At 32.8% G+C, this 55,225-nt stretch overlaps 3 protein-coding genes across 3 annotated transcripts; 1 reads left to right on the plus strand and 2 right to left on the minus strand.

Moving 5' to 3' along the window:
- Positions 1 to 7,373: 7,373 nt before the first annotated feature.
- Positions 7,374 to 35,981, minus strand: LOC132558402 (kinesin-like protein KIF16B). The gene is made up of 35 exons (XM_060222957.1): positions 35,900 to 35,981; positions 33,152 to 33,221; positions 30,164 to 30,286; positions 29,564 to 29,680; positions 29,167 to 29,199; positions 28,696 to 28,748; positions 28,000 to 28,115; positions 27,599 to 27,668; positions 27,144 to 27,216; positions 26,843 to 26,910; positions 26,379 to 26,479; positions 25,363 to 25,479; positions 24,378 to 24,475; positions 24,045 to 24,119; positions 23,806 to 23,859; positions 23,483 to 23,542; positions 22,952 to 23,071; positions 22,427 to 22,478; positions 21,740 to 21,877; positions 21,361 to 21,446; positions 19,993 to 20,084; positions 19,311 to 19,364; positions 16,765 to 16,897; positions 16,201 to 16,293; positions 15,419 to 15,568; positions 13,902 to 14,710; positions 13,237 to 13,333; positions 12,804 to 12,949; positions 12,162 to 12,344; positions 11,490 to 11,550; positions 11,087 to 11,134; positions 10,251 to 10,370; positions 9,460 to 9,549; positions 8,912 to 8,992; positions 7,374 to 7,725 (listed from the first exon to the last, which is right to left on the minus strand). The coding sequence occupies exons 1-35, from the start codon at positions 35,944 to 35,946 to the stop codon at positions 7,570 to 7,572; spliced, it is 3,984 nt and encodes a 1,327-aa protein (XP_060078940.1). The 5' UTR covers positions 35,947 to 35,981; the 3' UTR covers positions 7,374 to 7,569.
- Positions 35,982 to 39,692: 3,711 nt separating this feature from the next.
- LOC132558401 (cyclin-dependent kinase 2-interacting protein-like) lies at positions 39,693 to 43,468 on the minus strand. Its single transcript, XM_060222956.1, has 5 exons — positions 43,390 to 43,468; positions 43,109 to 43,271; positions 42,696 to 42,810; positions 41,206 to 41,341; positions 39,693 to 39,895 (listed from the first exon to the last, which is right to left on the minus strand). The coding sequence occupies exons 1-5, from the start codon at positions 43,448 to 43,450 to the stop codon at positions 39,699 to 39,701; spliced, it is 672 nt and encodes a 223-aa protein (XP_060078939.1). The 5' UTR covers positions 43,451 to 43,468; the 3' UTR covers positions 39,693 to 39,698.
- Positions 43,469 to 43,626: 158 nt separating this feature from the next.
- Positions 43,627 to 50,415, plus strand: LOC132558399 (ribokinase-like). Its single transcript, XM_060222952.1, has 8 exons — positions 43,627 to 43,745; positions 44,404 to 44,536; positions 45,897 to 45,960; positions 46,452 to 46,514; positions 47,267 to 47,431; positions 47,579 to 47,670; positions 49,205 to 49,393; positions 50,205 to 50,415. Exons 1-8 carry the CDS (start codon positions 43,702 to 43,704, stop codon positions 50,379 to 50,381), a joined length of 927 nt encoding a protein of 308 aa, XP_060078935.1. The 5' UTR covers positions 43,627 to 43,701; the 3' UTR covers positions 50,382 to 50,415.
- The last annotated feature ends 4,810 nt before the right edge of the window (positions 50,416 to 55,225 follow it).

The raw sequence follows: 55,225 nt of genomic DNA on the forward strand, positions 1-55,225 counted from the left end.
TCTTTTACAAGTTCCTTTAGGTCCCTTGTTGTGACTGTTTGATTTTGGTTCTGATCAGAAAACAAAAATAGCCGAAAGTCAGCCATCTTGGATTTTGACTTCGAAAATTTGTTATCACTATTTCTTGAGAGATACTCCATTGGTCTTTCTCAAATTTCTTATACAAGTTCCTTTAGGTCCCTTGTTGTGACTGTTTGAGTTTGGGGCTGATCAGAGAAACAAAATGGCCGACAGGCAGCCATCTTGGATTTTTTCTAGTAAAGATTGTTATTGTTATTTCTTAAAAAGTACTGAATGGATATCTCTCAAATTTCATATGTATGTTCCCTTTGGTCTCTCCTTCTGCTTGTTTGATTTTGGGACTGATCAGTAGAAATAAAATGGCTTCCGGGTGGCCATTTTGGATTTGGCAGGTAATGATTAATCATTTATTTTTGCAAAGGAATATTCCAACGTCTTATCATTAACAGCTAAAACAGAGAAGATAGTCTCCACTGGCAGGATGCCTGCTCACTCAGGCTTTTTCCTGAACTATGTTGTAAATAAATGGATGTACATTGTAAATAAATGTATATATACATTTTAAAGAAAACATAAAGACCAGAAGTTGGATTTCAGTGTTATCACTAGACTAACTCAACAACATCAACACCATTGGACTCTACAAAACCACAAAAAAATAATAATGAAACATAAACTGATCCTTATTTAGAGAATAGGATGTGAAACAGATGTTGTGACTTCGAAAGAGAATAAAAAAATTGAGGTGCAAGCTAGTATTCTTCAATTCTTTTATGAAGTGTTAGGTTAAAGTGTTAAGCTATGACAGTGCCTTTTTTTAAGGACTGAAAATTCACTGTAAAATTGTCATAAGATGAAATTGTTCATTGCAGGTTGTTATATTTCATTTTAATTGTATCTTACTTTTACATATACACAAACCATGAAACCAATTTTCAAAAATCAACAAATAAGCATAAAAATGAACAAGACAAGTATGTTGGTATGATATTGTGTAATTTATTCCAGGAATTATTTGATACATTCAAATGTTTCATTTTAACTGTGTTTTGCTGGAAATGAACAACATAAGTAAATCTTTTCTACTGACCGAGGACAATCAAGCGTGTACATCAGTATTGTGGGGCAGAGCAGGATTCAAATGTCCAATGCTGAAGAGAAACTTACATGATCGCATTGAAATAAACATGGAAATGTTACTTGTAATATTTGTCAGAAAAAACAAATGAGAATGCAAAATTTCACGCCATGATAAGGTTTGTCAAGTTAAATAGAAGTGGTTAAAAACTGTGGAATAAGATCTACAGACATGATCAAAGTGATGAAAAGAACAAAGGGCAATAACTCTTCCAAACCTTGCTGTGTCAAAATGCCATATGGGAAATAGTGCTTCATGCTTTTGAAAAAGATCCCAAAACAAGAATAAGGAGAAGAAATTAGTTGAAAACTGGGTGGACATCTTCGGAAAAATTTTTTTTTTGGACAAATGAATTCTCCATCAGAGCTTTAAAAATGTATGAAATTTACATCACATAACTGTAGTCAAACTTGGTGAAACACAATATGCTGGCATGATATTTTTTTGATCAGATGAAAAATATAAGATGGAATAGATAGAACTCGAAAATCATATACCTAATTCATAAAAGCTGAGAGAAAACAATTCGCTAATGACAATGAAACTATGTCAAAACAAGTTATCAGAATACTCATCTTCTGATATTTGAATCCAATTTGAAATTTCATACTTGTACAATGGTCCTCAATAAAAGAAAGACAGCGTGGTAAAAGAAAGTTCACACAGAAATTAAGGCGACTTTCTAAAAGCTGTGTTATTCCGCAAAAATATCGCAAAACATCTTGCTATTAAAATAATGATCAGTGAAGGCTGAGAGAAGCTAGCTGTATACCGTGTAATGATCCTTGGTCTCTTCACAGCAAAGTAATGGACTATTCAAAACCTAATTTAGTGTAATAAAGAGGCATGCTACTGGAAAGTGCTCTGAGAATGGAAAATAATCATGCAGACAGAAGCAGAACAAGGCACTTGTTGCAGCCTGACCCAAACCGAAAAACATGGCTACGTCAAGCAGGAGAAAAAAATCCATATTTATGTATAGAGACAAGCTAGAATTCTGTGAACAATTGTCTTACCGAGACAATTTTTCGGGTCCAACTTTACATTACCAGTACTAAATGCACATAAAAATACCACCTACTATCAAATGCTGGTTTAGTGATTGTCAAAGATTGATGAAATTCATTCACCATGTATACAGTGAAGATAATGTGAAATGCACTTGATGTCCGGTAATATCAATAGTGATACCAAATTCAAAATAGAAAATATCTTGAAGTTCCTTTTTCAGAATAGCTTTGCATCTATGAGGTAGACCTTTTGAAAAGTTGTTCCTTGAAATAAACTCTATACTTGTTACTTGATATCTAATGTTGAATATTTGAATTTATGAACTCCATCATTCCAAAGTGATAAGTGATGATGAGTATATAAACGTTTTAAATCAGTTAGGAGAGGCATATCAACACAACACTAATACATATCATTGATGCAGCAAACATCTCTGAAATTAACGTGTAATGATGGACTGAACAACATAAAACTTATGTATATGTTTCCACTTTTTATTTGATACAGTTGAAATCAAAATATTAACCAATCAACCATTTTTTAACCGCACCTATTTTTTTTAATTAACCTGGCCAAACATCTTGCATCACAATTTTACACCTTTATGAAAAAATTTAAAAGTTAACGATGACAAACAAGAGTAAACAACACATGAGGGATCTAAACCTCGGTATATATAAAACATTTTTCTGATCAAATTTACCTTATTTTTCTATATAACCACTTTTTCTTGGTCTTTCCAAACAAATATACAAATTCATCACAATAAACTCTTGAAAAAATATTTATACAGATGATATGTTTTTTGATAAATAAGATATTATTCTTTATAAGTTTATTTTCTTAATATACGAATAATTTTACTGATAAGGCATAGTGGTTGTTTTAATATATCTTTGAAAACGTAATATTTCAAATCTTAATATTCCACAATATAACGAACATTTATCTGCTGAATGGGTAACATATATAGCAGATATGATAATGTAGAAACACTGAAACACACCATTACATGGTATATGCATGTATATAGGTCCTTCTTCCCATATCAACTTAAACAAAATATTTCACCTCAACAGAAATCTTGTGTGTGAAATGTGAAGAACATCTTTTTATTATAAACTGAAGTACGGAAACAAGTTATTTCAGTTAAAAATTTTGAAAAATTCTACATCTTATACTTTTGCTATAAGACACAAAAATACATTTATAATACTAGGTATGAGGTGTAAATGTTCTTTGAATTATTACTGCTTGAAATTATAATTCTATTTTCTAAACATCAGATGTGAAAAGGCTTCAGTTTAATTTGCCAATATTGAAAAAAAAATCAGCTTTAATTTCATACCTCATGTTCCTGAAAGGAAATATTTTTTTAAACTGAAGAATATGCCATTAAACAGCTAGGTATGCTGATTATAGTAAGATGATAGTCATGTGTTGGTAGAACCAGACCCAACAATATGATTTGTGCATTGGATAACATACAAGCTTCTGGATTTACAGTAATAAATATCAAGTTAAAACAATGAGATATATATCAATAATAAGACATGGATTTTTGAGTATTCCTCATGAACACATAGCACATACATATATATATATCTATGTATTTATAACATATCAAACATCACATAATATTTTTAATGACATATTTACTAAAGGATATTCTACGATTTTTCTGAAAACCATCTCATATACAGACAACAAAAATTTGTTCACATCATGGTGTATGACCCGACACATGAAACTAAAGGTACCGTTTCTGAGTAAGCCTCAAGCTGAACACAGCATGAATCCCCTATCCCACTTATTTAATGTAGTATTGGACCAAGTGCAAGAAAAAACTTGTGGTGTTGGGTCAGTACAATGCATAGAATTCTTAAAACAAAATTTAAATCCTTTATATTATCATTATATTTACATAAAAACAATTATTTACAAGTTAAGTGAACAACTGAGGTGAGGTTTGGCAAGTCTGTGTACAGCAACTATTTTGCATGGAAGAAAAGAAGAAAATTGTGGTTGACTTAAGCAGACTGCAGATACCAAAGCTTGGACTATGGCAAATAGTTTGGCTGGAAAATTGTCCAAGTGTAAGTTTTTCCTGTGGAGAAAGATGTCCCAAATGACATTTGTTAATGGTTTGTAAAACCAAATCCAGGCATTTCTGTGTTTCATTCAGCTATCACAATAATGACACTATTGAAAAAAGGCACGTATATCCTACCTAAAAATTTTCACAATTATAACAAATAATGTACCATGCATAATAAACCAATTCAATGTATGAATAAATTAACAATGTTACAACAGGCCCTTCTATTTTACAAATTATTATGTATTTCTCTTAAAGAAGAATATTTACAAACATAACACCCTGTAATGTAATTTTAAAGCAATCACAACAATTTCATATCCCTTGTACTGGCTTCATTTTAAGTGACAAATACTTTAAATACCAAAGTATGCTTTTGGTTTTTATTTCACTATCCAACTCATCTATGCGAAATTAAAAGTCACACGAAAAAAAAATAGATGTGCTGTGAAAATGATACCAAAAGTCTTCTTATCCACTGAAAGAATATCAGGTAAAATGGATATTCTTTGGAGTCATAATATTGCCATTTTAAATATCTTGTCTGCCTCAGAAAAAATGTTTTCATGAATGGGAGCAAAACATATCACACAACATGATGTGATAAATAGAATCTTGTATTAGATTCAGTATGTATAGCTCCTCTATACCCTCTGAATATCAGATTAAGTTAAAGAATGAGATGATGTTTTATAAATTAGTCACATAAAGAGAAATCAAAAATGTGATTGTGAAAGAAACAGCAAACATATCAAAAAAATCAATTTCAAGTTTTTTGGATTTTTTTAAAGTAGTACCCTGAATCTACAAGATTACTACAAATAAATAATAACAAAAAAATTATGATAATACTGTAATGACCATCATTTCATGAGATCAATAACTAAACATTAATGAATGTAACAAGCTTTTTATCAGGAAATCTATCACCAATTAAACTATAATCTTTAATTAAGACCCCGGTAATAATTACAGCTACAAAACTAATTACTCTTTAACAATATCTCATTTTTGGTTATTTATCAGTAAGCTCCATCTTAAAAAATAACTATACAATAACCAAGCAAAGTAAAACTACAATAGTTATTCAATCACCTTTATTCCGTGAAAAAACATCTGGATTACCAATTACAGGAAAAAAGGGATGCATCTTGGGCCAATTGATGTGCAGAAACCAATGAATCAACACTTAAAAGGCTTTAGCTAAGGCTTGTCAGAAAGCAAAATAAGATTAGCAAATCTGTCTCTACTTAATAAACCAATATCCCTAGTTCCCCAAAATATGAAACCAGTAAAGGCAAAATGGCCTAGCTGGATATTCAGATGAGAAGACTGGATTTACAAGGATTTATGGTATATACTTGATCTCAAAATTACTTCAAAATATACTAGAAATAACTTGTTAATATGTTAATATTTTCACTAATATAGTTTCAATTAAATCTATTAATTTTTCCACCAAATTATTGAAAAAAACTGTTATAATTCCTTGATAAATACTTTGTATATGGGACTAGAAAATGTAAATATGATATGGAATATAAAATTAAATATTTCATAACATTTGAATAATTCTAATACGTCTAGATATCTTAAATAATTATGCAAAAAATATAACGAATAAAATTTGTCATAAAAAACCCCAATATAAACTTCCTCAATGATAAAATAATAATGCATAACAATCCTACATTTACCAAGTGGAATGTCACCATCTTGTTTAAGTCCACCTGACTTGACTGGATTTATCAGATATCTTTATTTTACTTCACAATCAGAAAAATATAGATTTCATAATACGATGTAGTAAATATACAGGAATATATATTACCTAGTCTCTACGTAACAAATTTAAACAAATGAGTATATCTCTAGGTAAGTAGAAACTTTCCATTAAACTTACAGATAACATCACAAAAACTCCAATCCAAGCTAAGACTTGCTTAAAGATTTCTGTGATATCAAGCAAGACCTTGAAGGTCCATCAAGGAAGACAAATCAGAATTCTATTTCAATAGAAGCACAATAAGAACAGACTAACACTTGGAGATATTGTGTTTCAGTTTCGGTCCCTTAAGGCTACAAACTTCACAGAAAGAAATAAAGTACATTTGTTCTCTAGATGTAGAAGGCATTTAATGGCGATTAGTGTTTCTCAGAAATCGGAGATTAAGGACTGTCCTCTCTTGTCGTGAGTATGTCCTGTGGTAAGACAATTTGACCCCCAACTGCTCTGGATAACATAAGACAGACCTCCCACATGTTGTTCAGTTTGTGAACAACCAGTTACTATAAGGACATCCTACCTCAAAATTGCATAACCCAGCAGCAAACAAATTAAAAGAGTCAGACTCTGATAGCGGAAATTCTGTTCTTTTGTAATGCAGAGTTATCTGCTCTTATCGGCAGATATTGATTTTTCCTTCATGTGTTTAACATCTGACAATTATGTTGTTTTCTCACAAACACATGACACAATAATTAATATCAAGAGCAGATAACTATATACTACCTAAAAGCCAGAATTGTGTTTCTTTTTTTTTCAATTTCTTTGTCTTATTTGTGTGAAAAAATCAGGCACATATGCAGTTAATGGCCCCTTTTCTAAAACCTCATTTGGATTTTTTGCAGTTTCCATATCTCTTGCAAACAGAAAAGGATTGACACTACAACAACCCTGAAACATGTTGACAAGTGAAACTTTTGTTTTTTTAAATAAGATCATGAAACTGACTTTGTTGATTGTGACTGAAGCTAAACATGTTATGTGGAACAAGTCGTTTTACATTGTTTTTGTGGTTTAATCAATATTAATACTTGAAGTTTTACCCAAAACCATAGTAAGTGTCTAGACTAGCAAGAAAAATTTCTACTATGAGTCCACAAATAAAGGATGTTAAACAAATACTACAGAAAATTTTTACAATGAATTATATTTCTACATGGAAAATTGAAGATCACATTAAATGGGTTTGACTGTTCCACAATTGTAGCTATTTATATCTTATTTCGTATTTAATCAGAAACAGTTTTTTTGTCAGAAAAAAACTACTTCTAAATACAATGCCATTTCTGTTGCTTAAAAATATGCAAACACAGGTCAAAGCATTTTAAAGTGATAAAACAGCATCTGAAACCGTTCATTCAGCAATTGCTTGGAATGATGTGTGATGCAAAAGCAATAAAATATATGTCACACACAGCAAAAATTCAGCAAGAATCTAGCAAAGATCAAAGCAACTGGTGAATTCTCTTATATTTAAATGACAGAGTAGAAAAATCCTTGGATGAAGTTGACTTATCATGTGGCACCATGTTTTGACACTTCAAACAACCCACGTTTGAAAAATGTTTCAAATTCACACAAGACTTGTTTGGTGAGATATTTGTTATTGGAGGAATGTAGGGAACAAGATGGCGTCCTCTGGCAGATAGACAGGAAGTTCTGCATGTACAACTGTAAACAAAATTAACAACATGTAAATCATAGACTTCAGGATGCATGTTCCGCCTACCTTATAGTGACATGAAGACTTAAGGATGAATACTACCTTTTAGTGACATGGAGACCTAAGGATGTATACTACCTTTCAGTGACATGAAGACTTAAGGATGTAAACTACCTTATAGTGACATGAAGACTTAAGGATGTATACTACCTTATTGTGACATGAAGACCTAAGGATGTATACTACCTTTTAGTGACATGGAGACCTAAGGATGTATACTACCTTTCAGTGACATGAAGACTTAAGGATGTATACTACCTTATTGTGACATGAAGACCTAAGGATGTATACTACCTTTCAGTGACATGAAGACTTAAGGATGTATACTACATTATTGCGACATGAAGACTTGAGGATGTATACTACCTTATTGTAACATGAACACTTAAGAATGTATACTACCTTATTGTGACATGAAGACTTAAGGATGTATCCTATCTTATTCTGATATGAAGACTTAAGGATATATCCCATCTTTTTGTGACATGAAGACTTAAGGATATATGCTATCTTATTGTTACATGAACACTTAAGAATGTATACTACCTTATTGTGACATGAAGACTTAAGGATGTATACTACCTTATTGTAACATGAAGACCTAAGGATGTATACTACCTTATTGTGACATGAAGACCATGAACACAGTGACATGAAGAGGATGTATACTACCTTATTGTGACATGAAGACCTAAGGATGTATACTACCTTATTGTGACATGAAGACCTAAGGATGTATACTACCTTTCAGTGACATGAAGACTTAAGGATGTATACTACATTATTGTGTGACACTTAAGAATGACCTTATTGTAATGAAGACTTAAGGATGTATCCTATCTTATTCTGATATGAAGACTTAAGGATATATCCCATCTTTTTGTGACATGAGGACTTAAGAATATATGCTATCTTATTGTTACATGAAGATTTCAGAATGTATGCTTTGCTTTGTTTTTTTTCCAAAGAGTTCAACCCTTTAAAATCTTAAATATTTGTAGTGTTCCATTTGGTCAGGTATAATTATGAGATAAAAGATTTTTGAAGGGTGAATTTACATCACTATTTAGCATTAACTGTATGAAAACAACTTTTATCATTTCAGACAGTATCCATAACAAATGTTAAACAAACCTCTAACTGTTTCTGTCTCTCTGCCACCACCTTCTCAGATCTACTGAAGAGTTTCTTCGGAGGAAACACCAGTGAGTTAACCTGTAAAATGTAATCACCTTAGAATTAAGTCTCATCCTTGACAGAAAAATTATTGTAAAATCAGAAATTTTGATTTTATTATTATTCTTTTTAAAATAATTTTGTGAGCATTATCAATCAACAAATTAAAAATATCCATCAATCATAAGTATATAAGTATATACTTAATAGAGATATTTGAACCCCACAAAAATACATGATTCATTTAAAATTTTGCAAGGTTATCAATTAATTGCAATATTTCTAATCAATGGTCTTAATTTACTCTTACAGAAGGCAACATATTCCTCTTTAATAAGTATTTACCAATGATTTATATTACTCATACATAGAAAGTGTGTAGACAAGAAACATGATGTAAAAATTTTCAAAGTGCTTGGTTAAATCAATCCCCATATAAAATGCATGAAGCTTGTAAATTATGCACTGATTGTAAATATGATAACAGTCTATGTTCACAAACAAACCTCAGGAATTTTTCGTTTCCAGTCTTGGTGTAACTGTCTAAATCTGCTGTATCTGCGATAAATTGTCCAGGAATCATCTCCAATTATCACCTAAAAATTTACAATACATTCACAATCATTCAGTGAGGTTTGAAATACTTTTTTTTAGCCAAGAACTTCTCTGAGAAGAAAAAATACAAGCTATTATTTAATTATTACATATCCTATATGACTTACCATTTGAAAGAAAGATGAAACTTGTCACGTTTAAGGTATTTTTGATCACCAAACCATTATTTTTACTAAAATTATTGAAAACTTGGGATTTTTAGAAAAAAAAAATCTATTTGGAATCACAATTTTCAGATTTGGTCTTCATTGCAGCATCGTAATTAATTCAGTATGTTAACGACATCGTTTCATTTTCTTATCCCAACATCAAAATTGGTCATATTACATGAGGTCATGCACCGAATCATCCAATCAATATAGGAGTTTACATAAGTTTCCATCTCATAAAACACATTTGAAATGGAAACGAATATTAAGATTCCTTATATCACTTATCTTGGCAAATATTTATAAAAAATATACTTTTCTATATCACACTGAGTGTCCTCTATATTGTGATATCGCAATGTAATCTGATGAAAGCGTGACATCCTGTCATTAACTATTTCTGATGTCACAATAGTCTATGCTATATGATGTATTACGCTGTAATAAAAACAGCAATCAAGTGATTAATACTGGATATCATGTGATCCTACATCAGCTTGAAATAAACAGTGTTTTGGAGACTGCAGACTAACCTTCACTTCATATTCATAATGATGGTCGGATCCGTAACCTTGGAGACGGTATGATGGAATGGTGACCTTGAGAAGGTTAAGGTCACCAGAGACTGTTAGACTACTACTCCTGGTATCAATCTATAAAGACAACAAAACAAATTCAAATTTTTAAGCTGTGATTTTTTTCCTCCACAACGTATTCTAGATCTCACTATTTCCTTCTACACAGATGATGATTTTGACGGTGCAGAATATAATTTCTGGTAGTTTTAACACCAATAAACAATGAATTCAATCAGTAAATTTGTTATACTGAGTAAAAAAATCTGGTTGCTTAGTCAGTAAAAATCTGAAGTGAAGCTCAGACAAACCTTTACTGATTATGGAATACAATTTCATTTCATAGTTTCACTTTGCAAGATAACAGAACAACGGACCATTTCACCATTTGGTTAGCAATGTACAGCATAATACAGCTCCTATTTATTGTTTGAAATATATCTCAAAAAAAAAGTTTTGGATCTTCAGGTGGTTTAAGTATGCATTTTCTGTATAAATACACCTGTTGTCTAATATCTGACACATCCTGCTATCACTCATCCTTAAACTTAGACATGTTACCATCACTTATGACGACAAGATTCCTATAATGAACACCCTAAGGTCATCACTAAACACATAATATTTGTTTGATGATGATTTCATAACTTCATACCAGTTCAACCTCTCGGTAACTTATTAGTTCTTAGTCTCTATGCTTATCTTCTTTTAATTATTTAATTAGAAATATTTTGTAAACAAGAAACAACTGATTGTGTTTAGTTTTCAGGCTGTATGGAGTGGTATGTACTTACACTGTGACAATGAGGTGATACAGTGCCATCCTTCCCTGTATCAGACGACTGAAATACAACAACATGATAAAGAATTTAACATAAACATCAAATTGATTAAATGAAGTAAACACGAAGTAGAGACGTTAACAACTATATTTGTGTGGTAATATTCATGATGGTGCATTTTATACAATTCCATCCATACACATATACACATTTTGTGACAAGAGTTCATACATTTTGGTGAATATTTTTAACAAAACCATTTTGTATTATCATTCAATTTAATGGTGTTACATATATCCATTTCAATATACCAGCATATACTTTTAAAATATCTCTCTCTCTTTTTTTAACACAAGGTCAGTATCTGATGCTTCATTAGACATGCTACAAACCCTTTTAACAAACGGTTACTCACCATTACTGTGGCGTAAGGGTTAGACTTGCTGGACATTACTGACTTTGCAGGTTTCCCGTTACTAAAAAAACAAATTTGTACAAAAATTAATCTTTGTCAAAATCATACTGTCTGAACATGTCCTGACAACAGTGATATTTTTAATCTACATTAACATATACATTTATATAATTCACTTACATTTCATGAATTTCAACATTCATATACAGTTTAACAAACTTTAAGTTAAAATTGTTGAATAATATACATGTGCATTGCTATATGATATATACAGTTTTCATTTCAAACAGAGTAACGGTTCTTGCTAGTCAATCTGATCCACCTCACTAATAAGACCACCTCACTATTAAGACCATTTTTGTCCAGTCCCCGAAGTGGTCTTAATAGTGAGGTTTCACTGTACATCAACTCTTTGTTGTAAAAAATATCATTTATCCTGGTACTGTAAAAGTATCTTAGAGAAATAATAACAGTTTGAAAGAATATTAGAACATACATGAGATTTAATCAATAGTTTGAAACCAAGCAAAATATGTTATCAAAGCAGAGGATAATGGTACTTTGTTTATCGATCAAAGTAATTAAAAACAGTCTTGCAATATAAGTTACTGACCTAAATCTGAAAGTAAATGATGACCTTGACAACAGGTACAAGTTGATAGAACACCGTACCTGATTTTCTCTAGCTTAGCCTTCAGCTGGCGAACTTCGCGGTTGTGTTGTTCCTTTATCTTCTGTATCTCTTCTGCTCGGTCTTCCTGTTCTTTCTTTCGTTCCATTTTCCTTCTGTTCTCTCGCTCTACTTTTTCCTCAAACATTCTTCTCTTCACCTCTTGCTCAACCAAGGCATTTATTCTGCAACAAATCCACATGAAGTTATAGATTGTCTGATTCAAACACTCTTGAATTTATTTTACTGTAAAATCATGGATTTTCATGATGCTTAATTTTCCTGATTTTAACGACCAAAAACTAAAATAAAGTACTCACAAAATCTATGAAAAATAAATCTCCCACAAAGTTAATGATGTGGCAGTAATCGCTTCAGGCCCACATTGACAGTTTTTCCTAGAGTTGTTGCCTGGAGCCAAACTTTTTAAATTGTGCCTAATAACAAAACTTTTTATATGTCCCTATACTTCAGTGGTAAGCAGGGCTCAGGTTCCTTTCTACAATGTTTATTTCCGCACAGATAGACCAATTATTTTCTATGTTTTTTTTTTGTATTTGCTTCATTTTACAGTAAATGTATATTTTCACTTGAAACCTTTGGATTTAAAAGTTTCCAATGATGTATTACAAAATTACACATACCTCTCTTGTCTCTCCATCTCCTGCAGTTTGAGTACCTCATATTCAATCTTATCCATTTCAGCATTCCGCTCCTCCTCAAACCGACGCTGTTTTTCATCCAAATCTGCTTTTGCAGATTCTACCTCTTTCTTCAATGTTTCTATCTCCTGTTAAAAAACATCACATATCAATCAATACCACATCCTCTAGTGAACATTGCATCAAAAGATATTTTCAATTTTTTCATTTGATCATAGTTTTTCATTGTACAGTGTATACATATAATTTTTTTTCATGCTTAGATAACAGCCATGAACAGCTGAGCCCAAAAAAAATAAGTTTTCATTTTATGATAAAAAACAGGTTATAGATTTCTGTACTTTTTTTGCAGAAATTCTTTCAGTAATCTAAACACGTATTTCAGACCTTATATCAACAGAGGTCTCATTCTTACTTTTATCTTCCTCTCCAGTCTGGCATCTTCTGACAGTCTTTCCCAGCCATTTTCTTCTGCTTCACACAATGCTGCAGCTTCTTTATTCATCAGCAATCTATACAAAAAAGGATGTTAAAATCATTTTAATACTTTGTAAGTATTCTGATGTTTTCAGAGACCTCAAAAATAACATTTAAAGGTAAAACGTGAGATTTCAGAAGAAGATTTTTTCTAGACATAAGTGGTTTTCAATCCTGATAAATGATTTGAAATTTTACATTAGTTTTACTTCTATCTATTTATGATACTGTATTATTTTCACCATTAAATAGCTATATTCAAATATTGTAAAAATTTTACTCAATTTAAATAACAAAAACATCTACACTTAAGAATGAAATAAGGGATTTTTTCTCCCCAAGATTTTAAAATCAAATTGTGTAAATGACTTGTTGCTTTTTAAACACATGTAAATGACTTGTTGCTTTTTAAACACATGTAAATGACTTGTTGCTTTTTAATCACATGTAAATGACTTGTTGCTTTTTAATCACAAAAATAACTTTATTATACAATCATGGATTTTGAATAATTTTGTTTATTTTGAAATAAAGCAACAACTGACTGTGTTGTCTTCTTTTCATAGAAGGTAATATACACCTACAGTATATTGCCGTATATACCTTTCTCTTTCTGATTGTATCGTCTTCAGTTCCTTTTTATACTTTGTCTCCACCTCTATGACCTTGTTACTGATCTCAGTCAGTGTGTTACTGACTGCATCTTCGTCCATCATGTTGGCGGTGAGCGCCTCTCGTCTCTGACCTAGCTCCTCCAGTTCCCGTGTAGTAGAGTCTACAACATCACTTAGCATGTTATCACAGCACACTAATTCCTTGTCAATCTCATTCACAGTGTCACGTGTCCTGGTCACAACTTTTTCTTTTTCTGAGATTCTTTCAATCATTGTCTTTAAATCTTCATCAGAGTCAAGTATTAAATTATGTTTCTTAATTTCAATTTCTTGAAGTCTCTCACTTTTCATCCGTTCCATTTTATCCATTTCCTTTTCTATAACATCTACTATCTCTTTCTCCTCACGAGTGACTCTTTCTTCCTCCTCTTTCAAAAGAGTTCTGGCCATTTCTAATTCATGTTTTTCATCCTCGAATTTCTCTCTTTCTTCATTACTCATGTTCCGCTGACTTTGTGCCTTTAATTCATGCTTATTCTCAAGCTCTAACAAATCCTTCCATGCTTCTTCTATCCTATTGTTCTTGACTGCAATTGCTTCTAAAGATGGATGCCAAGTATCTGTCATGGCCTCCTTTTCTTTCTCCCACTGAGTAAGAAATTTGCTTTTGTCATGTTCAAGCGACAGAATTTCTGATTTTACGTCTTCATTGTTGTCCAATATTTTTTTTTTGCGGATTTCGAAATCAGATTGCAAGCCGTTCAGTTCATTCACATCAGCATTCAACTTCTGTTCAACCTACAAAATTAAAGATGACAATATGCGATAATGTAATTATATTACCTTAAAGTTAGCACTAGCAAGCATATTGCTGTAAAGGAACATACATGTATTGAATATATTTTATAAATCATATCATCATGAGGATTGTGAATTCACCCTGCTTTAATTAATTATTCAATCAACAGTGTTTTTACCTGAACATCACATCAGGTCCACACAATATGTGGTATTTTCCGACAATTTCAGACAATTCTTCAGATGTTCAGACTCAAAAAATTTACATGTTAAGCATGAAAAATGAAACATAACCAGTTAACTTATACTGAATATTCCCGATTTATATTCTTTTTGAGATTTTAGGACAGATATTTTATAATTAATCATTTCATGAAAAGAAAATTTCTACTCAATAGTGATTAGGACCGATACAACAAATTTTCCACGTTTTAATGTTTTGACAGCAACAAAATGTAATCACCATCATTATTTTGAGTAGTGGTATGAACAAGGTCAGTAAAGTAGTTTAAATCAATATATTATGTCTTTATATATTATGATATTGATATACAACCGTATTTAATTTGCATTATTACACTTATAGAGTCAACCTCTGAACTTTTCAATCTGATAAAATCTGTTTCACAATTCAGTACTACAATGTACTAAACTTTAATACAGAAAACAATTGACAGTTTATACATATTAGTATTCCAAGCCTCTTACTTGTGACTTTTGACCCATGAGATCCTTGACCTTGACTGTGACCTCAACCTCTGTGTCAGCCTTTAACTTCTCTTGTTGTGCCTGTCTACCAACCAGGACCTGGAGTTGTGATTTCTGCTCCTCATGTTGTCTTTTAACTTTCTCACTTTCCTGTAGTAAGTAGAAGACATCAAAATAAAATACAGAGAGGATTTGGTTTCCTACATCAACCGATAATGTCACCATAATCACATCACAGAAATATAAAACTCTGATAGAAAAAAAAAATACTAGATGTTGTCTATCATTATATAACTTGTGGGTATTTCTTAACTTGTTCCTTGGATAAGTTAAATGGTGGTCCTCCGTTTGTTTTCTGGTAAATAACTTAAAAGATGTACAAGCCAGCATATTTAACAGAACATCTGATATTTCCACATTCAAAATGAAGTACTAGTTTACAAAACGAATGTTTTATAGAAATGACAGACTCAACAAAATGGATTTATGTAGCATAACTTATTAGTTTGTTATACATTCTCACTCAAGAAAAGCTCACAAGAAGCTACATATAGGATCTTATCATTTCTGCAAAGCATTTATATTCATTTAAACCATTCTTATTTTCCCTCAAAATCCAAATAAACCCAGTGCTTTACATTCATTAAATATGATTCAGAATATGAAAATTAAGGAAGCAGACATTTCAAATCCTCTTAAATATATTACCTGCACTAAATTTCTATGGTCATTATAAATGAAAAAAATACTACCATCATGAGCAAAGCTATAGAGAACTCTACCTGTTCTAGATTCTGTGTTGTTGCTGCTGCTTGCTGAGTAATCATAATTTCTTTTTCCTCCAATATCTTCAATTTTTCTCCAATACTTATTTCCTGTGGGAGGGAAAGAGAGTGGTTTTCTAATGTTTACTTTGTGAACCTGTGATTATTTAAGGATTAACTTTCATTCTTTGTTCAGGTTTTCAGGTAAATAACTACAAATGAACTTGGGTAAATTTTACATAACCGACTTTGTCATTAATTTACCTAAATTAAATTGCTGTTATCCCCAAAAAACCTTAAAAAAAGTGAAAGTTAATCCTTTGATATAATTATAAATAATTGATATTATAATCCTCTGATATGTTCAAACAGTTAATACAAGGTGCAATTATTGAAAAACTGTGATAACCTTAATGGATTTGATCAAATTAACTATTTCAATCTTCATAATGTTTTAAAAAAACTGCCTCAAGATTACATTGTCACTACATGTATTCCGGTAGGCGACACATTTCAGAAAATGTTCCCTCAACTATTCCATGATTCCTTTTCCGAACCAAATACTTTTATAAATTCCTCTACCTCCTCAAATTGTTCCTGGATCATTAAAAGCCTTTCTTCTTTCTCTTGAACAAATTTTTCCAGATTATCCTGGGCCTCGTCCCGATCTTGATCTGCTTTCTTGTGCCTCTTTTCCATCGCGTTAATCTGTACTCTATAACAGACATGAGTATGGCAAATATTGTAGAATGAAATACTGAATCTTTATCAACCCTAAATTTTTTTATTTTTGTCCTCACAAATTACCCCTGTTAACAGTGAATAATGTGCAAAATTTGTTAAGTTAAAGTAATGTTTTTATTAAAGAATGAAAAAAAAGTTCTTGATAGTAATTACATTTCTACCCCTAATCTTGTTTGGTTTCATTATCCTAGCCTACTTTATAAGCAGAAATCCTTCTTCTATGAAATATAATAAAGTGTTGAATTTCAAATCTTGATGCCTTTTACACTTGTGACTCCACTAACAAACCAAATTTTCTAAAAAATCCATGAAAATAAATTTAAAAAGCAAGCAGGCACTTAAATCTATTCTACTGAAAGAAAAGCTTTTAAACTTGTAGAAATGATTTCCATTTGTAAATTCTTCAAAGAAAAGCAGGTTTAGAGCTGAGGATCAGCATCCTTCTAACTCTATTATAGATAGCTGCTTCTTAATGGGCAGAGGCACACTGTCAGAGGGAAAGCTGGGAAATATTCTCTGTAAGTAGTAACAATTATCGACAAATATGTCTTCTATAAAGATCCAATTCATCTTTTTGGAAGAATATATAAATTTTTTTTAATTCTCTTCAACCGTAGAAAATAAAAAAAAAAAAAAAAATTAAAAAATCATTTATTTCATTGTATATGTTTATTATGTTTTAACTTTTTACCGTCTATTAAGGATTGAAACTGATTGGTACAGATATAGTTCAACTAGCTTTACAACATGACATTTTATTAACTGAAAATATTTAGTGATATTGCTGGAAGCTACTATATTAGTAAAATATAAAGACATGAATAAGGCATTGAAGACTTGTTTTTCATTTCAAATATTAATAAACCTTAAGGCATCACTATTGTTTGCAAAATATATGAAATAAAGCAAGACTCTAAAAGCTGAATTTCTTACTGCTTTAGGCTTAATTAATCAATCATCTAAAAAGCATAAACATGATTTTATCAATTACCAACAATCAGATTACCTGTTCTTATCGAAAAATTTAAGTTTTAAAGACTTTCCTAAAATTTAGTTTTACTAAAATCAATTTTCAAATTAATAGCAAATATTGAAATGGATTAATTATTGCCTTAATTCTAGTGTTAAGGAATCATTCTAGATGGATTTTTTTAAGATTTCTAGAATTATCGTATATGTTTTTGGATTTCTGTAATGTCTTTTTCAATTGTTTGACATATTGCTAAAGAACTAAATAATATGTTGAACATGAAAACCCATCACCTACACATGCTCCATTACTAGCCTTGATATTTTCCATCTCTATTACTAATTTAAAATAATTTGGTTGATTTCACTCGGAATTTTCATTTAAATTTTCAAGAATAATTAATATTCCTTCATTTCAGTGCAATTGAAATTTCTTTTACTGCATTTATACAAAGCTTTGTTACTGAATTTTTATAAATAAAGTATTAAGATACAGAACACAATTTAATTGACTTGAATGACATAAATGGTAATGCCTCTTTGATTTTTTTTTTTCCATTTAAAATATTTGTGCATCTATATATTTTTTTTAATCAATTTGTGTTGTGCAGAGAGCTGAATAAACTCAACAAGATATCGCATCGTTATTCAAATCAACCCAATGAAAACCATGGGGGAAATATTCAACAGAAAGCTGAAGACTTCGACTCACACTTGAACATTGCGAGCACGCAAATATTGCATATTCCTGCGAACAAAAGCAACGCATGCCATTTACAACCAAAATATCAACAATGTTTCAGCTCTAATTTAATACAGAATACTAAAAATTATGGTCTACATTACAGAGGACGCAATGAAATAAGATTAACTACATTATATATATATGATATAATAATTCTAACTATTATCTAAATAATTTTTCAAGTGAAAGGAAATTATTAATTCCTTTTCCATCCAGAAATTTTATTCTTGTGTTAATTCGTTATGTGAGTTTTTTGTCTTGTAAACTGAAAATATCATTCCTTGTTAGTAATTGCACTTGTATTAAAAGTCTTGTTTAATTCAATTTAAATCAAATAAGGGTTACTTCAAATCCCTCCCTTAAAAAATGTAGAATCCATTGTTTTGTTATTTTCACTTTCCTGTTTGTTTCAAAATACAAATAATATCACATACAAATGAATTATCTCTGTAATTATGGTAAATGCATTTTAAAATATGTTTAATATGAAATATGTCCGTAGAAAATGACCTCTTCCCACATTTAATATGTTGTGACGGTAGTATCTACTTAATGGTACCTATTGTCTTAATAGAGACAACAAGTTAATTGAGTAATGATATCATATGCTGGTTAAAAAAGGCTAAGAAATGGGGTAAGACATCATGTAAATAAAAACTCCAGAACCCACCTTTTGTCGTCAAGCTTGGCTAAATCATCTCTGTTATTCTGTTCTAACTCGAATCTGAAGAGTATATTATAAATACTTGTACATCTCAAATAACATTGCATTTTTACAGTCAAAAGAGCACATTAATTCACATCACACAAAAATGTCCGACTCAAAGTAATTCAAATCAAAACATTGAAATGTGCATATCAGTAGAAAAGAAAAACAATACAAGATGAACTCTGAGCATCTCCATCTTAATACCATTCACTACAATCACATCTATAATCAAACATTAATATCATTTTTACAATTTGTTATTGTCATTTTAATTTCTAATAGATATTGTTGAATACATGCAGTCAAACTTATTATTTTGAAGTCAAACTTTGATATTTTGAAGTCAGCAGGACCGTTGGGAAACTATGTTCTCTGAGTATTTGATTCAAATGAGATCAAATTTTGGTGAAAAGTTTGGCCGGTACAGACAAAATACTTTAAATTAAACAGAGTCTTCAAGTTATACAAGATCAAGATAATGAGTTTGGACTGTAGTTGTAGAGATCTACAAGGTATAAAAGTCATATTGTATTACAGTTCTACTTTATACTGGACTTCAAACATTTGTGAAAAGTAGTAGTCTCAATATATAATGCCAGTGAAGTAAGCACAGTGTAGGAATTCAGCTTGTATATATACATACCCAGCAGCCAGAAGGGAGAGGTTCTCAGAAGATTTATACAGATCTGTCATGGAGTGACCAAGCAGGGACGTCCTCGACAAACTCAGCCCACACTACATGTAAACAAACAAAATTAATATTCATAAAAAAAACTCGAACAGATTTTTGTTAGCATGTCATTAAAGAGTTATGTTAGAAAACAAATCTTCAGTATTTGAATTTCCTTTTCAAAAGAGTTCTAATCAAAGGGGGTTAAACTGATATACTGAAAAAATCTACATCACAACTTACATACCTGTGGTGTTTAAGATATACACCAATGAGAAGAGTCAAATTCTTCACTCTCATACATTTGCATGTAAGTTGGAGCTGTCCATTGTAGGCAAGCAAACACATACTGTATTATATTGAGGTTTATATTACGATGTGTCTTGTATGTGGATTTAAGTAGAAAAAATTGCTTAAATCCAGCCTTTTGGCTATACTTGGGTGAGGTTTATAGCCCGGAAAATCATGTATATAACCAGAGCTTGTGCTTTTGACATTCAATGAAATCATAATGACAAGATTAAATTCAAACCAGCTACTAAATTTCTATTACCCGCTTCAAATTAGTAACTCTTTCCTGATCAAAATGTGTGCTATTCTCGGTGAGGTCTGACCAGTCAGAATAGTAAAGGCCATATAGGTTGGAAGGGTCACAATGGACACCTCAGCAATCACAGAATTACCATATTCATTTCAAATTTATGTCAATGAGGTTTGAACATCGCTACTAACTTGGTAGTTCAATGGTTGACCACTCATGCATGAAACAATTTAATAAGTTTACATCTAAATTAAATGTTCTAAGGGTATGGATTATATATAATTAATTTTGCTAACATGAAGTTTACTAAATGGCTACCCATCTTTCATATTCAATAAGAACAATGCAAGATCTGTATAATAGTAGTGTACAGGGACAATGTATAAACATCGGATCTATAATACATAACAGTTTTTCAGTATGATACATGTGACCCTAATATAAGGAAAAATGTATGACATCTAAAAAACTGACTGACTAAATGCAACATATTGTAAAACTCGACAGGAATTGGATTGAAAAAAAACTAAATTATTCTTTGGCCATACCAGTGTACTCCAATAACATAAGAGGCAGATTAATTATCTGACATTAGTATACTGACTCCCCCCCCCCCCCCCCCCCCCACCCCCACCCCACCCCACCCCCCGCGATGCTTGTCCTCAATATCTCACCATGTAAACCATGTTAAATTGTCGGAGTAGCATCTTTTGTATTTGTCTGTACAAAACTTGGTCTACCTGTGACATAAAATACATACACCATATTTTATGCCGAGTCTGAACACTATGTATACTTACACTGCGGAGCTCTTGTTTCATCTTGGCAGCTTCAGCCGGGTGATTAAACCTAAACATGTTTGTTCTGCCCAGCAAAATCACAGCTCCTGTCAAAAAACATCAACATAAACTGAAATATTACTGCTATACAGTAAATAATCTGAAACCCTATAAAATGGATAAAGATAACAAACCTAAAATTGGCAACTGATGAAATTGAATTGAACTACTACAGTCAGATTAGACAAAATCTGTATGCATTTTGTGTTTTCAAACCAATCCTATTTTAAGTCGGTCTTTGATTTTATATGATGCACCTCAGAAAAGGTGATTAGATCACTTACCGTGCCATATATCTTTTTCTTTTTTAATTTCTGACAAAAAGTTTATAAAACCTCACCTTGAGTTAGTTTGATTGGATCAGTAACAACAGTTCCGTTGACAGAGCACATAGCCCCCTGCATTGGGTATAGAGTTACTTCCCCATTTCGATGGACAATCTCACAATGGTTTTCTTCTACATCTATCCCAGCAATCTCTGTTTAATATTGATTGTGTAATGTGTATTGTTAATCTTTTATCATTTTAGTCACAACATCCAATTATAAATACCACACAAAATGCCGAACACTTTCTCAAACTACACCAATAAATATGTCATTTTAGTTTAACAAATCTCATTACATTAAAAGCTATTATAAACATTCAGATAATAAGAAAAACCCAATATCAAATGCTCTCCAGCAACACAAGGTCATTCTTCCATGCACAATGTTTCCGTTCACAGAAAAGCCGAACCATCAGATAAGTCAAATATTTAATTTTGTCCCGTCCACTTTGACTTATCCATGTTTTAATGTACTTTAACAAAGATATGTTGCTGATACATTTTCCCTAAATGGTTTCAAATTGGCATAAAAGACTTAGTTAATCATAGGCTATAACAACTATCTTAAATAAACCTTCAATATATTGGCTAATTCAAAGTACACCTCTCTGTATCATTCCTGCTATAAATGTATATTCAATAATGGTAAATTCAAATGAAATGAAATTGATTAAAAACAGATGAGAAATGGATCCATACCAATATCTGGCATTTCCTCCGAGTCTGGCCGTCCCACAATTGTACTGCCCTCCTGCAATATAACAACATACATATCTTATGTATATTATATTTCATTTGTCCTGTGATACGCCATAGTGGCGCAATCCCAAATACTAGGAAGGAAGAACAACTTATCACAGGGTAATGATATAGTCGTCATTGACATTTCTGCATACTCAATATTCCAGGAGTTACGAACACTTTCTCTCTCCGCACCCTTAAGTATGTAGAAGTAAATCACAACAGGAGAAGTGGCCAGGTTCATCAATTTGTTTGTTAGTGAACTGGTTTTCCCCTACTTTGGGATTCTTCAGGATATATATATCAATCACAATTTTTACACATCAGGTATTAAAAATGAGGATATTTAATTCACAGTTATTCCTTGATGTCACAACTACATTGTTGTTCTATGATGTCACAGTAATGGACATCTATTAAAGAAAGATAACTCTAGTTTTGTCCCAATAAAATAAATAAAATGTACATTAATATCCTACCTACCTTAAGATGGTATAACATTATCCCAGTACTGAGGATATCATCGTCTATACCAATCAGATGGGGCAATGTGGAGTCCAACACCACACCAAGGCCCTCCTTACGTAAAGCTAATGTCTGGTCCTACAGCCAGAACAAAAACAGGTGCTTAAAGTAAGTTACTTATAAATGTCACCAAAACATAATGAAAAGGGTTAATAATAAACAAAATTTCACACAAAAAATCAACTTTTTCAAAATATCAAATAATGGTCTACATAGCAATAGAGCAATTTAGGGATTGTTAATCCCTGTTTCAGTTTAATTTAAAAGATTAACCCCAATCGTGAAACAAAAAGCTCTGAAGATAAATTTTTTTTCAACAGTAACAGAAAAAAACCTTCAGCAATGGCACAGAAGTTTTGACATTTGCCAATCTAAGGCTGTGTTTTAGATTCTTTCCTTGTAGTCTTACTTCCAAACAATACTTTTTGATAAAGAAGTAGTTAGTATTAGCAAACCAAATTGTATTACCTGTGGGAATTTTAATCCTACCTGTAAAATATGTTGAGCCTCATTCCATTTTCCTGCCCATTCTTCTGTCAATACTTTGACCTAGGAAAGGAAATGTTGATCATTTTTACCAAGTTACTGTAGGAAAAGACACATCCTTAGGTTTTCCTATTTTTCATTTTTTTTTTTCAATCCATTTCCAGGTGCATCACTATGTAGCATCTATAAAACTCCAAACAAAACATACAAAATAAATTGATATTACTAGAGATTACCTTAAGTAACTGCATACTGCATACTGTGGTCAGCTCCAATTAAATATAAAAGAGCATAAATGTTGTAATTCATTGTGAATTTCAACTTACCCTTGCTTCGTTTTCATGTAATTTTTCTTGGACTTTTGGAGTAGATATGTTGTCCTGAACAGAAGAAAAATCAACTCTCAACAACTCAGACAAAAAGGAACATCGTTGTACAAGATATTCAATTCTTTTAATAATAAAAATGGTATATTTGAAATAAAATGTCTTGTTACTTACACTCACAAAGGGGAAGTGATGGCAATAACACAAATATGCTAATTCAAAGATGCTGGGTTACTTACAATATTGCCACCTAGCAAAGCCTTCAGTCTGTTGATTTCATCTCGCAGATCTCGGATCAGTTTGACGTTTGGATCCTAAATAATGAAAGAACTGTTACAATGCCAATTCAAATAACAACACATTTTTAATAATAAAGCCATAAAAAATATAGTTACTTATCTTCATAAATAAAGCACTGTTTTATTCAAGATCATATTTTCTGAAATCCAGCAATATATCACATTATACATAAGCTGATACTTCCATCCGAGTTGCTAGATTTAGTTTTGTTGATGACATTTTTACCTTATTCAAAGTAAGTTTAGATTACCCACATCTCATGAGGTTCTTACCTCATTCACAGTTGGCCTGTTGATAATATTTTTGGCTCGGTTGGCATACCGCAATGTACTCAGTGTTTCTGCATAATTCACATCAGCTGGCGATATTGCTGTGAAAATTGTACAATTTTACTCCATTATCTATATAAATGTAGTAAATTGTAAAATATCATTTTGTCCTCTAATTAAAAGCTTTCCAAACAATCTTTCTTAATAAATTTCATGTACAGGAAGTTAGTTACAAACTTCTCCATCACTGTATTTTTGTGTTGTCTAAAAGCAATATTCAAATTTTGTATACCGGAATATATATACATATATATAAAAATTATAGTTAATGACGATATGCAAGTGATAATATAAAGAAAATTGTTTAAAAAAACACACAAGAAAAAGTTATATATATAAATATATATATATATAGGTACTACACTATTTGAAGTGTGATTTACAGAATATTTAAAAGTTCTTCACAATTTGTCATAAACACCTCCTAAATAAAAGAGCATTAAAACAGTATAGACATACATTTTTTCGAGATTGTGCTATAAAACTATGAACTTACTGCGAACTTAGAACAAGTCAGCAATAAGTTTGCTTGGTTGTTAGTTGGTTAGGTGTATCACCTCTTGAATAGCCAGGGTCATTTTGAGGCTGGGTCTACTTGTAGTGGCTACCTCACAGAACAATACATAGGAGACCTGTTGCTTGCCATCCACAGAAATTTGATTAAAGAGTCTTGCCCAAAGACATAACCCTGTCACCAAAGACTTGGACCATCAAACCTCACTTCTCTGATCCTCACCTGAGGTTACTTATAGGCACCAACATTATACCAATCGAGCTATCATGGCCTCCAAGCCAGCAGTAAGAAAATCAAATTTTTCTTATAAAGTAGCCTTACTTTGGTCCTTTTGAGTTTCTCACAAACATGTTTTACATTTGCTAAACTGTTTTACCTAGATATTGATGACTGGCTAGCTAAAATTCTACTTACTGGCTACCATGATGGTTCGAGAGTTTCCTCCCAAGCTGTCCTTCAGGAGCCATGTCAGGACAGAATCTCGATATGGAATGAAAAATGTCTTCCCAGACTTACTTCCTGACATCTCAGCTGAAACATAATAGATGCCTTTTTATCTACAATAAATATATACAATGTTGTAAATCACTTGTGGACAAGCTTGAAACCTGAGGAAATATACTTAATATTTACTGAAAACTAATTTCAACAATCATGTCTTCGAAACTTAGAAGCAAATTGAACCAATCTAGACATTTATACCACAGAAATATACCTCAACAGCATTGAAAAGTTGGTCCTTAATCAACTCCCATATTAAACGATATCATATAGCTGGTTATTTTCCTTGTACATGAACATGATCACAAAAACATAATTCGTGAAATAGTGAGACATGTATGTATTACATGTCCTTTCACATCCAAATCGCAAAATTTTAATTCGTTGAAATATGGTTAGTTTGTTTTTAATGAAATTCTGACCCATGAAAATTACCAGCTCTATAGTATTAAACTGTTACTTCATTGTAATCATTTATGTGGAGATCACTAACAACAGGCAAAAAGGCAAGGTTCATTGACTGATTTGTGTTGACAAATTTCGCGCTCTATTTCAGGGTTCTTCAGGACATACTATAATCACAATCTTACTCCTTTTGTAACAAAAATGATGTGACCGACAAAATTTTATTAAAATCATTTTGATATACTGTGATGTTCCAACAATGGATGTCTATTGAAGAAACATAACTCTAATTCCCTCACAGTTACTTTATAAAAATGTTATTTAGAACTAATATTCAGTATTTGGTGGTAAAGTTCATTTGCTGTTGTATACCAAATTACTTGCAAATCATTTAAACTCACATTAGAGAGTTATTCATTGTTGACAGGTTTTTACGGGAAAAGATACAACATTTATTTTTGACGGAAGTTAAACACACGACAAATCTTGATACAAATGTGACTGGTCACTGTCAGTATACATACCAAGGACACTGATGACTGACCCCAGAGTGACCAGCGATTTGTTGATACTGGCACCTTCTTTTAACCTCTGACCTGTTGCCCCTGAGGAATCCGCTCGCTCACTAAAACATAAGATTCAGTCACTCACTAACTTGCTGTTTTTGATTGTATTTAACATTCAACAGGTAAAATTCTCTAGTTTGTCTAAAATCCTGTGATAAAAAACATAGACTTCCGGTGTTCATCTAATCATAACATGACAACAGAGTGTATCAACATCCTTCAGTTTATAAAAGACACAAAGCATCACCTATTCCAAAAGTGACAATACAGCTATCACATTGAAACCATTCCTTACATAATAAATTAATGTTGATAATCAAAAAAGAAAACAGCGATTATTATTTCTGTAGAGAAATTCTGAGATTTTTAAATGGTAAATTTTTAACTATAAAAGTTTTTCTTGTAACTTGTGGTATCCTTACCTCCCTGCCAGGTCTACCAGATGTATTTTACTACTCATCTCACAAGGGACATCATTATTGAACTTGGCCTGTCAATTAAAACAGATGAAAATTAAATAGAGATTAAAACAGAGCCTAAATAAATCAAAGTAGAGAATTTAAATTCAACTAATCTATTTTACCATACTGTTGGAAATTCAAATACTTTTAGAGACAATAAAACCATGAAAGGTTGATATTCATTTCATGTTTTTTTTTAAATTACAATGATCGACACAAAATTAATTGATTCAATATACAGCAGTTAGTTATATAAGTATACCTGAGTGAACACAATGGTGAAGATGGCATGGGATCTACTGCTTGTATCATTCATGTTTGTGGCAGCTGTTGTTCTGAAGAGAGATGAGCTTAATTTTGATACAGAGAATCACATTTGTTTTACACAAAATTTGTCCTGTAATAAACCTACCAGCAAACACACAAATTTTTATAAAAGGTCATGAGGTGAGTTGTTTGCAATACAATATAAAATTATTTCTAAGTAGTTCCACTGAACTGAATATGGGTGGGCTTATTACCAAGCATGGGCTTATTACTGAATAAGTACATATTTTAACGGATAAGGTAGTTTACATTTATCTAAAAATGACAATACAATTTAATGACTTCAAGCAGCATGACTTTTAACTTTTCTCCTCATTAAATAACCAGATCCAGTTGACATTGATAATGACAGAGAGGCTGGCTTGCCATTAATACATATCTACATCATACCTGATGGAATTCCCTCTGTCCATGAGTCCTTTAATATCATCATAATCACTGACTGTGTGCTTTGATAAATCTGAAGATTAAGATTGGTATTAAAGCAAAACAGCGATTTGTGGAGAAGATCATCAAAGGCTGTTTCCTTCTTCTTTTTTTTTGGTGAAATATCCAAATAACACTCTAGGAATTCAATATTACAGTTGCTGCATCATTATCACAAGTCATAATTTCTGTGACAACAATGTTTATTACATAATGCTGAATGTTCTGATGAATCATTACCCTAAAATAATTTCCAAAATATAACTTTTAATGTTGATTTAACTTGTTTTTTTCCATTTTTTTTAAGAATACAGAAAACTGGCATTTAGAAATCACATACACAACTCTACAGCCCACATACATACCTTGTACATAGGGACCAAGTTTGGGATGTTCTCGCACACGAAGACTATGCATTGGTTTGTTTGCAGATGACTGCTTCAATAGATCTCTCACTTTTTCGTTGTAAATTTCCAAGTAACTGTAAATGACAGAACATCATTTTTACATAAATAATGTGTCCACTTTCAATTCCTATGAGAGAAACTTTAATATCAAAACAAACTACAGCTGGGCATCAACTAAGTTTTTAATGCCTATAAATTATCATTTCTTGCAAATTGACAATCTTCAAAAAACGACAAGTCTTTCAACTATTACATTTGTATAACCTATCATTTCTTGCAAGCGAAAAAGATCGAAATAATTGCTCTCAAACTTAAAATTATATTTTACATTTATAGAAAGTTCTACACTTATGGTATAGAAATAATGAAAAACAAAAACAGATTTGCTTGTCTATAGAACAGCTACATGTAAATCACTATTTTTCCACTCAAGTTAGGATCCATTTCTAATCTGAATGTGATGTTGATTTGATAAGGTGACTGGTAAAGGAAGAAAATTTTAAGATGTTTTGTTTTCTTTATAGTTCAACTATCTGATATAAGATCCTCTGTAACCAATAACAATAATAAAACATAGGAATAGGAAATCTATCACATAAGTCAACCTTATCAATTGTCTCCCTTTGTTCATATACGTTCTATCATTTCACTAACCTAACTTCAGCTTTAAAACTGGTATCTTCATCAGTCATCCGTGAAAACAGCTCCTAGAGATTAAGTAAATACAATTTTCAAAATTAATTTTCGATTGATTCTGAAATTTTGAAAATTACAAGTATAACTGAAAATGAAAACTTTGCATAAAATTTCTTTTTAAACTGCATGATTTGCTGATTGGTCCTTTAAAAGGTAAAAAGATATTAAAGAAGAAAATATAAATGGAATCCAAAGCGTTTTCAAATAAAATACTTATCATTTTCACAATGTACAATATTCAATAAAGTGATCTCTCATTAGTCAATTCGCAATATTAAAGTTAAATTCATTTTTGTTAGACTGAACAGTACATGATTTATAATCATATTCATTACGACTGGAAAGCAGGCTCATAAATGCATGAAAAATAAGATTACCATATTCAGATGGCTATTGATAAACAAAATTCCTTAAATTCAAAATCCTTACCCGACAGATTCTAGGGATTAATCCAGGATCATCCTACAAAAAATAAATTTATATAATTAAGTAGTTAACCCATTTATCAGGATATAGACAGTTTTACATTGGTGGTGGTGGTGGTTTTGGTGGTGGTTTACATATCTACATTTTTAATAAATGATAAAGAATTGATGAAATTTCTATTAAGAACATTCTGTATATTCCTATAGCCTGGATTGTTTCAGAAATTATTTGTTGTTTTTGGCAGTAGTACAATAATTGTTTTACCAGCATAAGGCTTACAGACTATCTCGAAGGAAAACACTAACAGCGGAGCTATCATATTCCTGTGATCATTATTTACTGCACCATATAAACCATAACAACCATGAGAGGTAGGTTACCACATAAACCATAAACCTACGTGGCTGCCCATCATGGAGTAACTCTTCCCTGATCCTGTCTGTCCATAAGCAAACACACAAGCATTGTAGCCATCGTAGGCAGATGCCACTACATCCAGGCCGAGACACTTAAACACCTTTAAACAGAAAAAAATTAACTTAAATTATCAGAGCCAAGTAATTGCATTTCAAGATACTACATTCTTATTACACATACAATACTTATTGTATTGACCAAACATCAAGTTTAATCACTCGTATATATATTTGTATCGCAGCCAACCATCGATATCAAGTTTATCGATATACTCTTATATACAGGTATAAAGATCTTATCTAATTTGTGTACAAAATAACAATGCTGATATTTAGTATGCAATCTTTTTTTTTCAAATGTATCTTGATAAGGAAACCCATAGGTGTTTAGTTCATCAATCCAATAGAGCTATGGTGCATCATTAGTGCTGTACATTGTCACAATACTGACAAAATAATTGGATATAATTGGATTCATCATTCCCAATAGCACATGAATGACAAATGGGAAAAACCACATGTTTAGACCATATCACATGGATCCCATAACAAGAGACATCATTTTGTATGACAAAAAAACTTACCTCCTCCTGTGATGCATAATTAGAGTCTGACCGAAGAACTGACCAGAAAGAATGGTCAAATGTGAATTCTTTCAATCGCATATTCTCCCTAGCGTGGTCACCTTCAGCACCGGTTTCTGGCACCTGTGATGAATATAAAGTCAACCTCTCAATTTTCTCATATGTTATAATACATCAAAACTTTGTTGATTAAATTTCATCACCTGTTCTTCCAATCAACCCTGGAATTTTTTTATCCCACAAGGAGTAAACTGGGATTCATACACAATCTCAGACTCAAAGTTGGAAAATGGGCTTTATCATATTACAGATTATTGATAAAGTCTAATTGTTTAGTTTTCTGAGGAACAGGACTATGTAGATATTAATTGGATTACCAGACAGCTTAATCTTGTTATAAACTGTAAAGCCACAAGACACAAGAGTATCAATGAAACTGACGAATGCTCACTACATACAACTTTAATGGACACAAAATGTTAACAAAGGGCAATAATTCTGTAATTAAAGGGTTTCAGGCACTGAATTCAGTAACTGTACATCCTCTTAGTATGACCAATGTACACATCAAGTTTCATTATCCTAGATTACATGCAAGCAATGTTATACTTTGTATACAAAATTTGAAGAAAGGCGATATCTCAGTAACTGAGGGGTTGCAGGCCACTAATTTGATACACTACAAATTGCCTTAGTATGACCAATTTTTACACCAAGTTTCATGATATGGTAAAAGCTCTGGACACAAAAGGACACCCAGAATGGCTGATGTCACACAAAGTGGCGACTTCCAGAGAGACTGATGTACAAACAAAGCGATAACTTTTCCTTCCCCTAAAAAATTTTGAAGAGTATATAAAAACCCACTGATTACATTGTATAACCAGCTCAGACTGCTGTGTATGTATGAATGAATACAACAATGTACAAGTACATGTATGTTGCTTATATAATAAACTTATATGACCTTTGTCATCTGTATTCATAAAAGACTTTTATTAACACAGGATCCTACATGTTGATGTAATCTAGAATTTGAATGTCTAAAACAAATCCAATATTATGATATTTTAAGCCTTTATACTAGTATATAATAAGTTTAATTAAATCTATGCTACATCAGCACAAGTGTAAGATTGATTGCTATCTATCATGTCACATCTACATATTTCCGAATATTGAGCAAAAACTCTCACATGAATAGCCATATATGTATCTACCAGACATTTATTTTGACACTGACATTACAATTATGTTCTTGGCTTATTCATGACATCACAAAAGTGTTATTACATGTGTTTTATTATTTTTATGACATGACAATATGATGTGACTCAACAGGCCAGTTTTTTATCATTTTTATGACATGACAATATGATGCGACTCAACAGGCCAGTTTTTGATCATTTTTATGACATGACAGTATGATGTGATTCAACAGGCCAGTTTTTGATCATTTTTATGACATGACAGTATGATGTGACTCAACAGGCCAGTTTTTGATCATTTTTATGACATGACAGTATGATGTGACTTAACAGGCCAGGTTTTTTGTCATTTTTATGACATGACAGTATGATGTGATTCAACAGGCCAGGTTTTTTGTCATTTTTATGACATGACAATATGATGTGACTCAACAGGCCAGTTTTTTTATCATTTTTATGACATGACAATATGATGTGACTCAACAGGCCAGGTTTTTTATCATTTTTATGACATGACAGTATGATGTGATTCAACAGGCCAGGTTTTTTGTCATTTTTATGACATGACAATATGATGTGACTCAACAGGCCAGTTTTTTATCATTTTATTGACATGACAATATGATGTGACTCAACAGGCCAGGTTTTTTATCATGTTTATGACATGACAGTATGATGTGACTTAACAGGCCAGTTTTTTTATCATTTTTATGACATGACAATATGATGTGACTCAACAGGCCAGTTTTTTTATCATGTTTATGACATGACAGTATGATGTGATTCAACAGGCCAGGTTTTTTGTCATTTTTATGACATGACAATATGATGTGACTCAACAGGCCAGTTTTCGATCATTTTTATGACATGACAGTATGATGTGACTCAACAGGCCAGGTTTTTTATCATTTTTATGACATGACAGTATGATGTGATTCAACAGGCCAGTTTTTTATCATGTTTATGACATGACAATATGATGTGATTCAACAGGCCAGTTTTTTTATCATGTTTATGACATGATAATATGATGTGACTCAACAGGCCAGTTTTTTTATCATTTTTATGACATGACAATATGATGTGATTCAACAGGCCAGTTTTTTTATCATGTTTATGATATGACAATATGATGTAACTCAACAGGCCAGGTTTTTTATCATGTTTATGACATGACAATATGATGCGACTCAACAGGCCAGTTTTTTATCATTTTTATGACATGACAGTATGATGTGACACAACAGTCAAGTTATGGGATAGTAATATTTCAATCATTCATCTTTTTTTTTATTTATTTATCTGTTAAGAACTGCTACTGACCATACAGTTGAAATTTTCTGCAAACATTTTTTTCCCTCTTTTAAGATCTGTTGATTTTGACCATATGTGTCACCTCATTTACAGACAATCAAGTTTGAGCAATCTACAGACTACATATATATAACATGCTAGACCTCACAGTTCTACAGAAGAAATCTTGAGTTTTTCTCCATATCTTATGCCCACCAATCCTAGACAATTATAAAAGCCATTTCAGAAATCTAAGGTCCAACATATTGTACCAGTCCATATGAAAAAAGATACTGCAGCAGAAAATTACTATTGAGCAATGGCAGGACGAATATAGAATTAGTTTAAATGAACAAGTATTTTTATGTGATCTTGTACATTTATTATCCGTTAACGAAAAGAATCTTTTAAGTAGTACTGAAGTGTTGTAATTTACCTTTTCAATAGTATGTGATTTAACTGAACACAATATGATAAGTACACTTACCTTTCTATTTACAATGGTAGTTTTTTTCTTATCCATTGCAATGATAAAGTTACTCTCCAGGTCCTTCTCCCTGCAAAAATATGACAGAGAATTGATGATGTGGTTAGCAGAATTGGTCACTCTCCCTTGGGTGAAATAAGTAAATAAGAACAACGTCAGGTTCTCAGGTTGAAAAGCACAAAGTCTGCTTCATGTTTCTAAAGTAAAGAGCAGGGATCCTTAGTACGATCCTCTTGTAAGGTTGAACTTATCATGTTCTTTTGATTTTTCATTTCCACTCATCCATTCAATCCCTTTCAATCCAGTGTTTTGTATCACAGACATAGATATATATTTAGTGCTCATGCATACCCAGTAATGAATTAAAGTGCACCCTGAGTGTTTTGCTATATTTAGCTATAAAAATGCTTTAAATTATACAAATAAAAAGTTCAAAAAGTGTGAACATTGTAGTTAACACCATTTCGGAGCCATTGTGATTTATCTGAAATGTACACCTTTGATTCAGCTTCGTCCATTAAGAAATAACTAACATTTGAATAGACAAAAGATGTGCAGTATATGCGTGCTATTTCTGAACACACAAACGGATGCTGTCTAAATCTATCTGTTTTCATAATTTATTAGGTGCACCAGCCACTCTTTTTTTTACAAATAGAGATACACATACACTTTAAAAATTGAAAAAAATACACCAGTACAATAATCTATACTTATAACGAGAGCAACATGTGTATTTCCATCTGCGATTATAAAAGCCGGAAGAAATGTGAACAAGTCTTTAGCATTTGTGACAGAAGTTGTCATGATTAGTTGCATTTAGAGGTATATATTGGGAGGAGATAATTTCATTACTTTTATACTTCATGCAATCTAGTGATTCTAAGAAGTTAAAACATGTTAAATGTGTGAAACAAATCTAGGAATTTTGCACTATGTGTTCAAATCTCACGAATATAAGTAATATATATATATATGATGTATCAATGAACCATCAGGTCAGGCTTATGTATTTTACTCATTTGTATATTTCCTCCAATTGGTCCTTACATATTTCTTTGTTTTTATGACTGAAGACATGGTTGTAAAACGACTAACTTCAAGTTCAGGTTACCCCCTTATTCACCTGCTTACATTCCTCACCAGTGCTCAGAAACTGTTTACAAATGCCACCTGACTTTGGTACCCTTGAGTCATCTCTTTGGTTTCAAGTAAACCACGGACTTGGATAATAAGAATGTGATTTAACTCATTAGTAAATAAAGTTCTGTGTACTTGTGTTTATCTTTGTGAAAAACATCACTTTCTACTTTTTATAGTGTCATCTATATACCAATTAAATTTGGTCTAAAATTTCACTACTTTGAATGTTCAATTCAATTTGGATATGGAAATCCTCATCTTAACAAAGAGCTTGTGCAGTCCTTCATTAAGCCTAGTAACAGATTTTGATTTTAGCAGTAATAATTATTGTAGATGTATGCATAATTCCATAATGGTAATTTTGTTTTCCATATGTAAATGTACATTAAATATAGTGAGAAGGCTTAAAAATGAAATAACTTGTCCCCCATCCCTTGTTCTAAGGTTAACAATAAATATGTTTGAATTAAAACTGTCTGAAAATTCTGGCAAATTTCAGATGGCTGTTTATCATCTGCATAATGTTATCATCAGATCTATCCAATTCCTTAAAACTATAAAACAGTTATCTGCAATCTGACATTCTCGACCTTGCCTATTCATTCCATGGCAGCTACTACCAGTCATTGAACTTGTGATGTCACAGTCGATAGGGTCCCATTCAGCATGAGTCATCCTTAGGTTGATTAGTAGTAGAAGAACAGGTGAAAACTGTGCACTTTACATGTCAACATATCCGTATTGGATCTACATATTTTGTTTTTGATGCAGTTTTCAACCTTTTTGATCATTAATAATAATTTCATATTCATTTCTATTTCCACTCAAATGTACTTTAAACAGTATAATGAAAACCAGTCTTAAGGGGAAATTTATTACTTACTGAATACCTATATATGTATAGCATTTCTTGATCCAAATACTATAATGCAAGGGGTCATTGTTGAAGTAGAATTCCAGACAGGGGTCAAGGACTACATGGTTTCATTTCATTTTTTTAAACTAGTGACAAAGAAATGTGAGGAATACAGGTTTTATTTTTCCAATAACATCTATATCAGATCTGTAACCACATCAAAGAAATACAAATCAGCTGTACAATAGTTAATTATAATGATTCAGAAATTAATGAGGTTCACATATACATTTATATCATACATGCATATATACATATACAATGTCTTTGTGTTTAACCGAAAACATGTAGATTTATCTAATCTATTTGATAAATTGTCATCGCGTCACATCTGTGCTTATCACGGTTTTGGCAATACAATGAATGTACGTTATACATCACAGTATAAATGGCTGCTGATGTAAAGGCACATTTTGTGTCGACTCGTACAATACAAAACGCTCGCGTGAAGTAATTTCGATTTATACTGAGAAAACATTACACACAAAAAAATAGCATAGGCCCTAACAGTTACAGTGACAAACTGCTTCCGTGACAGTCAGATACTCAGCTCCATTACTTTCGCGTGACAGCTAGCCCGTAAGAGCTTATATTAGTCTATATTTACAGTAGGGCCTTGCTGCTGACTCTGTCGATGACTGATTGTTGGATGACCAAGTTTTTATATGGAGCATAACGTGTTTTCTTACCTTTGGTTCAAGGGCCTGACCCGCACAGCTACCTTCACGGATGTCATCTTTCCCTAAATATTTACAAGTTAACCAAACACAAAGAAAGTCACATTTTTCCAGAAACGCTTCATAGACACGGAACTGAGTGGAGAGTGCCCAGACGTTGACATCTTGCCGTCGCCATGTTTTGAATCGCATGAGTGATCACAGACCGGAAGTAAAGGGGATCACAGGAATATTTATAAATAGCATTTTTATATGCACCAAAGATTGATAAAATCTAAGCGGGGAATTTGAAATTAACGTTTGTACTAATTTTAAAACCTAGTTATCTGAATAAATCTATAGAAAATGCTTGCTAACCGTATATCGTCTGGAAATCTGGTCTGGACCGTTGTGTATTTTTTTACGAGGCATATCCCATGCACACGGTCAAGTGAATAAAAATCTATCAGGAATATTGGGCCATACATTCTTGCAATTATTCGGTTACGGAAGTCCAAACATGCACGTTTCATTTTGAAAATGATGTGATTTTTTTTATTATCACTTTTGATGACTAATTTCTGACTTTAATTAACTAGCGAATTGTACACCATCCAATGAAAAATTAGTTTTATTTAAATAGATTGTGTTATCAAAAGAAGTTTCCAAAGAAATCTGGTTCATTTCAGAAAAAAAACTACAAAATAAAAATTTGATTCTAACCCTTTAGAAAAAGGTCCACACAACTGCACAGATATCCAACATTTTCGTACAATTATTTTTATTTTCTATAATCAGAATGTCATTCCCATTCAAACTGATGATTTTATGTAATACAAGAGTACTTCAAGGTCACTGTAAGCTATCTGAATCATATCTGAGATTTAGTAATGTCATCAGAAACGGAAGTGCAGTCACATGCCCAATACACATGTCAACCATTTCAAGTGATCAAATTTGAGACAGGATCTGTGGATATTTTTCTGAAAAATACTGGTGTTTCACTGATTATAAATCTTACAATATGAAATATGAACACATTTGAATTCATTTATGTATTTTATTTTCATATCACAGAATCAAGCAAAAGAAATTCCATACCCAATACTTTTTTGTGTTTTAGAGTACAGTGAAACTTTTGGATACACCAAACAGGAATTGATGATTTACAGTGATCTCTCTATAACAAAACAATTTAATGCCTAGTTTGGAGACAAGATAAGAAAATAATGTTTGTTCCGAGTTAAGTTTTGCTTGCATAATTTCTTGATGAAGAGAAATCTGAATTCAAGAGATGTCAGTATAGAGACAATTCATTGTAGAAAGGCGTCAAGAAAAATTATTCTAACTCCTGTCTGAGAAAAGTATTTCTGGAATTAAGAATGACACTAAAAATGTCTTATTACCTGTACAAGGAGGCTAGACTTATTACCTGTATAAGGAGGCTAGACATATTATCTCTACAAGGAAAACAAGACTATCTCTACAAATTAATCAGTAATAAATTCATTGGTGTCTGTAAATAAATATTTAGCATCTGTACATGTAGCTTTCATGTAATTTCTGACAATAAAAGTGAAAAAAAAATTAAGACAAAAAACTGAGATAAGAAAATTTACAAAACAATAGCAGTATTATCTTTGACATAACAAACCAGGATTCATAAAAACAAAAACAAAAAAAACAATGAAATGAATAAATAAGGTACAATTTGAACAAGAAAATTCCAAATTTTCGCAAACATCAAAGAGCAATAATAGATCCCCTAGTTGATCTCTCTATCAGGTCATGCCATAACATAAATGAATAGGAGATTAAAGGAATCTGTTTTTTCTTTTTTTTTTCTTGAATCTGGATTATTTGGTTATTTGATGTTAATTTGTGTAAAAAACGAATAAGTTGGAGGTAATGAAGTACTATCTGGTATTTTATCTTTAAGACATTTACTAAATTGATCATATCTTACAATAATACAAACGTTTTATAACAACTTTTCATAACTTACACATTTTTTATCAAAAAGAAATGACCACATAGCCCTCATTTTTGTAGGGATAATATTTTCGATATTTTCTTTTCCAATTTGACTTTTTTATTAGAAAATAACAAAAATTTTGACCATGAAATGGTACCATGCTGCTGTGACATGTATACAAATAGGAACATTAAGCCACCTGCCACCTAGGTAACAATAAGAAATTAAATTTTCTAAGAGGAGTGGCCACAAAAAGTCACATAAGGTTAGTTTTTCAAGTCCTAAAGCGGAAAAGTTTTGAAGATCCTTCCAGCAACTTTTGGTTTATAAAAGTAACCAACTTCAAAGACCAAACTTGAAAATGGGCCTTGATGGTTATCTTGATTATCCAGTCGAGCTGGAAATATGCGTTGCTAGAACATACAATAAAATAAAACCTAAAATAGTCCAAATTCCTTCAGTTTTTATTGAAGTATAGCAGAAATGAGTAGCCATCTCTAACATCTGATCAAGCGTTTATCATCAGTAAGCATAACTAGATGTAAAATTCATACTGAACATGTTCCCAATATGTCACTAAGGTTGCTTTCATGCCATCTTTAAGTACTTTATAAACATGCAGCTGACAGCATTCATAATTGCTATATCAGGACAGACAAAAAGGAATTTCATCATCATCATCATCATCATCATCATCATCATTAACCAGTATAGATTATCCAGGCCTTTGATTAATCCTGTCCAGTCGAGAACAAAGTCTCCCTCTCCATGTTCAGCGATCCAGTGGATTAGCGTCACTCATACCTCGGGATGTACAGTCCCGTTTCACTAGGTCATTCCAGGTCAGTTTTGGTCTGCCCAAGGCCCCGATGACAAGTGTCATTTAGGGTATGGATCCTTGATATCCATCCTTCACTGCATTCTACTGGCCAAACCATCTCAACCTGCTAGTCTGGAGAATTTCTGAGATATCTTTGATGTCTAGCTGAGCGAGAAGACACTCTATGGGAACATTGTCTTCCGGTTTGACAAGGCAGATCCATCTCATCATGGCTCTATCATTACACCGAAACCTCCTAAGAGTACAGCTGTTACTGGCTCTATCATTGCACTGAAACCTCCTAAGAGTACAGCTGTTACTGCACATGTTTCAGAGCCATACAGCAACACGTGTTTAATGTAGGTTGAGTAGAGGCGACCTCTTGTTGTGATAGGCAGATGTTTGCTTGTTAAGACTGGAAGCAGCTCTCTGAACTTTTTCCACGGTGACTTGCAACTTGTTGTTACAGCAAGTTCACATCCACCTCCAGATGACAACATATCACCAAGGTAGCAGAAGTCTGTTACTACTTCAAGCTTTTCCTCATCAACTGTTACCTCTGGCATGGGTCTACCATCGATGGGACAAGCAAGTCCATTGCAGCGAGGGCACTTGTAGTTCGGGTCAGACTTGAGGGGTCCCTTGATTCCACTACACTTCTGATGCATCCAAAATAGAGCAACTTGTGAAGAGGATGGAGTTTCTTCCTGTACTGTTGAGACAGACAGCACATGGATACTTTCCAGATCTTCTTAGAGTTTCAAGATTTGGACCTGGGATCATTACCTTGGTCTTATTCATCTTGAATCGGAGCCCTAAATGGAAATACACCATTAAAAGTAACTCCATCTGGAACCACCATCTTTGAATATTTTCCAAATATAACCCCAGAACTGGTGGTACAAGAGTTCTCTAATAGTATGGACTGACCATTTTCAACCTCCATCAGCTATTACTATGCCATCTGAAAGAGTAAAACGAAGGGAGGTAACTCTGGGAGGCCAGAATAGGAACGGCACATTTGAGTTAAACATGTATCATCTATGTCCAGTTTCGGTCAGCATACTCTCTAGAAGTAGTGTACAGCTATTGTCTATATAAGGCTGATGCACCCAAGCCGCTGTATAAAACATCATGGTGTCCCTATCCTTTACATGACAAACATTCTCAGACAACAGCTCCTTCAATTTCAATTCATTTCTGTATGATTCCAACATCTTCAAAGTGGCCTCTCCTGCACAAAAAAAAGCAGAAAACAAAACAACAATATAAGAAAATTTGTTGATTTTGTAAAAGAAACAACAAATATTGTTGATAAATATTCACTCATGGTAAAATTCTAATACATGTAACAGATATGTAATTCGTTACTAAATTATATTTTCTAAAAGTGCTATAATTGACAGAAAAAGTACCTGGGAATATTTAATGTGTAGTATAATACCTCATCTTTGTAAATGTGTCACTAATTGAATAAAAAAAAAAAGTTAAATATGGCAGTGAAATGAAGTGAAAATATTTCCTTAAGAAAAATTGAACATTTCATTTCCCTTGAGCATGTACAACCATGGTGAACTTATGTTATATCATGTCTGAGTTGTCACCCTTCCACTGGTTATTGTCAAAGGCAAATGAGAGAACAGGAAAATAGCGTGACAATATAAAAGACATCAGAAAGGATGCAGCTAAACAAACAAGAATGCACAGGTACCAAGAAAACAACACATGCTTCAGCGATCATGACCTGTTTCAGAGAAAGGAAACTGGCAAGAACCTGAACTGTAAATTGTACCAACATGGCCATGGTATGTCTCCATCATCAATGTAAATGTTGATTACACAGTTAATTTGTTTATTTTGTCATAATAATAAACAATTTATGGCCTTGTTTGTAGGGAACAACCTTAGATGCCATGTTTCTATTTGGCATACTTAAAAGTATGACACCTGCAGATAAATCAACATTTATGTCCCCTACAACTTCAGGGTTATCGTTGTTTTAAATTCAAAATGTTCATATGATTTGATTTTATAGATGTTAAGGTTTTACATTTTCAATTTAATTTTATGTTAGACCTCAGTGAGTGAAACATGCCAAATTTCAAAGATGATAGTGGGTTAAACATTGAGAAAACCTGACTATAATTTTATACAAAGAGTATATAATAAGTATATAATAACTTTGACCAGAATATATCATTTTGTGTGGAATAGACAGACTTATTGAAATAGACATGTCCAACCTACATGAAAAAAGGACAACAATGAAATTTTATTTATACAAAGTGATAGTTTGTTTTCTGGTTTTATCACCCCATCAACAGCCATGTTTATTGTGAGTCTGGGTCTCCAGAACTCCAGAAAGTAGCTGGTGGCTACTTCAACAAAAACACATAGGAGGCCAGTCATATGCCATCCAGAGCATAAACCTATTGCCCCCTCTTCTCATCTCATTCTTCATAACAGCTTCTGGATTAAAAGGGTTTGGTTAAAACAGATAAAACTGTAAAGTTTCTCTATAAAACACAAAAATTTAAACCTTACCATAGTCTTCAACTTTCCATGTTTGGAAAAGGATTGGACCGGAATCTGACAAAGTACACTGCACTTTGTGTCGCTCTAAGTCAGCAACACCATGTAAGATTCCTGCCATGGCTTCCATCTTATCAACAAGTTTTCTCTATAAAACACAAGGAAATAAAACATTTGACTCTACAATGCAAAAACTTTAGAAAATAAAATCAATAGGAATCCATTAAGATGTGTTTATTACTTACATTTTCAAGAGGAGGGTTATGGATAAAACTTTGAACAAGCAAAAACCCCAAAGGGCATGCTGGCTATTTTAGCTATTCAGCCATTTAACAAAGAATTTCAAATATGACAAACAATTTCTGATATAATGATCATATTGGGTCCCGCCCTTTGTGGTCAAACAGAGGCCTGATTATAATTATTCATAAAAAATACTTCAGACAAAACATGCACAATAGGCTTGTATGGAGGAAGGACTTTTCAGAATTTTGAATTTCCCTTATTGGGCCCTCTCTTCCTGTCTTGGTGGCCTGGATCATCGTCTATACAGACCTTTGTCCCTTTCACCCAAGAATATTTCACACCAAATTGGACAATATCCATTTATTCTCATAGGAGGTGTAAGATTTTGAAGAACTTGCAAAATTTCCCCTTTTGGGCCTGCCCCTAAGGTCCCCTGGGGACTGAGAACCAATCCTTACATAGACTTTGTTCCTCTTTACCCAAGAATACTTCTGACGAAATTGGGCCATATCTTATCATTCCTAATGGAGAAGTAGGGCTTTAAGGAAATTGCTCTGTTCCCCAATTGGGCCACATCCCTCCCACCCAAGGGGGCTGGAATTCACAATTTATATACTGAAGAATACTTCAGACTAAATTTGGGAACTGTCTATTCATTCCTACAAGAGCAGGATTTTAAAGAATTTCTTCGGGCCAGGTGAGCTAAAAACTCATGCAGAATTTATTTTCTATGAAACTACAGCAGACAGAGGACACTGCTAGGAAAAAAACATTTCAAAATGATTTTATGATATCTTCCTATATGGGCATATCACCATATAAGATAACTATATATAAATTTACATTTTTCATTGATCCCGAAACTAGGTTTACATTGGTAATAACATCACATCATTTTCCAGGAAAAGACACAAACAAAGGCTACATAAATTTGATCAGATCCTATTCCATCTTCCTGATATACTAGCTTATAGGCATGCAAGGTCTATTACCAGCTTATATATGATGTCAGACTAACTCTGGCTTTTCTCAATAACTGCATTTTACATGGACACAAGTCACCGTGATGTTAATCATACATATATGTTTATCTAAATTGAGCATTTTGTATCAAATTATTCTCCTTTAGGTTGTCCAGCCAGCTTTTTTTTTCAAATGTCATTTATATCATTGTTATCAATGTACTTTTGGTAAATTATTTTCTTCCAGTAAACAATGATATTCACTTGAATGAATTAAGTTTTGTTGATGTTTACCATTTTGTCAACAATGCCTAACACTTTGGTACAATGGTCTTCCAAGACTTCTGGCATCTCTGTTTTTGTCAAAGCCTCTCCATCCTCATTTCTTTTAGATTCTTCTTCTTTAAATCTAGCAAGGATTCAGATAATTGAAAAGCTTTAAATGCAAATGTATCGGAATGAGTTATTCTGCTTTGAAACAGGAAAATAATTTAATATCTAATCAAGAGATTTAAATAATATATATTTACACAATTCTATTACAGAAATGGACTTTCATGCGGATATGATTCAACCAGAGACGTATATATGTGTTATATATGTCTCTGGTTCAACAAAGTATGACTCCGTTGCTCTACTAGCAATGTGTTTATGCTAATAATCGATGTTTATCTCGTTGAATTGCGTTCGCATTTAAGCTTACTCACATAGCCTGCAGCTTGACGTTTGCAATCTCGTTGATAGCTGCTGACCCCTCATTGTTGAACTTTAACCACTTTTGACACAGATTATGAAGGTCAGCCACGGTGTCTTTCACCTTTCTACAACTTCCTGTTAAGGTAGCGGACTTCTGAATTGATGCTGGAGAACCTAAATCAAAATAATAACAGACATTTAATTTAGACCCCTTACAGAGGATATTTTCCTTAAGTTAGTATATTCAGAAGTTTAACATATCCTATAGCAGGATTAGATGATCTTGGAATACCTTTCGATTTAACAGGAGAGAATCTTTCATCATCACCCTCACTCAATGTTGATTTCTGCATGGTTGTTTACCATTTCTTCTTTTTCTTTGCATGCGGCCTTGCTCGCCTCAACGCAATGAATTTCGCTTAAACGTTTGTAAGTCACACAACTTTCGAAGCTCTGATCTAACCAAGATCGTTGTAAGATAGGTGGAAAGTAATGATGAAGTTAAAGGGTTTCCGACTGTCGGAATACAGCTGGCTAGAAAGGAACGCCTTCTTTTGGCTCCTGAACAGCTTTGATATTTTCGGTAGTATATATCTACAGAAATATGGACGTGACAGTTATAGGAAGTTGCATGACGGATCTCGTCAGGTAATTTGTTAGATTGATTCGTAGTTTATAACATGCATGCATTCTGATTCTTGTTGACATATATATTCCGGACATATATCCAATAATTATAAGGTGATGTTTTCTATAAAACAGAACTCCCAGCATTTCATACCTTCTTTATACCCACTGTAATTTGTGGTTGGCCTGCGCCTTTTATAAATATTAATATACTGATTTCTTTTTTGCACATCGTTCAGCCTACATGTGCAATATTAATGTAAGGTTGAGTGAGGGATGAGGGTTAAAAGGAAATACTTCTTCCATACATCTTTTTTCCCTAATATGTTCTCCATTTCTTACTCCTACGTACTTGAGGGAAGGTGGGCGGGCACAGACCCAATTGAGATGACCTCTTTTATTCCTAAAAAATACTTAAGACCGAATGTTGTAAAAAGCTACATCTTGTATGTGAGCATTGTGGACGAATATTGAATGTTTAAAGAAAAAAATGACAAATATACACAGTGCTTGCTTAGATCTGTGTGAACTTTGTTCACATGTATATAATAGTGTTTTAAGAAAAGGCAACAATTGTGCACAATGCCTTCTTAATGGTGTAAGCTTACCCGTTGACTGTTTTTTGAACCAGTTTTGTATTTATGGTATCATAAATATGAATATTTTCTTCAATTTTTAGCTATGTACCAAGATTACCTAAACCAGGCGAGACCCTCCACGGTACCAAATTTGCAATAGGATTTGGTGGCAAGGGAGCTAACCAGTGTATTGTTGCAGCACGATTGGGTGCCAGAACAGCTATGGTAGCAAAGGTATCGATCACTGTCATATCAAGCAACGATTGGACATCTTTAAGTAACAAGAGTATACTTTGACCCTAATATTAGATGTTATAAATGTCTGATGTTGAGGCAAGAAGAGACTCCAGCCTATAAGCAATATTGTACTATGTAGCTTGTTATTTTTGTGTGTGTTAAGTTTCCAAAGTTTTACTTAAACATGGTAGAGTTTGATTTCAACAAAAAAAGATTTCACATTCTGGAAATATGGAAATATGTAACTATTACTAAATAAAGCATTTAAAGCAAATTCAGGGAAAATAGACAAACCAATATATTTCAGTGAGATTTAAATATGTTTTCTGTTAATAAAATCAGTGGTCTGTGTTGTTTACATATAATCACAATTTTACAATGTTATGTAAAATAAAATCTGTTCCAAACAATCACAGTTTTAAAAATTCAGATTTGTAATTTGATGATTGAAAATGATTATGTCAACTGATTATAAAAGATCAGACATCTACAATAAGAGAGACTGTCTCCTAAAGAATATAAATGAAATGACTGATATTATTTGCCAGGTTTTATAGAATGACTGGTATCATTTGACACGTTTTATAGAATGACTGGTATCATTTGACAGGCTAACTAGAATGTCTGGTATCATTTGACAGGCTAACTAGAATGTCTGGTATCATTTGACAGGCTAACTAGAATGTCTGGTATCATTTGACAGGCTAACTAGAATGACTGGTATTATTTGACAGGTTTTATAGAATGACTGGTATCATTTGACAGGTTTTATAGAATGACTGGTATCATTTGACAGGTTTTATAGAATGACTGGTATCATTTGACAGGCTAACTAGAATGACTGGTATCATTTGACAGGTTTTATAGAATTACTGGTATCATTTGACAGACTAACTAGAATGACTGGTATCATTTGACAGGTTTTATAGAATGACTGGTATCATTTGACAGGTTTTATAGAATGACTGATATCATTTGACAGGTTTTATAGAATGACTGGTATCATTTGACAGGCTAACTAGAATGACTGGTATTATCTGACAGGTTTTAGAGAATGACTGGTATCATTTGACAGGTTTTGTAAAATGACTGGTATTGTTTGACAGGTTTTATAGAATGACTGGTATCATTTGACAGGTTTTATAGAATGACTGGTATCATTTGACAGGTTTTATAGAATGACTGGTGTCATTTGACAGGTTTTATAGAATGACTGGTATCATTTGACAGGTTTTATAGAATGACTGGTGTCATTTGACAGGTTTTATAGAATGACTGGTGTTATTTGACAGGTTTTATAGGTAATAGTGTTACAATAATGTTTAGCAGTTAGGTAGTCTTTATAATTTCAATTTAGGTTGGAGATGACACTTTTGGAAAAGATTACATTCAGAATTTCAAGGATAATGAAGTGATGATAGGTAAGTTACACCTGGTACTTAAAATGATAAAATTTTTCTGTCATTTATTACTGGTACATGTATATCAGTGTTCCCCCCAGGCCTTTTGAAACCAGGCATACAGTGTAACCCTAACAATGTATGTATATATAATAGTACTTGAAGAAAACTGACGGGGGGAGGGGGGGTACAGGTCTTGAATTTCACCAAATTGGGGCATTTTGTACCCTCATTTGGGGGTAATGGGGAACACTGTGTATGGTGTATATGATAGAAGTGTTTATAATAATATAATATTCATGTTTTGGAATTTTTATATGCTGTAAAATTATTTTCACCTATACAATACATGGATAATGCAACAAGGCTTTTACAAAATTCTTGTTTGGGATGATAATTTTGACCATCATTTTATGGTCATTCATAAGTTTAAATGATTTGTTTTTATGTAATGAACCTGAAAACTAGTCCTCTATTGATGGTTGTGTCTTCTTGTTACCAATATTTTTCAGAGCATGTTGGAGTTACCTCTAAAGCTGGCACAGGTGTCGCACCTATCTGTGTAAATCAGGACGGTAAGGGTTTCTTTTTATTTCCATTTTAGAATTGTTCATACAAAAAAATTCACAAACACAAACTAACTGATCACTGCTAAATGCACATGACACAATTCTTTTCAGGCTACAAAATTTGCATTAGAAAAAGTTCTACCGTAAAAGCACTCCTGTATTATTCTGCAACAAGCCCAGGGTTGATATAAACTTTCTCTGACTGCAAGTACAGAAGTCATCTTATTGCAGGGCAATGATTTTGTCTGAATTTCTATTAACTTGGCGTGGATGGGCATATTATCAAGAAGGGATTAATTATGGTCTGATAGTTAGAGTATATGACTGTTGACTGGTATGTCTTTTCTGGGTAGATTTTTAAATTGATAAACTTAAAGTTAGACAGGAATTGCTGAATTGTTTTTAATAGATCTTATAATGTCTTGGGATAGAAATGACAGTCGTTATAAGTAGCGGTGACATTGTTCACACAGAGTAATGGGAAGGAAAAGTATATAGTGAACTTACAGAAATGATTGATGGAACGATGAAAAAACATATGTATATTTGTATATTAAAGAATCTCTGAAGCACATCATGTATATATTGAATTGTATTACAAAACTGTGATAATGTCATATGTTAAAAAAATTCATTTCAGTTCTGAAGTGTGGTTTCAGAATTAAGATTAGGTATCCAGACTGATGAAAAATGTTGTTTTTTTTTCTTGTGAATAAGTAATATGATTGGTAGTTTATTCAGTCCTTGGTAATTTTCAGGACAGAATTCAATAGTTATTGTGGCTGGAGCTAACCTTTTGCTAACAGAGGATGATGTCAGGGCTGCCGAGGCTGTTGTCAAGGAGACCAAAATTGTCATTTGTCAACTGGAGATACCTGCTCAGTCTACACTTGCAGCTTTGAAACTGGCCAAAAAACACAAAGGTATGGTGATCAAAAGAAAAAAACCGAAATAAGACAATTTTTTTATGGATATATAGAGTGGGGAGGGAGAGTTCTGTTTTTTTCTTTTCGGTTTGAATTCTAGCAAAAAAAAACGATTTAATTTAGGTTGTTTTCATTTAATTTCAGTGATGAGTATTTTCAATCCAGCTCCAGCACAATCTGGACTGTCTGACGAGTTTTTTACCGAATGCGACATCTTCTGTGCCAATGAAACAGAGGTAACTATAGGCATATATTGTATGGGTAGTGCTGGCTACATCATGTGAGGAATGTCAGTGTAGTTTTCTATGGTTAACAAATCATTTGTTATTATGAAAATGAAATTGTACATTTCCATGTATAAGATCTCGGGGGCAGATTTTGAATGCCAAAAGTTGCCTGGTAAGAACAGATTTGAAATATAGTCTGGATCTGAGGTCAATCCCTTAAACTTGGCTAGTTAACCAAAGTACACAGGTTAATGGTATTTTTCAAGGAGCAATTTTGGATGGAGGGATTACTGTTTTCCACATGAATTACCTTGACACAATTTGTTTGGTTTTTTTTTGAGTGAGATGTGATAGAATTTTTTAAATGATATTTTAGATAACCAAACGTCTTTGTATTTTGTCAGGAAGTTGTTAAAAGGAAAATTTTTAAGTTTGTTGAAATGAATGACATGGACACACTAACAAAATTAAATGTGTTGAAATCCTTAAACAACTTCTTCTCAATACCTAATGAAGGCCCAAAGTCATGGTATGGGGTCATTAGCATGCTTCGATGAATTGGATGAAGGACTTTGAAGCTTTATGAAATAGATTGCCTTGAACAACTTTCAATATCAGGTTCATCAAAAATGATAAAGTCTTCAAACTAAATTCTGCTGAATAACTCAAAGACCCCATAATAGTGATTTCTGGCAGGTTGCACGATACAAAGTTGTCCTTGATCCATTTTCAAGGTCACCGTGAGTTCAATATGTAAACAATTTCAAATGATATTAGCAACAAAAATGCCCAGCTGTCCGGATATATTACAAGTAACATCTTGATATGAAGACTTTCTAGTTTGTTCAAGTGAGTGACATTGATTCACTTATAATGGTTAAATGTTTTATTTTTAACAATTTTTTTCACAATGAAGGCATATAATGGCCATGATATTGGGTCATTGGCATATTGGTATGAAGGCTGTTCAAGTTTTGTCAAATAAATTAGCTTTCATGATCATAGGGGTCAAATGCGTAAAAAAGTTTTCCAACTCTAGAAGCCTAGGATCATGATGTGTGTCCAACAGTATGCTTGGTTAAATTTTTCTTTAAATGAATGACCTTGACCCACTCTAAGGTCACAGGGATAAAATGTGCTGAGAGTTCTCAAAAGTCATAGCTGAAAATACATCATGGTGCTTAATGAGATAAAGGGCTTCATGGTCTGTTCTAATGTGATATCAATCCTTTTTCAAGCCCACAGTGATCTTATTAATAATCAAAAGGTCAAGGGTCATCTACTTTGGCCAGTAACATGCTTGGGAAAAGGAACAACATGCCTTGCATTATGATATTTGGCTAGCAATATGCTTAGAGGAGAAGCTTTCAAGACTGTTCAAATGAATGACCTTGACCCCTTTCAAAGTCTGAAACAGGGTTCAAAGGTGTAAAAATCTTAGAATGACTTTCTGCTCATGAACCAAACGGCGCAATACAAATAAAAATTGATGACATAATATCAGTCAGCCAGATATTGATATAGTTTCGATAGTTGTTTTCAGGTAGAGATCCTTACAGGTTTACCTGTTAAGACTGAAGAGGATGCATGCAAAGCTACACTGGCTTTGCTAGACAAAGGATGTGGAATAGTTATACTCACACTAGGAGTCATGGGATCAGTGTTTGCTTCCAAGGACGAACCAAAGCCCACCCATGTGGCAGCTCAATCTGTCACAGCAGTTGATACCACTGTAAGTAAATACCTGTTTCACTAATACATTTTACAGTCGAGGTAACAATTCATTCAAACTTCAGATACAGTATATCAGAGGGGTTGGGAATTAGTTTTAATGACTAACTAGGACGTCACGTAATATTACAATACAATACTAAAAACGATAAATTTTCACGGGGGATTTATTTTTGTTGATTTTGTGGGTGTTCTTAATCCATAAATTCATCTGTCCGCAAACTGTTAAAATAAGTACACCTTGCATAAGTAGATATATTGAGTTATATTATCCACAGAATCAAAATCGTCATTTTTTTTAAAAACCGTGAAAATTTAGCCTCATAAAAATATGATTTTTCAGTGAGATAAGATAACAAGTGATGATCAATATTTTCAGGTGCTTTAATAAATAAATCTATGGGAACATTCATACAGAATATTTTTTTTACCAAATGGATATAAAAATATGATATTTCAGATCAATTTGTATGAAATAAATAGACACAGTGTTTCGAGAAGGGAAAACTGATATCCAAGTAATTAATTTCAAAAAGTTTTCCAATTTCTAAACATGTAAATTAGAGGTTCATATATATCTTCAGGTAATAATCAAGATATTGAATCTACTTCCAGAAATGAAATAAAAACTGGGAGAAATCCCGTCTGTTAACTTACTCAGAACTTTACCAAGTACGCAGTGTGTATGGTATATATAGGGAACTGCACCAGCGATAAATTTTCAGTCTTTGAACAGATTCTTTTCAAAATGATGAAAACTGCATCCAGTAAAAGGCACATGTCTTTAATCAATGCACTTGTATGGGTTTTAGGGTGCTGGTGATGCGTTTGTGGGAGCCTTGGCATACTATCTAACAAACAACCCCTCTCTGACCATTAAAGAGGTCATTAAGAGGTCTACTGTGGTGGCAGGAGTTAGTGTTCAGTCACCTGGTACACAGACAAGCTTTCCGTGGAAGAAAGACCTACCACCAGATTTGTTCAGTTAATGTTTAAGAAATAAAAAAATTTAGAATCTTTAAAGTGTCTTTGTTCTTCAACTCAAAATCAGAAATTACAATTACGACGAGAAAGTACAGATATGTTAACATAATCTGAACACAAATTCGATGAAATCATTGCAAAACAAGATAAAAAGAAAGATTTACATGGAGACTTCTGAAAGGATACCACGAGAATAAGACCAGGTGTTCCAAAACGATAAGCATCTTCTGCTTCATGGACAACGTCCACAATGTAAATTTCAGTTAATCTAAAAAAGTAACGTCATGTTCCAAAATGAGAACTAGGTAAACAACATAACGACCAGGCTTACTAATGAGAATCATACAACTGGTGCTTCAGTGCACACAAAGAAATCAGATATTTACAAACAAGATCATGATTACAACCATAAAACTTTCCTTTATTCTTCATCAGCAAACTTTGTATGATATTCAATTTGTAGTGCAATTTAGGAAAAAAGGGTTCATAACTGTTGAATATATACTCATCTCAGATAGTGTGGTCACACTTCCATTACATCTCAACTCTGTTGTCAATATGTGGATAGTCAATGATCGATTCTGTTTTTAACTTTAATTTTGCTACTGAAGAAAAAAAATGATAGCAGATGTTTATGTCTGTTGCAGCAATGACAATCTTGTTAGCTTATTGAAAGTCAAACATTTAGAATTCCCTGCATTTCCATGAACATCAAATCTGACTTTTGTGCATTGTTAGATTGACAACATTAAATCATTTCAGATATCAAGTTGACACTCCCTTTTTGCAATTTGCATCATGGATGTAGGGAAGTTCATATTGTAATGAGATATTTGTATGTGTGTCTTTGGTAGAATCTGCTGGTAGACTTGAGGTCTCCAAGGTATACTTTAATCTGCATTCCATCTTAATGCATGTCAATGGTTCAGAATATGCATATTTATTTGAAGTTCTTTTGAAATAATTTTATTCTAATGAATTTTGCAGTTAGTGCACCTCGCTGTCTGATTTTTATGCCCCCGCCATTTATTTTTATGTCCGTTTGTCCCGTCCCGTCCCGTCGCGTCGCATCCCAAATCAGTATATACCACCTAACAACTTCATTTGGAAGGCAATTTTCATGAAACTTCATACAAATATCAAGTATGGAAAGACCTCATGCAGTGTTGGGGGCATTCATGTCTTACAGACATTTTCTAGTTTATGTTTGTTTCGAACAATTTTTGATTTTTTTTTCTGTCACTCCCAAGATTACTATAATTTTCAGCACTTTACAATGTCCTAGTTTTCAACAATTCAGGCACTAAGCAATGTCCTAGAATGACAAAGAATCTTTGTCACCATCAAGAGATGGGGGCAGGGCTATTCAAATTCCCTTGTTTCCATGTTTAGTCATCAGTCCATCTGAGTGTAGTACATCTGTCTTATAGGTTTCCCTTGGTCTCTACTTGCGCTTGTTTGATGTTGGGACCAATCAGATTAAACAATGGTCAACAGACGGCCATCTTGGATTTCAACGATGAAAGTTTCCTATAGTCCCTAGTTGTGCTCTTTTGAATTTTGACTGGTAAGAAAGGCCACCATCTTAAATTTCGCTTAGTAAAGTTTGTTATTGCTATTTCTAGGAAAGCACTAGATGGATGTCTATACCGGTAGCTGACTGGCGACCATCTTTGTTTTGCCTATCAAAGATGGTTATCACTATTTCTTGAAAAGTATTCGACCGATCTCTTTCAAATTTCATAATATGTAGTTTTCTGTTGGTCTGAAGTTGTGCTTGTTTAATTTTTGGACTGATCAGGAAAACAAAATGGCCGACAGGCAGCCATCTTAGATTTCAACAATGAAATATTGTTATCCTATTTCTTGAGAACTACCCTATAGATCTTTTTCAAATTTTACATGTAGGTTTCCCTTAGACCCTAGTTGTGCCCGTTTGAATTTGATCGAAATGGCTAACAGGTGGCCATCTTGGAGTTTGCCTTGTAAAGTTTGTTATTGCTATTTCTTGAGAAAAGATCTCTGTCAAATTTCGTATGGATGTCCTCATTTGTCCCTAGTTGTGCCTGTATGATTTTAGGCCTAATCAGGATAAAACAAAATGACCGATAGGTGGCCTTCATATTGGATTTTGACAAAGAAATTTTGTTATCGCTATTTCTTGTGAATTACTGCATTGATCTCTCTCCAATTTCATTTGTAGGTTTCCCTTGATTCCTATTTGTGTCCTTTTGATTTCGCGACTGATCAGGAAAACAAAATGTCTGCCAGTCAACCATCTTGGATTTGGCAGTTAATTATTACTATTGCTGTAACAGGGGAGAGAAGAGAAACGATCCAGTTTTGAAAGAACAAATAAAGATTAAACAATGGTTGGCGCCAAGATCCTTGAGGGAGCTCTTGTATAAATTTTTGTATATCTTTTCTGTCGAAGAAAACGTATGTTTTGAAATTTCCAGAGTGTGGAAGAAAAGAAATGCACGCCCTTAATGCCATTTTTAGATTGTTCAAATAAATGTTGAAAAAATACATTTCAACCACAAAATTGGATCGACCTTATTAGCAAGAATAGCGTGTTCGCTGATATTAGCCATTCAATTAAAGAAGGAAGCAATTTGGTAAGACGAAAAGTAAAAACATTCTTTTTTATGCCTTTTATACAATCCTTATAAAGGCTGCACTCTCTTTAAGAGTCTTGCAACATGTCGTTGAATTTTTTTTCACCGAGATACTGTCTTATATGGTCAAAAGCAGATGTTTCGCTCCATGGTAATTCGGACAATGGATAACTTATTAAAGATTTCGAATGAACTAATATTATAAAGAAACATACAGATATGTTTTTGAGTTGAAAATAATGAGTTAAAAGCTAAACGATCTGCAGTAGAACGTTGGTAATGATAATAAATTACTATAGTCTAGTTCTAAGAAAACAGCAAAGATAGATTAGTTCTAAGAGAGCCCTAAAGCATGTGATAAGTTATTATTCAGATGTGGTAAACACAGAATAAGATTTATGCAAAAGTTAGTTCCGGCTCCTGCAAGTTTGACCATTGATTTTGACGTATGCTCATGCGTTGCTTAAGAACGTCCCAAACATACTCAATCGGTGACAAATCCGGAGGTTTCGATAGTCATTCGGACACCTGTAGTTCTATTTGCTGCAGGTAAGTTCTAAGTTCACAGGTAGTACTAATGGTACATTAGAATTTTGTCTTTGTGCCCGAATGTCAGGTAAAATGACGATTAATATAACTCTAGTACGATTCCACCCTCCAATAGCCCACATCATAACACTTTCCCGCCAAAACAGCCCGGTTCTGCGACGCAGCAATTAAAAAAAACCCGTTCCGCTCGTCGCCTCTACATTCTGCGCTACGAAAGCTTAGAAAGGTCAAATTCCGAAGGGAAAAATGTATTATCGCGTTATTACGCGAATAAAAGCGTGATAACGCCTTTCAAAAGTCGTAATAACGCGAAAAATGTCGTAATAACGCCTTTCATTTTGTTATTACGACATCCTCTGAAATTATCATCAGGTCTACCTGCGGTGTACCTAGGATTCAATTACGGCAATAATAACGATGACTTCGTGTTTGCAGACTGCTTTGGCAGACACGGGACGACCAAACAATATAATACTTGTCTCTACTGCGGTTGTGAATTGACTGCGCTAAATTAATTATATACGATGGTCATCCTTAGCCGTTGCCTTGCGGACATTCGGGTGTTGACCAACTTTTGTTTAAACGGCATAACAACTAACAAGTTGTATAGTTACTGATACCAAACTCTGTCATCCACACCGAGAATCTCCAGTCTGGATCATGCCTACAGTCCCTTTCTTTCCCTATGTGTTTGTGACAGTCAGGGTATAATTATAAAATTGATGAAGAGCAAAATTTGATGAATTCTCAGGCCTGATAGCCTACGAACATGAGTCGGTTTAATTATTTTTTAAAATAAGATTCAAGTGAAGATTTTACTTTATGACGCAGAACCTTTTGAACCCATTAGCCATTACATCCATTTCATCAATTTTGTAATATGAACACTTTTTTTCTAAAATGTTTCATGAAAGCAACCCATATCCGTGTCTCTTCAATATCTTCAAAAAACATTAATTGATTACCAATATGCTAGTCTTAAAAGACAGTTTAATTTTGATCATGCATCCGTACCATCTGCTACATATCATTGATATATAAATGGTATGATTGAATAAATAATTCTCTTGTGGGTTTTGATGGAAGCTTTGAGAGAAAACTGAAGCACTCGGGAAAAATTTATAGTGCCATGTAGGTCATCTGATGCACTACAAGGTTAAAGAAAAGTGCGTTACCACTTTGCTATCAACCATATTGGTTAGAAAAGGATGCACATTTTTATGCGTTTATTGTAAGAATACATATTTTATGTTGTCTTTCCTTACCTTGATGAATATGTTGGTTTTTAACTCCATGTTCCCTGTCCTTGAAAAGGTTTACTGTTTGATTTCCAATTCTACCCTGTATAATAATGAAGAAAGGTACGCTGTTTGTTTATTCTCCAAAACCATCTGTGATGCTGATTGATGACGCAGAGAGGAGAATCAATATTGGAAACTCGGAACATGAAACATTAGCAATGTCACTGGTAGTGAAGCTTGTATGTTTACCAGTTGTTTAGTTATCATAAATACTTTAAGATATGCGCTGCAGAACAATCAACATAGCAATTATATCGTGCTGTAGATGGCACGTTCCATCTGCATGCGTTGAAGGTGTTTTTAAAAAATCGTCCACAGAGAGAAAATTTGTATTGAATTTCTCTAGGAAAATATAATTGTTTTTATTTATTTTTTCCGATT

The sequence above is a fragment of the Ylistrum balloti genome, unplaced genomic scaffold (genome assembly GCF_031769215.1).
Source record: "Ylistrum balloti isolate Yb309-2 unplaced genomic scaffold, AGI_CSIRO_Ybal_v1 Utg370788, whole genome shotgun sequence".
NCBI lineage: Eukaryota > Metazoa > Mollusca > Bivalvia > Pectinida > Pectinidae > Ylistrum > Ylistrum balloti.

What these genes read in the sequence shown, in the direction of transcription:
- LOC132558401 (XM_060222956.1), bottom strand. Translation starts at nt 43,450, where the DNA reads ATGCAGAAATCAACATTGAGTGAGGGTGATGATGAAAGATTCTCTCCT. An exon ending in AACGTCAAGCTGCAGGCTAT is followed by an intron (nt 42,811 to 43,108) that starts GTGAGTAAGCTT and finishes AATCCTTGCTAG; the next exon opens with ATTTAAAGAAGAAGAATCTA. An exon ending in ATGGAAAGTTGAAGACTATG is followed by an intron (nt 39,896 to 41,205) that starts GTAAGGTTTAAA and finishes TTTTTTGTGCAG; the next exon opens with GAGAGGCCACTTTGAAGATG.
- LOC132558402 (XM_060222957.1), bottom strand. Translation starts at nt 35,946, where the DNA reads ATGACATCCGTGAAGGTAGCTGTGCGGGTCAGGCCCTTGAACCAAAG. An exon ending in AGTTTTAAAGCTGAAGTTAG is followed by an intron (nt 28,116 to 28,695) that starts GTTAGTGAAATG and finishes TGTCATTTACAG; the next exon opens with TTACTTGGAAATTTACAACG. An exon ending in ACAGGCCAACTGTGAATGAG is followed by an intron (nt 24,120 to 24,377) that starts GTAAGAACCTCA and finishes TTCATTATTTAG; the next exon opens with GATCCAAACGTCAAACTGAT.
- LOC132558399 (XM_060222952.1), top strand. Translation starts at nt 43,702, where the DNA reads ATGGACGTGACAGTTATAGGAAGTTGCATGACGGATCTCGTCAG. An exon ending in TATCTGTGTAAATCAGGACG is followed by an intron (nt 46,515 to 47,266) that starts GTAAGGGTTTCT and finishes GGTAATTTTCAG; the next exon opens with GACAGAATTCAATAGTTATT. An exon ending in TCTGTGCCAATGAAACAGAG is followed by an intron (nt 47,671 to 49,204) that starts GTAACTATAGGC and finishes AGTTGTTTTCAG; the next exon opens with GTAGAGATCCTTACAGGTTT.